Source organism: Anguilla rostrata, chromosome 12, assembly GCF_018555375.3.
Source record: "Anguilla rostrata isolate EN2019 chromosome 12, ASM1855537v3, whole genome shotgun sequence".
Lineage (NCBI taxonomy): Eukaryota > Metazoa > Chordata > Actinopteri > Anguilliformes > Anguillidae > Anguilla > Anguilla rostrata.
Genome location: NC_057944.1, coordinates 2,265,886 through 2,329,815, shown reverse-complemented (window position 1 = coordinate 2,329,815; position 63,930 = coordinate 2,265,886). Strand labels below are relative to the sequence as shown.

At 43.9% G+C, this 63,930-nt stretch overlaps 2 protein-coding genes across 4 annotated transcripts in view; both read right to left on the bottom strand.

Moving 5' to 3' along the window:
* Positions 1-3,208: 3,208 nt before the first annotated feature.
* Positions 3,209-23,407, bottom strand: pld3 (phospholipase D family member 3). Of its 3 annotated transcripts, none has more exons than XM_064301557.1 (12): positions 23,233-23,407; positions 18,379-18,471; positions 17,616-17,672; positions 16,167-16,282; positions 15,832-16,012; positions 15,611-15,734; positions 12,480-12,607; positions 10,183-10,383; positions 8,369-8,508; positions 6,105-6,270; positions 5,801-5,900; positions 3,209-5,133 (listed from the first exon to the last, which is right to left on the bottom strand). In XM_064301557.1, exons 2-12 carry the CDS (start codon positions 18,415-18,417, stop codon positions 4,946-4,948), a joined length of 1,440 nt encoding a protein of 479 aa, XP_064157627.1. In that variant the 5' UTR covers positions 18,418-18,471; positions 23,233-23,407; the 3' UTR covers positions 3,209-4,945. The 3 variants fall into 3 exon arrangements, with proteins under 3 accessions (XP_064157627.1, XP_064157628.1, XP_064157629.1); XM_064301558.1 differs by lacking the exon at positions 23,233-23,407 and adding an exon at positions 23,047-23,203; XM_064301559.1 differs by lacking the exon at positions 23,233-23,407 and adding an exon at positions 20,421-23,020.
* Positions 23,408-61,989: 38,582 nt separating this feature from the next.
* Positions 61,990-63,930, bottom strand: part of foxa3 (forkhead box A3) — a 5,013-nt gene continuing 3,072 nt past the window's right edge. Inside the window, exon 2 of the mRNA XM_064303508.1 lies at positions 61,990-63,930. This exon is cut by the window's right edge and continues 1,041 nt beyond it. Within this exon, the coding sequence (XP_064159578.1) occupies positions 63,730-63,930 (201 nt within the window). The 3' untranslated portion in view covers positions 61,990-63,729.

Genomic DNA, 63,930 nt, shown 5'->3' with positions numbered 1-63,930 from the left:
GAAAGTATCAAATGCAATCATTTATAGTGCAAATAACCTGTCAGCTGAGTTACTCCTAAAAATTTTTTACATGATACATTATATGCTTGATCATTATGTTTGAGCAATTGTCTGCATACAGTATTTTAGGTGTATGAAAAGCACATCATTCATAAAATGCATCATTGTGATTATGATTATGATTATTAGAAAATTGTGTTCACAAATGAGATTTTTAAAATTATTCTTATATAAGTGGATAAGTATTCTATCTGTTTATCTATCTATGCAGCCTACGTGATCTATTTTACAATTGGTATTTATTTAAAATTGCAAATATACAATAAATTTTTGTAAAATTAACTTGACAACCAAACACAAACATATCCATTCTGGAGCGTTTCATGAGCTATTTAAAACATTCATTAGTTTTAATCTTCTTCCATGAGGAATTTTTTGTTAGGCTATTTGACACTTTGATGTGACAAAGCTTGAATTACCACATTCTCTTTAGATGGTAAGATGAAAAAACACAAGTTACATTAAATAATTTAGGAAATATTGGGTAGCATTGCTTTATAATAATAATTAGTGTGAGATAAGATAGCCAATATTGTTTGTTGTAACTTAGCCTCATTTTGATATCAATACTTTTAATGGTAGCACTGGATTTAGCAAGTTTTAATGAATGACTTACAGACAGTGCTTTGTATGTGTGAGTAACTTGGCATTTTTATACTTTGAACATGTGTTTTTCATGAGATATCATTTCTTTTTGTACTGTGTTTGTTATGAGTAACTGATAATAATAATGCATATAAATGTATGAACCATAAGATAATTAAATATAGAAACATGCATACATAAATGCAAACACACATCATTGTAGCTCAAAGAAAAAAAATGTTGGATAGTGGTTGCACACAATATCAAGTAGACTTGAAAACATGAATCGTTGGATTTACATTTTTTAAAGATTATTGGATTTACTTAAATTATGCACAGTGGTTGCACATAATTAAGTATAGGTTGTGACGTCTTTAACTTAATCAGGTTGTCACATGCACTATCGAACAATTTTTTTTTTTTTTTGAGGGTACATGGCATAGTGAAAAGTTGTATATGTTCAGTTTTCTATTTATAGATGCTAGTTTAGTTAGAAGCTATTGGATTTTTGACTGGACCGCAACAGTGGGGCCAGCCCTACAAACGCGAATGTCTGTGACTGACTGACTGACTGACTGAGTGAGTGATTAAGTTACACCATTGGTCGGCCAAGTTGTGAAGTTACACCATTGGTCGGCCGGATCACGTGTGTTAGGTCCAGCCATATACTAGGTTTTAACCTGGTTTACTTTTAGCTACCATTTAAACTGACTATGACTGGAAGATATCTAAATGAAGAGGAATAAACTAGTTTAAATTGAATCGAGAAACGCATGCAAGAAGCTCAACGTAAGTTGTTTGGTACTACCCCCATAAACAGGTTTTCTTTCCTTTTGTGAGAAATAAACGGCAAGTTGGGAGTAGGAGTTGGGGCTGGGGACGCCATACAATAGTTTTTTGAGCCCTGTAAGCTAGTTTAGCTGGTTGAAGGCTTGCTAACGTTACCGTTACAATTCCCAAATAAAGTTATTTGCATTTTCTCGCTAAAAGACCGGAATCAATCTAATTATACAGACAGTAAACATTGTATATGTTATTAAGAGTGGCCAATTAAATATATTGAGCTTTGAAAGCTAAGCATTTAAGTCTTACCGTTTTCTCTCAGGTACATCCAGCGTTGGCACGTTTCCCACTGTTCCACAGCACCCACTGACGTCTGCCCATAGAATGGCGAAACTGACACAAGGGGGAGTGCTAGCACCGTTCCACAGCAGCCACACTGACAAGGCTACCTATGCGTCTGCAGACATTTTTTGTTTATCGGCCTCGTGAGCGCAGGAATCGACCGATGCCGATTATCTCAAAATGCCAGATATCGGTCCCGATTAATCGGTCGACCGCTACTGTTTATTATATTGAAAAAGTATTTGCAGTAAACTTATTTTTGGCTGGACCGCAACAGCGGGTTGGCCGGCCGAGTTATGAAATTACACCATTGGTCGGCCGGTCCAGCCATATACTCAGTTTTGACCTGGTCTTGTTATGTCTGGTTCGAGTAACTGAGTAATTGCAGAAATATAGCTAGCCTACCGGTAGTTTCTGGGCTACTGAATTTTCGTGTCAATGACTCCCTCCTCGGTTTCAAGGGGTATCGTTAGGTAGGCTAGCTGACAGCTGACAGCAGGTGCCATTAGCAAGCTAACTAACGTTAAACTCAGAATGGAAAAAGTGAAACTGTCTAAAGTGTGACTGGATTTTACCCTCAAGGGTTCAAACAATCGTCATTTGCTACTTATTTTAAAGAAGGTAGCAGGCTAGCCAGATTACCTTCAGGCACTGTACCATTTCAAAAGTTATCGATTGAACAGGGTCATTGCCAAAATCTAAAGGATACCCACCCCTAGTCATGAAACAATATTATGTGGGGTTTGCCTGTAAAATGATAGAGAATGCATTTCATAAATATTAATGAGTTTTCCACAAAGATTATACAGGTGTAAAAGCAATAGTTTAATTTTTTTTTTTTTTTTAAATCATTGGTTAGCAAGCAAGTTAGCATCCATACAAACCAAAGATGGCCACTCTAAAATTTTTTTAAAAAGTGTACACTTCCTTAAGCTATATGTCCATTTTGCGTGTGCAACTGGCTAGTTGCAATATCAGATATTATTACTACCGATGTAGGCCTAGCTAAATGTCCAATGGGCAGAATTATTGATTGTGGAACTGAAACATTTGTGATGTAATCAGCAGGAAAAATAAGATGCAGAAAAATGCTAAATCCCCCAAGTTTGAGGCTTTATTGTGTGGGTGTGTTAAGTTTTTAAAAATGAATTATGTTTACATGGGGTCAGAAGGTAGAGAAGTTGTTCTTAAGGGCTGAGAGTCTGTGGTCACTGTGGCTATTTATAGGGAACCCTGAAAAGGGCCAAACCCTTGGTGCTGTAGCCTACAGGCACGGGGCATGCCGATCCACCATGCCGTAACTTGGTGGGATGGCATACCTACTATCCCAATGTCATGCATTAGCCTAATGTACATACACCAGCGAGTCAGGAACAGTGTTTATGCGTTCATGAAGCGTTTGTGTAATAGTACATCTTAGAAATGAGTAAACACACAATAATATTAAAGTGCTTTTATTTAAACTGCAACAATGTACACTTTCTGGGGGTTGGCCCTCCAGACCGTTGTTCAATTATTTCATATTGCTTTCAGCTCTTTGTACTCAATGCTCCAAAGTTCAGAGGTAGGCCTATATAAATGGTTTTGTTTACAAGTACAGCAAAATTTTACCCATCAAAGGCTACCCAGACCATTTCCTGTATGTATGAAATCATCGTGAGGTTCATTCAAATCAGCTACCATAGAGAGTCATAGTCAGAAAGATAAAGTGAAAACACTAGCAGAATAAAACAAAAATTTAAACCAAATGCTCAATTAAAAGTGAAGGTCCTCCCGACAAGGCAAACACAATCACATTCGTTTCTTAATCGCTACATTTAAAAAGTCCAGCCTTGAAAAGAAAAGTTACATTTCTCCCTGAGATTCATTATTTCCTAGAGCACCACGTCTTAAAAACAGAACTGAAGGAAGTCATCCACTATGGCAATGTTATATACACACACATAGCCTCCATGTGCGAGAGAGGGCTGCATGGGCGTATTTTAGTTCAGAATCAATACTGGGTCACGTCCTGCCTCCCTCTCACTACGGAGCAGTTATCAGCCGCGCTTCACCAAAGTGATTTTTTTAAATGCCAGAGGCCACTCACAAATATTTAAAAAGGCCATCTTCGAGGATTCACTTTGGATGGGAAATAATCCCACTTTAAATCCCATGCTCGTAAAACATTGCAAATACGCTATGTTGTAGGACACTGTGTTTCTTGACACGGACACGGTGCAGGGACTTTGTATTAAAATACTGTAGTGCATTTGCTTTTACCATGGAAATCTTATGTTGTATTATATTGCTGTCTTTGCCAGATCGCGCTCAAAGACAAGTTTCTTTCTCAAGGGACCTCTTGTTTAGATAAAGGTTAATAAAATGTCATCAGTTCATAGATCTGTACAAGACAAACAGCTGCTTAATCCAGTACCACTAGTAAATAATTTCTAAGATCATAACATGACCTAGGACATGTGTGTTTGCAATTTATAAAATATGGAAATAGTGAAAAGACTATTTCCGCACACTCAGCCCAATTATGGCTCAGGTGTTACAAGAATAAAAATCGATTAATAAAAGAAGAACTTGGCACACTGAGTATCCTGCAAATCTAGTTTAATTATCTGAGCTTTCGGTCAAAATGACCTTCTTCAGAGCATTTTTTATTTTATTTATAAAATATTTTTATTAATATGAATATTTTGAATATTTTTACTGGGGACTTTTCTTTGTTGTTGCATTTTCTAGTTGCATTTTCTTTCTAGTTGCATTGACTTGTATGTTTTCAGCTGTTAAAAAAATCCACCAGGCTGCAGTCCAAGTAACTGCAGCCTGGTGGATGAAATCTATAAAACAACTAAGGAAGTAGTTTTGTGTACTCTATCTAAAAAACATTCTATGAAAGCATCCAATCAGGAGTGCCTGGCTACTAAAAAGTACATCTATATTTGAAATCTTGATATGTACAGAGTAAACCATTTAAAATCAGTGTTAGCCTTCTTGATGGCTGTGCTGGCTAAACCTTAGCAGGAATGAAAGCCCGCTTCATGGATTGGCAACACTAGTGTGCTCCGGGTATTTGCTTGAGGCATCAGTCAAGAAGACAGACACTGGAGAGGAAGTCCTTCTGCTTGCCTGCAGAATGTCTCCCCCTGCTGGCAGTGAGGAGGAACGGCAGCGTGGAGCCAGTCTAACACAGGGTGCGGCGGTTGGTGTGCTGGCTGAGGGGGGTGCTGTAGGAGGAGTCCCAGTCCCTCTCGAACACGGCCTGGAGCTGCTCCTGGACGCTGGGCCCCGTGGACTGGGCCGCAGTCTGGTTCACCACCAGCGCAGACCCGGCCGTGTGCAGGAAGTAGTCACCGGACCAGTTTGAGGTACCTGAGGTAGCAGCGTGCGGAGAGGTTAGATAATCAGTGTACCCCAGAACGTCTACTTTATTCACAAAACTCCATTGTGAGGTTTGTATTGTAGTCCTTGACCACCTGCAGTTGTTCTCAATCACAGGCTCTCAGACTCAGGCATATGCTAGACATCTTTCCAGCCACTATTGCAACCCAGCTACCCTCTTAAGATTGCATTATGTCATAAGTAGTTACATCACTAAATGTCCCACAGTTGCATCCAAGCACTTTTAATCCCTCAGGTTCATTAATTAATGGTTCCATTTGAAGGGCTCCTTGGCAAATAACTCCTATTTATTCTTCTTATAAACTAAGAGGTGCAATCAGTGAGGTCCTGATAGCGGAAATAACAACAATAATGAGCTTCGTACAGCACCTTTCTCAAACTCCAGGTTGCTTAAATTAAACCATTTCTGTAACAATTAGAAGCTCAAAGCAAATCCAAAACAAATGACAGTGAGACAAAACTGCAGCGTGGGAAGGGGGTTATGGAACATATATTAATCGTGTATATTCAGGGGACGTTTTAAACAACATTAAGTGTCCAGGAGCCTCCCTGCAGCAAGAACCACAGAGGGGACCGATTCGTAAACCTCCCCTCCGTGAACACACACGCAGGAACGACGGGGGTAACAGACCCGTACCTATGTAAGCCACCTTGTCTGTGACCATGTACTTGTTATGGTTGACCCTGGCGTAGGGGATCTCTTTCTGGTGAGGGCTGGCGGGGACGACGAACAGTTTCTGTGAGGCAGAGGAACAGAGTGAAGAACTGCAGTTACAGCAGAGAGAGAGCTAAAGGGGGAGGGGCTTCAGAACTGACATCACTGTGCTTACCAGTCCATTAAAATCACATTGATATATACAGACAGCACCTTTTATAAATCCCCCCCCCCCCGCTGAGGGCCCCATAACATCAGAGGGCAGAGGGACACGGGGACCACTCACCACCTGGATGTCCAGCCTGCTTTTGGGGTCGTTGACGGATGCCAGGGAGCGCAGGAAGGGGAACATGACGGGCTGGGTGCTGGCCCAGCAGCTGATGAGCAGCCTGACCCGCACACGTCGCTCGTACGCCACGCGCCGCAGCTGCGTGTCGATGTCCGACCAGTACCTGCCGGGAGGGAGCGGGTCGAGTCACTCGGACCACAGGGTCGCTGCTTCTCAGGTTGTCAAGCGTTCCTCGGTGTACCACAGGTTTGCTTCTGCTAGCTTCTCTTAGCGTTCTGTCTCAAAGCGTTTCTCTTAGCATTGTCTCAAAGTGCTTCTCTTAGCTTCTCTTAGCGTTCTGTCTCAAAGCGTTTCTCTGGTAAGTGAGTCTCTGGCTCATATTTTACAGGTGGTACTCTTACAAAATAAGAAACGGTTTATAAAAGACATCTGAGTAAAATGGCTGTTTAAATCACTGTAATTACAGCAGCTCATAGAAACAGAAAAGTCTAAGAACTGTTAGCTTTTAGCATATCTTGAACAAGCATTTACATAAAAAAATGAGCTAATAATCTTCATGGCTTCCTATGGAACCCATGCCAGTGCTGCAGCAGTAGCCCTGCAGGGTGACGCACAACAGTGCCCAGGGAAAGGGGGGGTGTATTGGGGGGTGACATCACGCTGGAGCAGAGCAGACACGGAGCACCGCAGTGTGAGCACGAATGGGATTTCCAAATGGGGAAAACAATCCGAGAGATCTGAATCATTGATATTCTGCATCCAATAGTGGCCAAACCCTAACCCTACACACAAACACATATTACTGTCATACTGATCCATGCCGATGTCTCCCTTTTACAGCACAGCACAAAGGCTACCCCCTTCCAGGATTCCATTCATGTGAGAAGCAGGTGAGCAGGAATGTCAACATATGAAGGAGCAATGCGACAAATTTTATTTGTGTAACCAAATATTTTATCTTGCTTATTAACGGTGAAGCCACACTGTACGCAGCCCTGCCGCGTTCAACTCTGACCCCCTCGCCGCGTCGCGGTAACCAATCTGATTTGATCTAATGATCCGTCAAGTAAATTGTCCCTATTTTTTTCTAATTTAAGTTCCACATTCTATCGTTCCACAATGGAGGACCTAACTCGTAATTGCCGTATCGGGTTTCCCAACTTAATAAAATCTCCTACAGAGACACTGATAAGAGGAACGCAGCATGGAGAATAGTCTCTGAAATTGTCGGTGGCTCTGCTATGTAGCCTAGCTATCGCCGTTACTATTAGTTATCACTGTCCAGTCTGAATAAAAATCATTTTTGCAGTAACCTAGCTCTGAAATGTTAATAAGCTCCCTAGCTAGCATGTTTAATGTCTAGCTAGTGAGTAACAACCAACAACAAAAAAAATCTTCCTAATGTATTAATTGCTAGTTGTTCGTTCCTACCAGCCACCTAGCTAGCTAACCAGATATAACTTTGAAGGCATTAGCTGGCTAATTAGCCAGACAATGTTTTTGTTGTTGGTTGTTACTCACAGCAGCTAGACATTAGACAGCATAGCTAGGCAGCTGACTAACATCTTTCAGATCTAGGTTACTGCAAAAATGATTTTTATTCAGACAGGACAATGAATATGAAACACAACATTAAACCCGGTCAACATTTAACAAACACAACTGTCTGTCAAAAATAGGTGACACCCACAAACAGCCGATTGTGGGGACGCGCACTTATGGTGGAGCCACACTATACGCGGCGACAGGCGGCCGTCCGAATCAATAAGTGATTGATTATTGATTCTCTGTATAGCTATACTTGTTTGGCTGGTAAAATTGATTAAAACATAATAAGAGGATTGGACGATTATGATAAGGCACTTTTTGACATTCTCACTTAATTTACAGCATCAGCGGCACATCAGAAGCATCGCCTGTCCGGTGCATGACTGTTATCATATCAGTTCATTGTATCTGCTGAAATCTGCTCTCATTGGCTAGCACCGATAGACCGGTTTTAATCGATAATTGGCCAATGCTGACACAATGCCAATATCACCATGCATCCCTAGATACAGCATTTAAAAATGTTAGCAATGACAGCAACAATGCTAACTTTACAGGGCCAAGGATCGCACGTACCACCCTGGTCTCATTGGCTGTTTCTGTTCAGAAAGGAGGGCCTTCTACCGGAGCGATTACAGAGCAGTAACACATGTAACAAGAGCGGTCAGGAAAAATCAAACAGCTGAGCGCGCCACACGGGCTGGGCTGGTGACCTTTTGGGGTGCGAGAACTCCATGGTGGGCAGGTAGTTCATGACGGCGATGTACACAAACTGCTGGGCGTCCTCGATCACGCTGAGGATGGCGTCCAGGTCCTCGGTCCTGCCGTCAGCACACAGGCCTGGGGGAGAGCTCTGAGACAGGGCACACACAAACTCACCGTCAGGGCACACGCAAACACACCGTCAGGGCACACGCAAACTCACCGTCAGGGCACACGCAAACTCACAGTCAGGACACACGCAAACTCACAGTCAGGACACACGCAAACTCACAGTCAGGACACACGCAAACTCACCGTCAGGACACACACAAACTCACCTTCAAGGCACATGCAAACTCACCTTCAAGGCACACGCAAACTCACCGTCAGGGCACACACAAACTCACCGTCAGGGCACACGCAAACTCACAGTCAGGGCACACGCAAACTCACCATCAGGGCACACGCAAACTCACAGTCAGGACACACGCAAACTCACAGTCAGGACACACACAAACTCACCGTCAAACCTCACGCAAACTCACCGTCAGGGCACACACAAACTCAGAGTCAGGACACACGCAAACTCACCGTCAAACCTCACGCAAACTCACCGTCAGGGCACACACAAACTCAGAGTCAGGACACACGCAAACTCACCTTCAAGGCACACGCAAACTCACAGTCAGGACACACGCAAACTCACAGTCAGGGCACACGCAAACTCACCATCAGGGCACACGCAAACTCACCGTCAGGACACACGCAAACTCACCCGTCAGGCACACGCAAACTCACGCCAAGACACACCAAACTCACCTTCAGGCACAGCAAACTCACCTCAACCCACAAACTCACGTCAGGACACACGCAAACTCACCTCAGGCACACGCAAACTCACATCAAACCTCATCAAACTCACAGTCAGGACACATGCAAACTCACCTTCAAGGCACACGCAAACTCACCGTTCAGGGCACACGCAAACTCACAGTCAGGACACAGCAAATCACCGTCAGGACACACGCAAACTCACAGTCAGGACACACGCAAACTCACCTTCAAGGCACACGCAAACTCACCTTCAAGGCACACGCAAACTCACCCTCAGGGCACACGCAAACTCACCTTCAGGGCACACGCAAACTCACCATCAAACCTCATACAAACTCACAGTCAGGACACACGCAAACTCACCTTCAAGGCACACGCAAACTCACAGTCAGGGCACGCGCAAACTCACAGTCAGGACACACGCAAACTCACCTTCAAGGCGCACACAAACTCACCGCCAGGGCACACGCAAACTCACCGTCAGGGCACACGCAAACTCACCGTCAAACCTCACGCAAACCCATCGTCAGGGCACGCGCAAACTCACAGTCAGGACACGCAAACTCACAGTCAGGACACACGCAAACTCACCTTCAAGGCGCACACAAACTCACCGGCAAACCTCACGCAAACTCACCGTCAGGGGACACGCAAACTCACAGACAGGGCACACGCAAACTCACCATCAGGGCACACGCAAACTCACCCTCAGGGCACACGCTTTTAAGCTGCATTTATTTGGTGTGTAACTGGTACTTGCCCTGGGGTTCGTTTATAAATATGTGGAGACATAGTTCTCAGAAAAGACACAATTAACTTAAAGCTAAGATTAAACATAAATACTAAGTAACAACTGTGGGCAGATTATAGAGCATCCATAAATGCCCTGTAAATGATCATTATGAGGAGACATATTGACACTTTTTGGATGAGTGGCTCAAAGGGCAGTCCCTCTGCAGAACAGCGACAGTGACGCCTGGGACCTGCTTACTGATAGGTACGTGCTCGATGGGGTTCCATTGAGTGACAGCTCCATGGGTGTGTCCTTATTGTAAGGGGTGGAGTAATTGGACGGCCAATGGGAGGGAATGGTCTTCCCGGCCTCTCCCAGGTACCAGTAGGCTTGGAAGATCTTCCCCAGGTCTTCCGCCAAACAGCTGCAGTTGTACACCACCGCCCCCAGCTCCTTCACCTGAGAATGTAGGCAACACAAGCGGGGTCATCCTCAAACACCTGTGATGGAGCTGGCTTCCACACCACCCGTATAGACACAGAGGAGCTAATCCTGACCCAGCAAGCACATGATTTATCTCCAAGACTCTCACACTGGACTCCTTTTCAGCCAAACACCTGCCCTTAAATAGCCTTAACGCGTTCAGGCGAAACTCACGATGTGATTGGTGATTCACACTTTCACCCACACCGTCATATAGAACGGTCTGCTGTCAGCAGCAGGTTTGTAAATTGGACATGTAACTGGGCACCCGGTCCAGAGCAGCCAGTGGGGGCTGCTGGTGCCCAGTGAGGCGCTGTCACCCTGGGTAACACTAGAGCCAACCGCGTCGCCCTGTGATCCGGGTGACACAATGACATTCTAAAACAGCTGTTATACCCACTGTGACGTATCTAACGTTCCGTTACAGCGTCGGTTGCTATGCGGACACTGCCAGCCTTGATACAGTCTGTTGCATAAACATTCTAAGACAACTCAGCAATTTCACTGATTTAACGGGTTATTTTCCAGCCTGAAATGCGATCGTATTAGTAAATGGCTACACGTCATCTAACTTGCAAGTAGTTGGCTATCTCCCTGGATATGAATTAAATGTTTTTAACGGAAAATAATAATAATAATAATAATAATAATAATAATAATAATAAATGCGATTTTATCCACGGAAATAGTTATACAAAAAGGCAAAATAAATGTTGTGGTCGTGATCGGCATCGCACACAGCACTCATACGGTGGTATGCACTTATAGCTAGCTAGCCACCGCTGCAGCATTTTCAGGAATATGAGCATGCAGCTGAAATCCTCTACGGAAAGCAACCTCACAGCGATCTCATCTACGATCAGTAGGCAGTGCAGCTCGTTTCCAGCCCGAACCACTGCAAAGAGAGCGAACTTTTAAAATTTTGTCAGTGACATTTCCTTCTGACGTCTACGACGGCGATCGCGACCAGGCACTAAATTGTGCCTGTCAATCTTTTTTCTTTTTTTTTTTGCACTCAGACACTAGTGACTCTGTTTATAAACAAACATAATATTATGTTAATCACGTTGCCATATTGCTCAGGCTATTAATACTAATGCAATACAAGTTGGATTTAGCGCCGTCGGCACAGGTTGCTGATGTAGGCTACTTTTTAATTTGCCAGTAGGCTACGTCTCATAATGACAAATGGCAGTTCAGTCGGTTCGCATAATATCAAACCGGTTTAAGCTTGTACACCGAACCGGCAAAACCAGAAACCGACCCAACCCTAGTGCATGGGGCATCTTTCTTTTTATGGTTAACACAGGATACACAACACTAACTCAAACGGAAACTGATGCATCTCAATATACCAGCATTTACCACCAAGGCTTCCTTATGTTCTGGTGACTAAGCCATCTATCCATCATGTTAGCTTACAGTTGATAATTGATAGCATATGTAGGGCAGTGCCAGGGTAAGGATGCGTTACGAAAGTCCCGTCGAATCCGAGACTGCCGTTTACCTGAGCATACTTAACTGCATTGCTTCAGTATATCCACTGTATAAATGGAACTGTAAGTGCTATGTAAATTGTAATCGCTCTGGATAAGAGCGTCTGCTAAATGCCTGTAATGTAATGTAATGTAATAGCAGACAACTCTTGCATTGTTGTGACATTGCTGCTACTCTGCACCAATCATAAACTGAGCTGCTGCTCTGCACCAATCATAAATTGAGCTGCTGCTCTGCACCAATCAGACTGAGCTGCTGTTCTACACCAATCAGACTGAGCTGCTGCTCTGCACCAATCAGAAACTGAGCTGCTGCTCTATACCAATCAGACACGGAGCTGCTACTCTGCACCAATCAGAAACTGAGCTGCTGCTCTATACCAATCAGACACTGCTGCTCTACACCAATTAGAAGATGAGCTGCTGCTCTGCACTAATCAGTACCTGAGCTGCTGCTCTACACTGATCAGAAAATGAGCTCATGTGTTATACCAATCAGACACTGAGTTCCTGCGAGCTAACTTCCTGTAGCTGGCTACTTCCTGTAGCCTGTAGCTGGTTAAAGCTGGCGCTCACCTGGGTCAGGGACCGCCAGTCCATGTTGGCGCTGCCGATGTAGATGTGCTTCCGGTCCACCACCCAGAACTTAGTGTGCAGCACGCCAGTGGTCAGCTCCCGCATGTTCACTTTCCGCACGTCAGCACCTTAAAGAGCAGCCATTAGTCACATGGGTCTGTTACATCAGCACCTTGAAGAGCAGCCCTTACAGTCACATGGGTCTGTGACATCAGCACCTTAAAGAGCAGCCCTTACAGTCACATGGGTCTGTGACATCAGCACCTTAAAGAGCAGCCCTTACAGTCACATGGGTCTGTTACATCAGCACCTTGAAGAGCAGCCCTTACAGTCACATGGGTCTGTGACATCAGCACCTTAAAGAGCAGCCCTTACAGTCACATGGGTCTGTTACATCAGCACCTTAAAGAGCAGCCCGTACAGTCACATGGGTCTGTGACATCAGCACCTTAAAGAGCTGCCCTTACAGTCACATGGGTCTGTGACATCAGCACCTTAAAGAGCAGCCCTTACAGTCACATGGGTCTGTGACATCAGCACCTTAAAGAGCAGCCCTTACAGTCACATGGGTCTGTGACATCAGCACCTTAAGAAGCAGCCCTTAGGCTCAGAGTATACTTGATAAGAAAAAGAGCTCAGCAGAAATGGAACCACAGCTGAACGCGGCACCACATACAAACGTGAGTATACTCATTGCGGCTTCAAGCCAGTGGACAGTGCAGATTCAGATTCTGTGGTTGTCACAACCACAGAAAACATGGAAGTGACAACATCTGCCACACCAAACACAAGACAATAGCTCAGTAACAAACAGAAACGTCCGACTGATCAACATCCGTGATTTCAAAGTTGCTTCAGCTTATTTAGCAAGGTAAAAAAAGAAAAGAATAATGTTGGCTTTTCATGATGTTTGGTTTAATGAGTGACATGCAGTGCGTGAGCCTAAACAGGAGTTATTTCCACACTGTCAATTTCGGTATTTTGTAATTACAATTTAAATAAAGTAAAAGTAAAAAAAAGAAACAAATGTACTTCAGAGCTTCAATATTGATGTTATGAAATTAATTACTTTCACATAATACTCAATACCATCATATATCCAGTTCTCCTCAATCAGGCTACAGGTAATAAAATCATTTTATTAGCTTCATGAAACTGGGCGCATTTTATCAACATTAGCCCATTTCAAATTGTGGATACATGTACTCCGCACTGGCACTTAGGAGATCATTCATGGCAAAGCTGTGCAGATTTCGCAATTTAAACCATGTTGAAGCCACATGTTTTGTTAAAGTTAACCCTTATTGCAGGTTGTGCTTAAAGCTAAAGCAGTAGTTAAGAGAGTGGTGTAGGCTATAGTTTTTTTCCTTAAGCGTAGGCTACTGAGTAATTAAAACAGATTTTTTCTAAATGGAATTTCTAGCCTAGTGTAATCTCCCGAACATGATCTGAAGAAGGAAGCTGTATTTACCTGCCAATGGATTTTTTGGATCGTGAGCACGCTTATTAATAAAGGTAAATGAATGCAGGGTGAGACCAATGATCGTTTTAAAGGGTCGTTTGATACCGTTAAGAAACACTAAACAGTAACACCTTTACAAGCCTAGAAGAAAGAGAAAATGGTATGTATGTCCGCTCAATCAAACGAGGAGATGGGACACAGCCAATGAGATGTTTTGGACTAGTTGCAGGCAATCTTTGCACTGATGTCGGTTTACGAACATCTTGACTAGTTCTGCCTGGAGGGATGTGCACCATTCTGGGGCCAAAGCCAACTTGGAGTTTCATTTTCTCCACAAACTCGTCATTTTAAGTAATTTAGTTCCTACGAACTGGCAGAAGTTTGTTTCAGTAGAAAGCACAATCCCAGCTATACTGTTCCTTTAACTTCTGTGGAAAGGAGATTAGCATAAGATGAACAGAACAAAGTCTGAAATAAAGGACAGAAATGTGCTTGTGTGAGGTCTAGTACTCTACGGTTCATACAGTTAAGAAAGGGACTGTACAATACTAGTGCCTCTTTACCTCAATTTGTCTCTTGAGATTTGCATACATGCAAATCTCAAGGCTATTAAAATTCCGAAGACCACAAACCCCTGAAAGCCAGATACTAGCAATGGTAAAACCAGCTGTTCATCAGAAATACCCCTTTAACAACAACAGGAAAAATGTAGTCCAATTTTCCAACCTACTGAATTTCACAGTTTGTCCTTTAAGTAAAATCCACACAGTATCTAGAGTGGCTTTGATAAGACAGAAGGGTTTTCAATCAAATGGCTTCCAAGCCAGTGAAAGACAAGTAATACTGCGGCAGGCGTATACCCATCTCATGACTGACTACAGACCTCACATCCTACTCAAAGGCAGGGTTCAACTATAGCACTTACCTGGGTAAGGTAAATCCCAGTGAACAAAAAGTGTGGGATAAGTGAAATTGCTCAGCTACCAGCCCATTTCAGGGCTAATTCTGCTTAGTTTGTTGAATTCTAAGCTAGCGCAGAAGCAGAGTTGTGTGTGAGAATATAAGAAGTTTGGCGGATCACCTAGGTTACGGAGACCACAGATTAATCACATAACTGGAATGTTAGTGCTGCAGACTCCAGCCGGCCATCGGTCATACTCATTTACATAAACTGTCTGAGGAGGAGGGGCATGGTTAGTCGCTACAGGCCGAGGGCCAGAGGGAGGGGCAGGGTTAATGGACCAGCAGTCACAGGTGCAGGCCACTAGGTAATCACAGCCAGCCTTTATCTGCTCTGCCTGCAGTGAGACCGGGCGGCCACAGAGGCACGCACGCACGCGGTTGGGTGGAAGACTGTCTGTCTGTTTTGCTACTTTCACTGTTGGCCTGGATTTCATGTTTAACGCCAATAATAAATACTACAGTGCCTGAAGAAAACCCCCGTTTGTCAGTCTGTCCATACATTCCTACAAAAACCCATGTTACAAACTCTTTTATTGCTTGCAGTTGATTCAGTTCAAAAACTGAATTCATAATCCAAGATGGATCTGCATCTAATGCCAATACAAATACTTTTTAACATTTTGTTCAATGTCTGATGATAGCTGCTAAATAAGTTACATTTTACTGCAGATTCTTTGGGGCTTCCACATTGTGAAAATGCGGTTACCTGCGTTCTGTAAAACGACGAGGTCTTCCTGGGGCTGTGACTCCTGTGGCATGCTGACGGCGACGCGCACGGACACGCCGCTCTCCTGGGACAAACGGGCGAGCTCCGCCAGGACGTGCTCACCCTGAAAGGCGAGAAAGCGAAACCCGCTAAAGCGCGACTACACATTTCACAATACAAGTCCTGGGCGTTGACCACAACAGGAAGCACTGATCACGCACCTGATTGGCTGTTTGCTCTTGGGTCCCTGTGTCTTTGTTGGTGAGCGTCCAATAGAAAGAGGCAATGTCGAGGCTGCTCCGGGCCTCGCCAATCAGGTCGAGCCACGTCTGGTAGATGGATGGGTTGGTTGTGCTGGAGTTGAAACTGAGCCCTTCCGGAATGCTCTCCACCAAGACGAGTCTATAATGATACATATATATGATATACAAACACAACCGGCTGCCATTTCTCCATTTCAGTCCTTAAAACCACCGCCACATTTGCAGTAAGACCTTCCAGCAGGAAACGTCATCATTGATGGACTTTGTGCGGATGGGGCACTCTGCTAACACACCTGCAGGGGTCAGAGCAGCTCTGGCCATGAATGTGTACAGGGAGGGGCACCAGCAGGGCCTGGAGGACCAGCACAGCCAGTAGCAGGGCAGACACCAGCAAGACAAACCAGTAGAGCTGCAAAGAGAGAGACCAGCGCTGTAACACTGCAGAGAGAACAGCGCTGTAACACTAGAGAGAGACCAGCGCTGTAACACTGCAGCAAGAACAGAGCTGTAACATTACAGGGAGAACAGCACTGTAACACTACAGAGAGACCAGCGCTGTAACACTACAGAGAGAACAGCACTGTAACACTGCAGAGAGACCAGTGCTGTAACACTGCAGAGACCAGCGCTGTAACACTACAGAGAGACCAGCGCTGTAACACTACAGAGAGAACAGCACTGTAACACTACAGAGAGACCAGCGCTGTAACACTGCAGAGACCAGCGCTGTAACACTACAGAGAGACCAGCGCTGTAACACTGCAGAGAGACCAGTGCTATAACACTACAGCGAGACCAGCTCTGTAACACAACAGCGAGACCAGCGCTGTAACACTACAGAGAGACCAGCGCTGTAACACTACAGAGAGACCAGCGCTTTAACAATGCAGAGAGAACAGCACTGTAACAATGCAGAGAGACCAGCGCTGTAACACTGCAGCGAGAACAGCGCTGTAACATTACAGGGAGACCAGCGCTGTAACACTACAGAGAGACCAGCACTGTAACACTACAGAGAGACCAGCGCTGTAACACTACAGGGAGAACAGCACTGTAACACTACAGAGAGAACAGCACTGTAACACTGCAGCGAGAACAGCGCTGTAACACTACAGAGAGATCAGCGCTGTAACAATGCAGAGAGAACAGCGCTGTAACACTACAGAGAGATCAGCGCTGTAACACTACAGAGAGACTAGTGCTGTAACACTGCAGCGAGAACAGCACTGTAACACTACAGAGAGATCAGCGCTGTAACAATGCAGAGAGATCAGCGCTGTAACACTACAGAGAGACTAGCGCTGTAACACTACAGAGAGACCAGCTCTGTAACACTACAGAGAGACCAGCGCTGTAACAATGCAGAGAGAACAGCGCTGTAACATTACAGGGAGACCAGCACTGTAACACTACAGAGAGACCAGCACTGTGACACTACAGAGAGAACAGAGCTGTAACACTACAGAGAGACCAGCACTGTGACACAACAGAGAGACCAGCACTGTGACACTACAGAGAGAACAGTGCTGTAACACTACAGAGAGACCAGCACTGTGACACTACAGAGAGAACAGCGCTGTAACACAACAGAGAGACCAGCACTGTAGCACAACAGAGAGACCAGCACTGTGACACTACAGAGAGACCAGCACTGTGACACTGCAGAGAGACCAGCACTGTAACATTAAAGAGAGACCAGCACTGTAACACTGCGTGAGATGGTCCATTGGTGTTTCCCATACCTTCTGTGTTTTGTAGTGATGCTGCGTCTCCTCCTCCAGCATCTTCATGGAAGCCAGCTGAAAGGGTGAAAATCTGACATGAGAAATCAAATCAATCACTAAATTAGCCTCCTAGCACCCGAATGAGCCAAACATTGGCTTTCAGGAGCAGACAAGGGAGCAAATGAAAGAACTGACAGACCAATGGCTTGTTTCTGAGAGGCTATAACTGTAGAGAAATATGAGCCAAAATCTTGAACTCCAAAACATTTTCCATTTATGTATGTGTAAATACATTTGCTTTTGTGAGTGGAGTGAGAAAAAATTGGCACAAGGTCCTGCTAGACAGTTTAGTTTTCAAATTAGATTGACATATTGTCAGTCATGAAATAATGCAATAAAAAACTTTATTTTTCTCCTTTTCTGATTGGTTTGGCTAGATGGAGGCTAGGGTAGGCAACGCCCAACCCTGCACCCCTCGGACTCTGCCCCTGTTTAGTAGGGTGTGCGAAAAACAAACCACAAACCATCAAAAGTACCCTGTGAACCTGGTGAACTGTGCCACACGGTCACCCAGATGAGCGCCCCAAACAGGACAACAGCCATAACCTACAGATCCACAGGCTCAGGTCTCCTCACGACACACACGTGCACACAGACTGCGAATGCTGCCGAACATTTCCCGTGTGAAAGAGGACCGCGTGCGCCTGGTTTACAATGCAGACATTTCAATGCCAGTCTGTGCTATTCCCGAAGAAGTGAAGAACAGAGGAGAACCAGTTACCTTCTCATAAGGAACATCCGCGTTCATTCCCATCGGCATCCCGAACACCAAACAAGACCCCAGCAGTCAAAATGGCCGATGGGTCACGAGGCACTGCGTAGTAAACAGGGGGGAAATCAATTCAAAGGTTTTTTTTGAAAAATCACCATTATACACGACCAATTTAACAGAAAACAGCATTTATACATAGTCTACAATGCACACTACAGAGGTTTTCAGAAACCAAGTCACTTTCATCCAAAGCAAGATCAGGGAGAGCCAAAGCAACCACACCATCTGAAGACCAATATATCAAGCTAACAAGCTTCTGGGACAAAACAGCATCATCATCCACTATTCAAAGCCAGTTGATCAAAGAACACCTTACCCCAGTTAGTAAAATTACAGTCAAAAAGATGATTACCAAAATACAGCCTTAATGGAAGAGTAGCACTTTACAAACCACTTTTGGTGGTGGCAGCAGATTTGGAGCCGTTTCGCCTATTCCAGAGTCTGTGACTTGCACAGGCTCAACTACACACTGACAAAAGAGAAGTACCGCTCTATTTTAAAGGAGCATGGCATCCTTCCTGGCTTACAGTGTAAGCATAAGATGCGTCAGAGGGGAATGGGTTTAGACTGTGTGTGTGGCCATCTGAAAACTGACCATGGTACCAGTTCACACAGCAATTCCAGGGAACTGCTAAGCATTGTGTTCTTCAGTATGTGTTTGCAGCTTTGCCTCCCAGATTAGTCAAGTATCACTGAATTAAATGAGGCCCTTGCAATTTACAAACTTTTGCACTGGTTTGACAAACTTACGCACTTCCTGTAAGTTGGTTTAATAAAAAGTGTCGGCTAAATGGCTAAAATGTAAATGAACAACAGGATGGAGGTAGGGGTGGGCGGCTGGGGGGGCTGTCGGTTTCTGGTCATCCCACACGCCATTGTCCGTCCTTACTGAGCCATGCCTTTCTATAGCTCGTGTCTGCATGCGCTCACAATGAGGAAAGCGCTGGGCGTCGGCACAGCACCAGCGGGGAAGAGGCACGTGAGCAGGGCCGTGCTTCTGGTGTCCATGACGATGCATCTTTGCTGAAAACTCTTAGAGGCTAAACGCCGCGACGCTGTCGACGCCGCTGAGGGCGAGGCCTGCTAGCACAGTGCAGCCTGCAAGCGCTTCTTTCCCAACCAATGCCTACCCAATCACAGGCTCTGCAGACCTTACAAGCTTAAACAACGTAAACTGGCAAGTGTAAACAATGGTGCATGAAATACAAAACAAATAATTGACAACACAAATACATGCACGCCTACACGTACACAGAAGTCAGCTGACTACACCCATGTTCCATACCTTCCATGATGTTTAATAATGGCAACAAGCCCACATTCTAGACAAATATCCGTTTACATATGCACACATATGACAAATTAGCAACAAATCACAAATAATTATTCCCAGGCTGCTGGATTATATTTTTGGTAGACTCAATTAAAATTATGCTAACATTTCTTGATCTTTTAAACAACCTAACTTTATTCCTCATTCCTGCACTTTACGCGCCACATGACTATCGGGAACCTGATAACTCGTGATACTGTGGGTACACACCCACTAAAAAGTTGTGGTTGCGGTACAATCCTGCAGCACAAACAAGAAAGGGTGTCTGCTGCTCTCATTGCAGGAAGCTACCCTCGTTCTTAACGGGGGAAAAAATCTAATAAAACCCAGCCACTTTCAGTAAAATACTTTGCTTAAGTGGTAGGCTTTCATAAGACGATTTCCATATTAAGTGTACAGAGAGAGAATGCAGTTCTCCTTCTCTGAATTACACTTTGTAACACTTCTGCTTCTCATGACTTAAAATGAAGGGCGACACATTTATTAGAAGGACAATATCAGTCATGAGATGCAGAAGTGTTATAAAGTGTAATTCCCCTTCAAGCACTTTGTGCTGACTCAGTCAGAAAAAGTGCTATATAAATCTGAATGACCTGACTTGACTTAACGGAGCAGCCTAAACCACGCTGAGATCAGGCCAGGAGCACTTGGGAATTACCTCCATGACCATCCTGAGCATGTCCAAGGTACACAGGCCTGCCTCAGTTCCTGCCTCTTCCTCATCTTCGCCTTTGAAGCAGTAATGACGAAAACAGACCAGGAAAGCAAGCCACCCCAAAGGCCACTGTTCACATACAGCTGAGGCCATGGTCAGTAAAGAGATGCATAACAGGAGCATTGTAGCTAACAAAGGGCCTACAGTGATCCTCAAATTCGATTTGGGGGAGTGCACCGTCCGCTAACACAAAACATAAGCCCTTATTTACTACTGACCTACATGTTACCACAGAACTCTAATCACATTCCCATGAAAAGGGAAAAAGCGAAATCTGCTAGTGGAGTGAGTCTGCCTGGTATTTAGATGGTTTCTCTAACTCCAAAATGGACAAGTGCTTCTCATTGAATGAGTAGCATAAAGCTGTGTGAGTATTCAGTTTAATCCCTAAAATTAGTCGATGCTAGGCGCACATACTGTCGGCTAAACTGCGTGAAATATACAGCACAACATTGACATTCATGTCACAGCCACTGCCTGTGATGCAGAACACAAGAACAAACACTAATTCTGCAGTCCACACAAAATCATTGAACAAGTTCTGTTAATCAGTGATATACTGTTTTTCTGCTCTGGCAAGGAAATTCCAATATTCTTTGAAGTAATTGGTTGGTGTTCATCTCTAAATAAATCTGTGGAGTGTCAGGAAAATACTGGCAAAATTAAGCAGAGGGAAAAATTACCAGTAAAAAAAACAATGTTCTTAACTACACAGAAAATATATATTGCTCTTGTCACTCTCTAGGATAATGAACATGTATATTTTGAGGTCTACATATTTTGACAAAAGGAAATAATTTGTGGTGTGATAAATGCTGGGGTAGAATGAACTGCTGTGGACCACAATACAGTCCAAATTTACATTAGCCTACATTAAGCACCCACAGAAGAGGAAGCAAAGATATGATGAACCTAAAAAAAATGCTAATGTGACTCACAACTTCTTAACTTTTGCTTAATGGCACCATGTGACAACTTGGGTTTCTTCAGTTGCCTTCACAACTTTGTTTTTGGCCATACGTTCATTTACAAAAGCGATAAAGCCGTTACACAGCCTCAATAGTGGACCAGTGGCCAAAACGCATAGCAGGCTACCATCCTATATCTGCATCATCAGCAAATCTGAAAGAGCCATGTTGGAAAAGAGAAAGCTATTCAAAAAACAGGTTGAGAATTTGAGAATATATCTGGAAAATCTGGCCTTGATTATTTCAAAGCAGTGAAGCAAAACTAGGAAAAAGTGAAGACATAATAAAAACTACTATAAGACAGATATTCGTATGAACGACCAAAAGAGTCCGACAGTTAAAGTTGAGGCAACATATCGTGAAAAGCTTTGTAAGAGATACGATGCAGGGTTGTTTTCTAAGCCTAGTTCGTTAGGTTAGCTAGCTCACTAATAAATAAGACTGTCCTACTCCTACAGACTTCTCTAATGGTAGCACCTAAGCTCACGCCTGGTTGATATCTTCACTGCTCAGTGCTTACGGTAATCCTTCAAATGAGCGTTAGCCAGGCGTCACCAATCCATCACTTAATTTAAATAATAAATCATTAGAAAGAGCAACTTAATCGTGAGACAGATAGTAGTAGCAAATTTTAAAAGTAAATGGGATATGCCAATCATTTAGCTAGTTAATTTAGCTACCTTGCAAGTGAAAATAAGTTATTCATATGAACGTTTCAACTCGAAAACAGTAACCGGACTAATGCTAATGTACGCCTACTTGAAAACGAGCGAATTTCTAACCGGCTTACTGCATTAAAAACGTCAGGTAACGTTAGCAACTAGACTAACACGTTTGCCTATACTAGCTATATTATATTTGACTCATTTATCAACGTACCTAGCTACCTGCGAGGCGCGCTAGATAACTTTCCATTTGAAAAAAACATCAAGCAACGAACTAGCAAGCCATCAACTGGACTTGGTACAAGTTAACGTTATATGGTTAATGTGTTATTTTAGCTGACAAGTTAGCTGACCAATCGACAAGGGATCAATTACAGTCACGGCAGCTAGCCAACAGCCAACAATGTACTAACAAACTGTAACTTTAAACTAATTAACTAGTCTACCGTTGTCGTCCCACTTCCTCACACCGTGAAGTTACTGAATTGTTGACGTTTTTGTTTACATTATGGACAGATGCGACTGCAAGCGAATCAAACTGCGTATACCCTTGCAATACTTTCTACGTGTTCCTACCCCCAATCCACAGTATTTTGGTCTTAATAACTGGATAAATTAAACAAAAAAGCAGAGAGTTAGCGAATAGCTTTACGCGTGCATTCAAGTGAAGCGAAGTCGAAAGCCGGCACAAAACACCAGCATAGTCTGTGTCGAAAGAGTTGAAAGGGAAACAGTTTGATTCGCTTGCAACCACAGAAATTTAAGTAAACAAAAACGCAGGTCGGGGATTCTTTGGGGTAAGAAGAAATTTTACGACAACGTTATGAAAACGTAGGTGACCTCGGTGTAGTTAGTAAACCTTACATGAACTGGGTGCAGTTTGGCGTTTCTAAAACTTACCTTAACTCAGTGTTGCTCAACGTTTCTAAGACTTACCTGAACTCAAGTGTCACTGACTTAGCCGGCGTTACTTAACCAACTGCATTCAGACGGGTCTGCTGACTCTGCTCTGTTGGTTGATACTAGCCCAGCTAGCTAGGTATGCTAGCAAACTAAAATGAACTGCCTCAGAAAATCTATTCTTCGGATGAAGTGGAAACTAATCGGTAATATGCAACCTACCTGTACAACGTTATAGCTATGGTTCCCCAGTCTTTTGAAGTATTTGTTAGTTAGACAGCAGGCTCTGAATGACACACTTTCAGTCAGCTATCAGCTCCTCCAGAAAAATATTAACAATGTTATTTTCGCTGATTCTGTATTCCATGGTTCGGTCATGTGACTCGTTCCCAAAAGCTCAGCCTATAGGCATCTCAGACGCTCATCATGACGTAAAGGCACAACTAACAAAACTGCCAAAGGTATCAGCATCTCGTCTTGATAATAATAGACCAGCAGAGGTCGCTGTAGACTAACATAGCCAATTTGTAATGCCATCTAATATTTTCATTACGGCTAGAGATAATTTAGGACAATGTCTTCTCTTACTAACATCGTATTGACAGAAGGCTACAGGATTTAATTCATATTTTGAATCTTGGTCTGAGTTTCGCACAGTAGACCTAATATCAAAATATACAATGTCACTTTAAAAATTGAATTGAATGAAGAGACACGTTTAGTTTAGTGAACCCTCTGTTGTTTTCTAAAATGATATTATTTAACCGAATATGTTGCCTAAAGAGTTAGGCTATCTGTGGTTGAGCCCCCTGCTCTTAACAATAACTGCGATTCTTTGGCCGTTTTTGGGGTATCTTACAAATAATAGTTCACTTAATGATGTATAGTCATTATTCTAAATGTATTACATGCAACAAATCAGCATATGGGCTATGAAACAATCTGTCAAATCGTTCTTTGTTTAAATTATACGAGAGGAAAAGACGTTCTCAGAAAGAAGCCGTGTCAGTTGCTTCATTCTTAACACCAGGATACTGGCCAGGTGCTATGTAACCAAGTACAGAGTACAACTATAGGCCTATAAAAGGGGCTGGCTCTTCATGAGCGTCTGTTTCTTAACAATGCCTTTGAAGTGTAACAGCACTAACCGTTATAACCGTATTGTTTAAATAGAATATGGAGTCAGTAGGTTCCCTGAAGTCAATAACTAAAATTAACGGAATATATTACCCTACCTTATATTTCCGTATATCTATGCTGCATTAGGCCATAACTAGGGGCATAGACTCAGCCTGGCATTGAGAGAAAAACTCTTAAAATGCATATGCAGATGAATTTGCCAAATACAAATTTATTTTCCAACTCAAATAAGACAAACAAGAGATCACATAATGTAAATCGTAAAACCCCAAATCAGACTTAACTGTAAGAAACACTACGCAAAATGCCCAGCTAACGTCGAACGTTTACAGGGGGAACTTGGGGGAGGTTATGAGAAAACGTTACAAAAGCACATTCCATGTAGGTTAGGCTCTGTCGCTTAATACTGACAACATCCCATTGTGTCTCATTTAGTAATGAGAAAGATGCAGACCGTGTAGTGCAGGAATTCCGATGAAAGTAGTATCAAAATTGCGTATCTGCAATCTGTTTCTAGTATTCTCGAACAACTTAGCAGGAATGCCCATGTATAGGTCGTATTATGTTTTTCAACTTGAATAACAAAACATGAATAACATTTGAAGGGCATTCCTGTAAGGTCCCTTTCGACCTAAAGATAACGCTGGGCAAAACCACCTGACTATTAACTTCAGCTACAGTGCCCTCCAAAAATGTGGTATCCGTAGAGTGAAATTTGTCTTAATTAAATTTTTCTTAATGAAATATACTTTTGGATTTTTAAAAATACTTTCGGATGCTTAAGGAATTTGAATTTAAGATCAAAGGATTATTATGAGACAAAAGTACAGACAATCTGTTTTTATTGTATAACATTTACATGGGAAAAAATTGCCCTCTTCCTGACATATGATTAATGCGGTTTCAGATCTTTAGACAAAATGTAGCTAATATTAGACAAACGGAAACCAATTAAATACAAAACACTTTAAAAAAATTATTTCATTTATTTAATAAAAACTTTACATCCACATGTCTGTTATCAATTACCCATATCACCCATGTGAAAAATGAATTGCCCTCTTAGATACTCAATAAACCAATTAACCAAATTTAACTGATAATTAGATTCAGCTGATTTAAAACAGCTAGGCTTGGTTGCAGCCAGCCTTGTTTAATCTAAACCTCACTCATATTGACACATACCATTGGAGTTAAGTAGTCTACAAGCACACTATGCCACGAGAAATGGAAATTCCAGAAGAGATGAGAAAAAATTTGTTAAAATATATCAATTTTGAAAGGGTTACAAAAGCATTTCTAAGGCTCTGGGACTCCAACGAAACAACACTGAGAACCATCATCTCCAAATGGTTGAACACTTGGAACAGGGGAATCTTCCCTGGAGTGGCCGGCCTGCCAAAATTTCTCCAAGGGTGCAGCGACAACTCATCAAGGAAGTCACAAAAGGTCCCAGAAGAACATCCACAGAACTGCAGGCCTCAGTGTTCATGACTCCACAATAAGAAAGAGGCTGCGCAGAAATGTGATTCATGGGAGAGCAGCGAGACCGAAACCACTGCTATCCAAGAGAAACATCAATGCAGAAAAGCACCCGGATGATGGACGACACGGGTCCCATTCTGTCAGGTGTACAGCAAATACAGCATTTCATAATACCAACAGTCAAATATGGTGGTGGTAGTGTGGGGATGGATGCTTTGCTTCCTTGGGACCAGTTTGTCTGAATTAAAGCAGCTCTGCAAAGAAGAGTGGGCTAAAATTCCTCCACAGCGATGTGAAAGACTGATATCAAATTACAGGATGTGTTTGGTTGTACTTATTGCTGCTAAAGGTGGTGCAACAAGTTATTAAGTGTATGGGGGCAATCACTTTTACATATAGGTGATATAGGTGTTTGATAACTTTTTTTTATTAAAAAAAATGAAATAATTTTAAAAATGTGTTTTCTGTTTTCTCAGGTTCCCTTTGTCGAATAGTTCATTTTGTCTAAAGATCTGAAACCATTCAGCATGACAAATATTCAATAATAGAGAAAATGTACAGTATGTTTCACCATTTTACAGAAACAGCTGTTTTTGTGTTTAGTCCTCCCATTTTCAGCTGTGCAAAATTAAGAATGACTGACAGTTGATGACCGTTGCTCAGGTGTTTCCTTCAGCATGGATTGTTCACACATAAAAGAGCAGTGAGTGTCTAGGCTTGATTTTAGCCTTTGTTTTCATCTGTGCAGAGTGCATTTGGAGTCTGACGCATACACCATCGTAAAGTTCAGAGGACTATAAATAACTAATTTGTGAGCTGAGAGAACAGAAGAATGAATTAAGAAGGATAGCACCGAAACTGGGTATATCAAGTACAGAAGTTTGGAAAGACTTGTAAAAGAAAGAAACCACTGATGGACTCAGAAATTAACAGAGCTTGGTCAAGGAAGAGAACTGTAGTCGATGAGAGACAAATCTTAGGCGCTATGAAGAAAAACCCTCAAACAACAGTCTAAAGAGCAGAATTGTAGGGGCTACACTGCAAAATGAAAACCTTACATCAGCAGTAAAAATCGAAAGCCAAATTAGAATTTGCCAAAAAAATAATAATAATAAAATACAGACGAGCCAGAAGAGTTCTGGAACAAAGTTGATGGACAGATGAGACCAAAGCAAACCTTTACCAAAGTGATCGAAAACCAAAAATGTGGAGGAAAGAAGCCTATTCAAAGCATTCTACCACCTCATCTGTCAGATGTGGAGAACATAGTGTTATGGCTTGGGCATGTATGGTTGCTTCTGGAACAGGCTCACTCGTCTTTATTGATGATGTAATAGAGGGTGGCAGTTGTAGGATGAATTCTGAAGTGTATGGTTAGATTTTGTCAGGTTGTGTACAGAGAAATTTCTCCAACCTCATCGGCTGGCACTTCACCCTGCAGCAAGACAATGACCCCAAACATTCCCTAAGTGACAAAAGCGTTAATCAATGTGGAAAAGTGGAAAGCTTTGGACTGACCAAACCAATCGCCTGATTTAAATCCAACTGACGTGCATTTCACTTGCTGAAGAGAAGACTGAAGACAGAAACTGCCCAAAACAAAGATCAACTAAAAGCAGCTGTTTACTAAAGTTAATGTTTGTGTCAATGGATCTTAGACCTGATGCAGTTATTGCACTTTAGGACTACACAAACAAATATTAGACTTTGTTGCTTTCATTTACTTTTTAATCCGTTAACTTAATTTTGCACAGCTCAAAATGGGGGACTCAACACAAAAACAACAGCGTCTGTAAAATGGTAAAGCATTTGCACATTTAAACAGTATGAAATATAAAATGATTGCTGTACGTTTATCTCACTTTTATTCATCTTTTAAACTCAAATTCAAATGCTTTATGCATATTGCAAAAATACTAATTTTACTCTGCCGTTGCCATACTTTTGGAGGGTACTGCATTCAGAAAACCAACGAATAGGTTTCCAGTTAGACCCCGGTTTCCTTGGTTTGAATTTGTGGAATCCTGTTTAAAACTAATTCTCGAATCTTCTATGCTACCATCTGATTTCCTTAAGTAAAGATTGCGGTTTAGAGTCGCATTCTGTGCGCGCCCGGGAAAACTGGCCGAGAGGATATTTTAGGCGCTAACGGCTTCGACTTAGCGGCAGTTCTATCCGGGAAAATGGGACACGCCCGCGTGGAAAGGATACAAAGCGTCTCTTAATTAATCATATCCTTGTTGCTTCGGTATCCAGGACCTGAAGACACAGTTAAAACCAGACAAAGCTGGCAACGGCCCACGTGATTTCCACCTGTCTGTTTACAGCCTCTTGAAAGCCGTGCCAGGTGAATATATGCGCTCTGTCGGCTTACTATTATTGTTATGACTGAAAAAGCCGTATAATAAAAAAGCCAAAGTCAACATAAACCAAGCAATAGAAGGATAAACGGCATGCTATCGAAATTATTACAGTCAGCCTCTGGCTTTTCTAATAAATAATATTTTTCTTCTTATATCACTGCATAAGACAAATGGAAAGCTTAGCCTACTTCTATGCATAACATTAAAAATGACAAAACACACTCGAAAGAAGCAGTCATTGCTTAAAAAAGAATTTAACTGAAGTTGGGGAGTTGGAGTGTTTCTCTTCATCTATTGAAAAGTAACAATCACAAAAAGAAAGAAATCAGCAAAACGCGAGAAATTAAATTGCGAGAAATTAAATAACCTACAGCGATGACTGCATCTGAACGCTACAAGAGCTGATTTTATTCAAATATCCTTTATTGAACTATAGAACTCATATTTAATGTTCAACAGACTAGCTAGAAGGCAATCAGAGAACTTGGTTTGACAGTGTTTGCGCTTAACAAATTGCATCTAATTATTATATTGACAACATATATGCTGCATGTCCTTCCCCCCACCTACCAACTACTCTTTCTTGCCGGACCCAGTATCGCCACATGATGGCAGTATGTGGAGATCCAGCGTCCGAATCCGGCGGGGATAAGGGTTCCTTAGGTGGCCTGTTATCGGAACACACGAAGCTGAAATAACGTAGGCTGCCTTGGGAAAGCCACAGCGTTCGATCTTCAACGATCAATTTAAAACTCTCTTATTTCACTTTAATAGTCATGACATAATACCTACTTCTTGAAACCTACATTTTACGCCCAAACTGGATATGACAGGGAGCGTATATTATGATGTTTGGTGAATTTTTTAAATTTGTTTCTTTGCTAAACGTGATTTTATTGTAACCGGACACAATACCGGTTTACAGTGTGCGTGGGTTGCGTCTGTCGTTTTGTTTTGTAGTAGGCTATTTGTTCAATTGATAGACAAGCATTTTTTTTTTACTCTCCGAACATCAATAGATGCAGTTGTTGTACCATAGCTTATGAATCACAGTGTGCATCAAGTGCATAATTGTGAAATTATTCAGAATATTGTCTGCACGTGACTTCATTTTATAACCATAACAAAAATGTTAATGGACTTACTATTTAACGCTAGTGAGGAGTAATAAAAAACAGGACACCACTGGAAAGCCCAGAGACAGTCACGCTAATCTGTAGAAAATTGGAAGGCCTAATCCAGGTATCAGGGGTGTGTGTTGGGTGGAGGTCTGGTCAGGTGGGTAGTCCAGGGATTCAGACCCCAGTAAATACCATGCATTGCTTCTAAATGAATGATTCAGGCCCAATACGTCCCTAAAGTTGAGTTTTTTCCTTCCCTGTTTTAAACCTTGCCCTGGTATTGGTTTCTGCTGTGACACAAGTGTTCGTTTCTCAACCTGTTCGGCTAACACTCAGGCTCTCTCTTGAACCATGCCATGACCCCGCCCTTGCTCTCTGGCAATTTCCTGTCAGTTAAACAGGCATGTGCATTATTAAAAAATGTTCTTCAAATAAGGCAAATAGCCCACGCTTTGGAAAGCCGCTTCAAAGAAACCTCGGGACAGCCAAAGAAAAAGGTGTCAAATGTTTACCCTTTGAAGCAGCTTCGGTGATAAATGGAGGCTGTTTAACAGAGGCTGGCTGTGAGCTCTCCAAACGCACAATACGAGCCGCAGAACAGTGCCACCAGCGGAGCCCCCGGACATGAAAAGCACATTGAGTACATTCTGATATAAATGTTGACAGAGTGTGATTGAAACCTGCTCAAGGGAAGCTGAGATGTTATTGATGTTCCTCTCAGCTATGGAAAAACCCCCATCCTCTGTTCAGTTTGAGGAAAACCGTGCATTTCCTTTTCTTTCCCATAACTACTGATAGGGAGGGAGGGCACACACCCAAAGTGGAGCAAGGTGCTGACCGATGTAGAGCAATCATAAAAAGAGAAAGATAGTCTGTTATTCTCTCAATAAATTTATCACAAAAGCCAGGATACATGCTGTCTTCTTCAGGATGTATGCTAACCACACCTTACACCCTGAAGAAGACAGTGTGTGTGTTGAAAGAAACATTGTTTTTTGTAATTGTTTACTTGGGAGCATTATAGGGTGTCTGACTATATTTCTTTTCTTATACTTTTCCATAACTACAAAACAAAGACAGACGAGTGTCTTTCAAATGCAAAACTGGCGACTGTTGGAGATCCGGTTTGGAAGCACGCCCATATTTAGACTCCCGGACCTATCCTAAGACCTTTCCTTCACCTGGAGATCGTAAAGTCAGGGGGCGAGTGATAAACTGGCTTGGAAGACAGGTGTGCGGCATGAGCCCAGTTCCAAGAACACAACCCGACGGCAACAGTAACAGCGCCCCGGCGCTCCGAGGAGAGCGTGCGGAAGACGCGGCGAGGCGCTGGCGGGGACTTTTATGACAGCGAGCCCGGCCCCGCGCGCGGTCATTAAAGGTGACGCATCAGCGCCCTGTCCTGCCTGCCTTCTCTCCCCCCCCCCCCCTCCAGGTGACGCATCTCCCCCCAGCGCCTGTCCTGCCTGCCTTCTCTCCCCCTCCAACCCCCCCGCCCTCCCCTGTTGTGACGTCTCTCCTTTTACAGTTACCCGCCCTGTTATCTCCTCGCCGTGATAAAGCTGTAGTTTATCAACACTCTGGCCGCGTATTTCTGATTGGCCTTCTGTGCGCCAAAGAGTTTAAAAACCCCGCGGATCTCTGAATCTGAAACTGACTTTCATCAGGCAAGCGAGCTTTCTGTTTTCATGGTCGTCACTTTGGTGGACGCTGAGCCAGTTTTTACATTTGTGTCCCCGGCTTTCAGGTTCTTCTTGCATGAATAGGACAAAAAATGAGAAAAAAGCACCCTTGTGGAAAGATGTAAAGATGCAGATTTACTGGGTGGTTATTAAGGGCATTTTCCTGTATTTCATACAGAAGTGTGTTACACGCAGATAATGGCAGGGCAGGCTCGAGCCCTCTGTGCAATAACTCAACCTGTTTCTGAGCCTCGGAGGCTGGGAGCCGCAGGTCTGCAGACAGGATGTAGTACCGTCACACAACTGACACGGGGAAGAACTGAACCCATAATCCTTTGCTGCAAGGCGTGCATGCAGCAACGGAAAGTTTGTTGGGACATTTCTCTGTGGAGGGTGTTACACAAGCCACCAGGATGTTCCCAGCAGTTGGGGGTGTGATTGGGGAAGGAAAGCATGTGGCTCTGCAGGTAATCCCGGAGACTGAGAGCTATTGTGAACTGGTGATGGGGCGGAGTAGGAACTTACACCATTAATCCAGGCCTGGGAGTGTGCAGCTGCCCCTCCTATTTATCCAACGTCGCTGAGCACACAGCTGACCCCCCCCCACCCAACTTCATCTCCATGGTTATCAAGCAGCGCAACAATGGCGCTGAGAGGTGGGAACACTGGCCAGAACCTGGGATGTCCACCTGTCCAGACTCTCTGTTACATCCAAAAATTTCCCTCTGCTGTACACACACTCAAATTCATGTCAGGGCAAATGTTTACCAAGTGAGACCAGAGCACCCCGCCCCCCTGATTCCCCGCCCCCCCCCCCCCGCCCCCTCGCCCTGGCAAGATCACATTGCACAGACAGGGAAGATCAATCAAATGCAGCAACAAGGATTTAATGTCAGTGGAGAGGCAGCGCTTCAGAACTGGCCTACCAGCCCTGCCGGGAGTGGGTTAACAGTTGTGTTTTTGTAAGAGGTTTGGACCAGGTAACCCTGGATGGAGTGGGGGTATGGGGGCGGAGGGGGGGAGGTTTGGGGGAACATGGAACAGTGTGTTCATCTGAGTGAAGTCTGGCAGATAAAGTTCTGGAAATGAAAGCTGGGTCAGTGGTGGGCTGTTAGAGAGTGGGGGGGGGGGGGGTTTGACTGGGAACAGGAGGGGATGATTCCAGGTAATTCATTGCCCAATCCGGTCGAACGAGGAGTCCGCACAGGAAGGGCAGGGAGGTTCGAGCCCCTACAGTCCAGATTCCACTGAGATTAGCTGCGGCACGCAAACAGGTCCAGTGGCCACACACACAAAAAAAGCTTTTGGTCACAACCTCTGGCAAAGTAAGGACAGCATTTATTTGTCTTATTAACAATGGAATGTCTACACTTAACTTCAGCATTAATCAAAAGATGTCAAAAGTATAAAAAAAAACAAAAAAAAAACTTTAAAGTCATCACTGAAGCTGAAAACTTAACCACAGTGTATTTTGATTGAACTTACCGCTTGTTGAAGATGGCAAATGTGTGACTGGCATCTCTAGGTCCCTTCAATTCACCCAGGCTTCTGACTGCCCTCAGCTCTGTTGACAAAGCCCTGGCATTGCCAAACCGGTCCCAACAATAACATAAACAGCCACTTCGCATTGCCTCATTGTCCACATTTGGTCACTATCGATCCACAAGTGTGTCCTTTAGAGAGAAGGGGGCCTCATTCTCAGCTTCAGATGGTTTGAAATGAAACTGAAATGTTACACTACCCTGCACGACATTTAAAGACTTCACAGGACATGTTCATGAATATGTGGTGATATCACCACCTCTACTCTAGAAGCCATAACCGACCATTCATTAAGGTTGTCTCCTCTGAGCACTGTACATGTCTCATACTTGTAGAATGTATTTTACTGGTTGCTTACGGGTGAAGTAAATCCCCTGGAACATAACTGTTCACAGTGACCGGCTGCAAAAGAACTTTGGGAGCTCTCGGCTGAGGTCAGAGGTCAGAGGTCGGAGATAACAGGACACAGTGGTAGCGGCTACTTCTCAGAGTCAGCCTTTAGACCTTTATCATCATCTGCACTGTTCACCTCTGTGGTTTGGGTTAGGCACGGGGTGCTGTGACCCCTGGCTGCACCCCTCTCCACGGAGCAATATGTGGTGTCTAGCGACAAAAACTGCCCCCCTCCCCCCCCCCAGGCCTTCTTTTGCATTCTGTTTCCTCCCCCCACCCTCGTCTGCTGCCTTATCTGTTCCTGTCCTTGGCCAGCACACCTGTTACAGAAGGCTACAGCACACTGAGAGCTACTCATTAACCACAACTTCCTTTAATCCATCAGGGCTGCTCCGTCAGTGCAGGCACTGGCGCCAGGGCCGGGGCAAACCCGCAGGCGAGCCGGACTGGACCCAGGGCTAGGGCAAACCCGCAGGCCAGGCGGACTGGACCGGGCTGGCAACCGGGCCACAGACTGACCCTGGCTGTGCCTGGCCAAACCGGCCAGTGCGGCTAGTTACCCAGTATGCAAACCCGCAGGCGAGCTGGACTGGACCCAGGGCTAGGGCAAACCCGCAGGCGAGCCGTCTGGACCCTGGGCTGGCCCGGGCCTACATGTGCCATCCTGCTAGTTTACCCAGTAATCCCAGACCTCAGTAATCCCAAATTAAGCAAAACATACAGTAAAAGCACAATTGAGGCAAGTTTAGAAGGCTTATACACATTGTGCATTTTATTTATAACTGTTGAAGGGCGGTTTCCAGTATTCAAATAAATAGTCAACATAAGTGACAGTATATTTCCTGTCTGCTCTACATAATCAGTTCAAGGTCTTGTGCGTAGATTCTTAATGATGGTTTTCCAAGTCATTTCAACGTACAGCTTGTATTAAAAAACAGTGACGGAGCAGTGAGGACAGTGCTGTGCTTGGGCGAGTGCAGTCCTCTGAGGGCGCTGCGGTGGAGGAGCTAGCTGCAGCACAGAGGCATTGTCTGCGGCAGCTATTCTGCATGGCAGCGCTGACGCTCTTGCAGAAGTGAGGTTCCACATGATTTCGCTGTGTTGTGCGGTCATCACCCACATGGGGGGAGGAGTTGACCAATCATTAATAAATGTGGTATGTTGCCCCTTTATCAGTTGGAACGAAGCCAGGCCAGTGTGGAGACTGGGAGATTTTTTTTTTCTTTCAAAAAAGCTCTTATCAGTTCACATTGGACCAAGGCAGTGTATATCTGATAGCTTTCAGCCCTTCAGTGTTCTGACTAGGCCCCGCAGTCCCTTACCTTGAAATGCCCATCAACACGCGCACGTCGCTGCACAGAGGTTGCAAAATAAAGGTTGAAACCATGCTAGCTGCATGTTTTTTGGAATGCTTCGATGTGGCAAGACAGGGGACTGCTTAATGATGCAACTGTCACTGAGTAGAAGATGAAGAGGAAGGATTTCAGAGATGATCTTTGAGGAGCGTTTCAGCCACAGCTGATGACACCTTCTAGAGGTTTACCTGATGGATCTGAGTTGACAAGTCATGGGGGAAGACCAGTTATGAGAGAGGGAGACAGAGAACAGACAGAGAATGTGGGAGGGAGGGATAGAGAGTGTGTGAGTGAGAGAGATAGAGAGAGAAGAGAACAAGGGGAACTCGCTTTTCAACCTCAGGCAGGGCAGAGGTGCTTAGCGCTCGTTCCCCTGGTCAATGGTTTGACGGATGATGAGATGATGAGATGTTCCCTGTTGTTTGGGAGGTTTTCTGTGGACGATCCCCATTCTTCACCTGGCCAAGTGTCAGTGCAGAGTCACAGTTGATCCTCACTAAACTCTCACTGTTGGTTCTCAGGATAAGCCCTTCTTAGCTGAGCAAACCAATCAACAGAGGGGGAACGCATCTATCTTGAGGTGACCCCCCATCCAACTCTGCCGGCAAACATTCCACCTCGTCAGCGTCTCTGCTCGGGCGTGGTGACAGCAGAAGGGCCCTCAGCGGGACGCAAGGGCCAGGCAGCCAGACCCCCCAAAGAGCTGCACGTCAGGGGGGTCCAAACACGCCGAGGGATGCTGGGGCCAGGAGCAGGGACCAGGAGCAGGGTCCAGGAGCTGGGACCAGGAGCAGGGACCAGGAGCAGGGACCAGGAGCAGGGACCAGGAGCTGGGACCAGGAGCTGGGACCAGGAGCAGGGACCAGGAGCTGGGACCAGGAGCTGGGACCAGGAGCTGGGACCAGGAGCAGGGACCAGGAGCAGGGACCAGGAGCAGGGACCAGGAGCTGGGTCCAGGAGCAGAGACCAGGAGCAAACAGGAACAGTTCATCTTGAAGGTGATGGTGATGTCTTTAAGGCAGCATCAAAACCACTGCGATTCCACTGAATCTCTGTTCCATGTTAGACAGGTTCATCAGGCAAACTGACCATTACCACACATTTGAACAGCAGCTTAAGCTATATAGGTTAGAGGGTTAATATGTGTATACAGTGGTATGCAAAAGCTTGGGCATCACTGGTCAATTTGCTTTGGGTTTCTAAGTGAAAAGAAGCGCAACCTCTGCAGGCCACACAACATATTTCTGTAAATTTTAATGCACGGTTACCATTTGCTGGATTCAACAGAATGAAAAAATGAAGCATAAAATGTGGCTTGTGCTAAAATTTAGGCACCCTTCCAGTTGATCCATTAACATTGCAAAGGACCACTGCATGTAGCTGTGCCTTATCCTACCGGGACAAAACACAGAGCAACAGCCTCAAAGTTCAAAAAAGGTCACCTGAAATTTGAGGCACATGACATCTGAAGAAATAGTAGAAAAAATCTGGCCATCCCAGGCAAGCACTGTGAGGCTATGGTATGTGTGTATTACCCACAGGTTAGGAGACTGTAATGCGCTGCGTTTGGGTCTGCTATTGGACAGCTAGTACAGTGTGCTGTACATCTGCTGACTCGGGTTTACATGGCCTAACACATGTCAGTACATGCCTGTTACGCTGTTGTGGTACGTTCCCAGCAGACCCCTCAGATGCTCTGGTGTGGTTAGCTAGCGACAGTGAAACAGTAAGGAGTGAAACCCTACAGAGAGACAGTATGGAGTGAAACCCTACAGAGAGGCAGTATGGAGTGAAACCCTACAGAGAGACAGTATGGAGTGAAACCCTACAGAGAGACAGTATGGAGTGAAACCCTACAAGAGGGCTAGAGTGAACCTACAGAGGGCAGGGTGAACTACAGTAGCGTATGGGTGAAACCCTACAGAGAGGCAGTATGGAGTGAAACCCTACAGAGAGGCAGTATGGAGTGAAACCCTACAGAGAGACAGTATGGAGTGAAACCCTACAGAGAGGCAGTATGGAGTGAAACCCTACAGAGAGACAGTATGGAGTGAAACCCTACAGAGAGGCAGCGTAGAGTGAAACCCTACAGAGAGACAGTATGGAGTGAAACCCTACAGAGAGGCAGTATGGAGTGAAACCCTACAGAGAGGCAGTATGGAGTGAAACCCTACAGAGAGGCAGTATGGAGTGAAACCCTACAGAGAGACAGTATGGAGTGAAACCCTACAGAGAGGCAGTATGGAGTGAAACCCTACAGAGAGGCAGTATGGAGTGAAACCCTACAGAGCAGTGTGAAACCTACAGAGAGCAGTATGGAGTGAAACCCTACAGAGAGGCAGTATGGAGTGAAACCCTACAGAGAGGCAGAATAGAGTGAAACCCTACAGAGAGACAGTATGGAGTGAAACCCTACAGAGAGGCAGTATGGAGTGAAACCCTACAGAGAGGCAGTATGGAGTGAAACCCTACAGAGAGACAGTATGGAGTGAAACCCTACAGAGAGGCAGTATGGAGTGAAACCCTACAGAGGCAGTATGGGTGAAACCTACAGAGAGACAGTATGGAGTGAAACCCTACAGAGAGACAGTATGGAGTGAAACCCTACAGAGAGGCAGCGTAGAGTGAAACCCTACAGAGAGGCAGCGTAGAGTGAAACCCTACAGAGAGGCAGCGTAGATTCACTACAGCTGTGGACAGCTACCAGAGGATCTGAAAGTTTTGCTTTAAAATATAAACTCATGTCTTTTTTAATTTTATTTTTTATTACATTTCAAATAAACAGACCCTAGTAAAAAATGTACTATGTAAATTATGATAGACAGATAGATATGTTTACCAAAGGAACTTTTATTCATAACTTTGATATACTGTCTATGTGTGTGCTCTGTGTGTGTGTGCGTGTGCTCTGTGTGTGTGTGTGTGTGTCTGTGTGTCTGTGTGTGTACATGCACGCGTGCGCTTCAATGGAAAGCATCCAACTCTAATGATTTGTCATGAACTTGTATACTCTGATAGAGGGATTATTAGGATAACAGTAATCATTATTACTTTATTGTCATGGCTGTTATTTGCTTGGCAAACACCTTCATTCACTGTCACTTACACCTTCCTGTTGCTTCAATCAATAGAATGTTGAATTAGTTTCAGTGCAATCCTCTGGAGGACTACGGTACACCCACAGGGATATCAGAGTAGTGGGTGGTTGAATGGGCAGCTATGATGCAACTAAACCTGCATTCCGTCAGGTCAGTACACACAGCATCCCTGCCACTGTTAACGGCAGTCAGTGACAGAAAGCACACTTCCACATCACGGTGTGCAGTGAACGTTTCAGAAATTAACCCGAAAAGCTCAAAGCCGGGGTCAATGCAGGGAGAATGACGTTGTAGGGCTGTTAGATAAGATGCAGTGAAGCAATTCCATCAATTAGGTTCAGCCTTTGAAATGGCAGTGGCAGCACTGTAACACACTGTGCTAACACAATGCCATGCTAACAAAACATTCTGCTAACACAATGCTCTACTAACACAATGCTCTGCTAACACAATGCTCTGCCAATACAGTGCTCTGCTAACACAATGCTCTGAAAATGCTCCTGCTTTCCTATTTGCAGTTGGCAAAGTTCTGCAGAAGCAGGAATCTTTCTCAGATAAGCCTAATTGTAATTGCTCCAGGGTCCTAATATTAAAACAGGGTTAATAATGAAAAGACACTAGGTCCCTGGAAGGGACGGTGTGCTGCCCTGAAGAACCCTATAAGTGTTGGGGTTGGATGCGTGTGGCTCTGTCATCATTCCTTCCAGCAGCACACAGGTGGGCCAGGAAGGCTAAAGAGCTTAAGATGTGGCCTAATCCGTTGTCTGACCGGCTGAACAATGCTACACCTCACATTGTGTGCAGCGGTGCTTCCCCCCCCCCCCCCCCCCCCCGATGGTGGCAGGAGGGGGCGGGGCTCATTGTGTGGGCCCTCTGATAGCAGCTGTGGACCCACCTGTGTGTGGACACAGAGTTCGCACCCAGGCCCCCGCAAACACAGGGCACAATCAGCCAGTCCCCTCACAGTCACACACAGGCCCAGAGCTCTTGGGCTCAGGGAGCCTCCCTGTGATCCCATTAAAGCGATCAGGGCTTTGTTTGCCAGGGCCGTAAAGCAGAAACGTCCCTCCCGCCTCCTCCCCCCCCCTTCCCCCAGGTCTGGGACTTAAAGGCCCACACACTGACAGCTCTGCGTGCCACTTTGGGCGTCAGCAGCAGGAGATCGTCACCTATCTGGCAGACAAAGGAACCTTTCCTACACATGGAGAATGCACACACCAATGTTGCTTCCAGGTTCTGGTAACTCTCTGGTACTTCTGTTAACTTTCTGGTAACTCTGGAAACTCTCTGGTACTTCTGTTAACTTTCTGGTAACTCTGGTGCTTCTGGTAACTTTCTAGTAACTGTAGTAACATTTAACTCTTTGGTAACTCTGGTACCTCTGGTAACTCTATGGTAAGCCTGGTAACTGTGGTAACTGTGCTAACTCGACTTACTGTGGTAAGCCTGGTAGCTCTCTGGTAACTGGTAATGTTTTGTTCTTTGCGTCTTCCCAATCCAGAAACCCTGACTGAGAACAGGTGATCATATAACATTTATTATTAGACTTGATATATTCTGGATAGATGACATGTCAAAAATGTATGAATGAAGTCAATGTTGCACAAAAACATAAACATATACACCATGATGGCAGAAAAATGCCAATGAAAATAAAACTTAAAATAAAACTTTATAAAACTTGTAGAAAGGTAGAGCACAGCATTGTTCTGGCACTGTGTGATCTATCTTTGCTTTTCTCTTAACCCCCCCCCCAACCAATGTGGCACCACAACTAATCTTCAGACAATCTCAAATATATTATAGTAATTATCAACGCCGGTGAGCACCACCCCACATGGCAGTGATAAGTCACTGATTAGCTAAGCTCTCTTCTGATTGGTGCAGAAATTATCTGAGCTCTATTGTTGTTCATCTGCCCTGTACTTTTAAAGCCTGTTTTACTTCTAGTCATGGAAACCTTATCTGCACTCTGAAATAAATGCTTTTAAATATTTCTGTTTTACTCAGCTCCTTTTGGGGGGAGAGACTTCTTCCGTCTCATTAATCAGCTACCAATCTTTGGTTTTAACTATCCAGACCACAAAAAAGTGCCCCTTTAAAGAAACAGGAAACAGGCATTTCATCAGATTTGATCCTCAACTGTGCTTGCAAATGCTTCCACAAACTTTTTGGCATTCATCATTTTTTCTTATCTGAGATCAAAATTTACGCGTGCGTGGAAATATGTAAAAAAAAAAAGGCACACACATAAGCTGTTTCTTTATAGAATGCTTAATTATAACAAAAAATGTTTTCAAAGTACAAAAATGGAAAGTTAATCATGCATACAAAGCACTGTCTATAAGTCATTCATTAAAACTTTCTAAATCAATGGCCTACCATTAAAAGTATTGATATCAAATGAGGCCAAGTTACAACAAACAAAATTGGCTTAGCTCTCACAAATTAAACAAGCTGTATTCAAAAGCAGTGCTACCCAATGTTTCCTAAATTATTTTATGTAACTTGGCCATGTTTTTTTTTCATCATACATTCTGAAGAGAATGTGGTCATTCAAACTTTATGTGTCACAATCATTTACAGTGGAAATAATCTGCTATTCAGCTGTGTTACCCTTAAGAGGGTAAAAATGACTACACTATTTGTTCAAACAATTTTCTGCATCCAGTGCTTTGGGTGTATGAAGAGCACATCATGAAGAAAATACATTATTATTATTATTGTTATTATTATTATTATCATCATCATCATCAGTTGTAGTAGTCGTAGTAGTAGTAGTCAAAGTAGTATTATGTTTAGAAAATTGTGTTTTACAATACTTATTTGGCTAAACTTTATCTGACCCACAAACATACTGTACACTAATGGGGCAAACATGTGTCTGGACTGGTTTGTAAGATTCAATATTTATTTAATAGGCCTAAATATTTGACATTTTTATCTGTATTTATTTATTCATTCCCTCCTCCTTTTCTCTAGTGTAAATGATTGCATGTTTATTGGTATAAATGTCTGTTTGTACATGTGAATCCTATATTCAGGCAGAATCCCCATGGGCATAATTAAGTATTCAATCTGTCTATTTATCTATCTATCAACAGTATCTATTTTGTAATCAATTTATTTTAAGTCACAAAATATACAACATTTTGTCAAGTTAAATTGACAGGTAAGTATAAACATGTCCTTTCTTGAGAGTAATTATATTTATTTATTTATTTTAATATTTTATTTTTATTTATATTTGGATTGTAATTTGTTATATTTGAAATGGATTATGGTAAGTGTTTTATATGGGTTATTGTATACACAATATAGACCTTCTAATTGTATGTCGGTAGATATTCTATAAGCCTAGCTAACATGAATTGAAAAATAAAATGGATGGTCTGTTTTATGAATCAAATGTTGATTTTCCATAGGAAATATTATTATTATTAAAAGTAAGAAGAATTTAAACGAATTTTTGAGAATGAGGTCTAATATCTCTATCGGATTGGATAAGTTTGTATAAAACATAAAGAAAGAGAAACATCAAGATGTTGGTAATCTGTATTTGCTGTTAGGTTTTATTGATCATTGCTGAATAACAATGATATAGAGACTCTTACATTACATTACTTTAATTTCGCATACGTGCATAAACTAGATTTTTACGGGCAATAGTGCCAATCCTGGGCACAATCATTCGTAAAGCAGCAAGAGCACATGCAAGAGCAATGCATGAGGGCGGTGACTGTTCTCAAGTAAGGAGGTGATTTGACAGTGGTGACTGGTCTCAGGTAAAGAGATGATATGAGGTAGGTGACTGGTCTCAGGTAAGGGGGTGATTTGAGGGAGGTGACTGGTTTCAGGTAAGGAGGTGATTTGAGGGAGGTGACAGTCAGGGATAATGACACAGAACCCCAGCAGTATACCTGATTCATCTCAAGAACAAACCCAGCGAGCCACAGGTGCACCAGGGACAGGCAGTCAGGTTCGGGAGGGACTGCCTTAATCCAATAAGAATTCAACTGCATGCGATTATTCATTAAACTTCATATAGACAGTGTATTTTTTGCAGAGTGAAAATGTTTCTCATTCATATGAATAGCAGTATGCTGAGACAGGTGCTTTGGACTGTACTGAAGACATAAAGTTCTTTGTCTTTCTACCAGTTTTTCCCACAAGCTATTTTCCCCCAGATTGTGTGCATTAATATTTTCTGTCCAATGAAAGAGGGAAGTCAGGTGACGCAGTGAAAGCAGTGACGCGCTGCGTCTCGCTGGCCTACCTTTACCACACATCCCTTCCTGCAGGACACTGGCAGCTGTGTGTGGCTCCTGTGTGGGGATTTCACCGTCTGAAATTTCCAGCCGAACGAGTTGCAGTGAAGCACACACAGACGACTGCCGGAGGTCTGAGAGTGCACAAGTCACAGCACCGCTGGCACGGAGAAGCCACTACGTCTTCACGGCCATGTTTACACTGCTAGTCTCGCGGTAAGGGAAGCCCCTGCTGTGAGCAGAAATGGTTGCAAAAAAAAAAAAAAAAAGTGGTAGCACAGTCACTATTTGAAAGTGAGACGAACACACAGGCGCTCAGTGAGCCAAACCCTCTTTAGTGAAGAACAACAGCCTTGTGTGCACTGGCCTGGAGAGCATGTACACGTGTGGAATGGTTGATCTCACGAGTGACCGGGAACTGACAGGGAAGCCCAGTTGTGACAGGAGGGCAGGCATTTCCGGAACACGTCACCATGGTAACAGGTGATGTCCTCCTCAGCGGCTGCGCAGCGCTGCACTGATGGGCTCCGGGCCTTGCTGCAGGCTTACAGTGGCGTGGTAATGTCCTCATGCAAGGTACACACCCCAGACACTGCAAACAGAGATGTTCTCAGCGCTAGATCAACTCTAAAAAAGATCATAGGCGTCCAATATGGATGAACTGCACTGTACTTCAGTGAAAGGTACTCTCCCAGTGCTGGTCTTGCACAGAATATTTAACTCTGCACTTGAATAGCTACAGATAGGATGGTGCCTGGCCTCTCGGATACTTAGATCAGTAAACAGACACATGCTTGCTCAGACAATAATGCAGGAAAGGCACAGAATGCTACCAAGCATCTGCAGCCTGGAGCAACACAGACACACAGACACACACACACACACACACACTGTAGCCTGAAGCAACACAGACACACACAGCTACACACAGACACACACACACACACACACACACACACTGTAGCCCGGAGCAACACAGACACACACAGCTACACACAGACATACATGCACACACACACACACACACACACAGACACACACACTGCAGCCTGGAGCAACACAGACACACACACACAAAGACACACACACACACACACACACACTGCAGCCTGGAGCAACACAGACACACACACACACACACACTGCAGCCTGGTGGAACACAGACACACACACACACACTGTAGCCTGGAGCAACACAGACACACACAGGTACACACAGACACACAGACATACACGCACACACACACACACAGAGACACACACACTGCAGCCTGGAGCAACACAGACACACACAACTACACACAGACACACACGCACACACTGCAGCCTGGAGCAACACAGACACACACACACACATACACACACACTGCAGCCTGGAGCAACACAGACACACACACACAGAGACACACACACTGCAGCCTGGAGCAACACAGACACACACACACACACACACACACACACTGCAGCCTGGAGGAACACAGACACACACACACACACACAGACATATACACACACATACACACACACACACACACACACACACACTGCAGCCTGGAGCAACACGGACACACACACACACACACACACACACTGCAGCCTGGTGGAACACAGACACACACAGACACACAGACACACACACACACTCTGTAGCCTGGAGCAACACACACACACACACAGCTACACACAGACGCACAGACACACACAGCTACACACAGACACACACGCACACAGACACACACACTGCAGCCTGGAGCAACACAGACATACACGCACACACACAGACACACACACTGCAGCCTGGAGCAACACACACACACACACACACTGCAGCCTGGAGTAGCACAGACACACACAGACACATACAGCCACACACACACACACATACACACACAGACACACACACTCCAGCCTGGACCAGCAAAAGGTCCCCACCTTGCGTAATTTTCCTCATTTTTCTCTCCTTGTTGGGACATTTGGTTCTCACTAAGATAGTAATACATGCCCACACACACACACACACAGTCACATACTGCTATCCTTATGAGGACTTCCCATTGACTACATTCATTCCGTAACCTCTAGCCCTAACCCTAACCCTAACCCCAACCACTACATGCCTAACCCTAACCCTAACCTTAACCTAATTGTAACCCTAACCCTAAGTCCTAACCCTAAAACAGCCTCTTGACCTTGTGGGGACCAGCAAAAGGTCCCCACAAAGACCATTTTTCCTCATCTTTCTATCCTTGTGTGGACATTTGGTTCCTTCAAAGATAGTATTACAAGTTCACACAGACACGCACACACACACCAACACACAGAACACGCACACCAGTTTAGTAATTCACAGTGATTCGACACTTGCTCCAGGTTGGTTGTCTAAGACGGAGGTCAGAGTGCTTAACTAAATCGCCGTCTCTATCGCTTAACTTTTACATATTATTATTTTGTGTTACAATAAAAACAATGATATTGATTACATTTGGGTTTTTGATTTGTGACATTATGCTGGTGCTGGTCTGTGCGGTTATTTTCATCTCGAAATAGTTCGTGTTTTTTTGACAGGTCATATAGCTCATTCAGCCTCAATGACAAATTGACTGACAATGACAAAGGATGTCTTTGAGCACTCGTTTATGAAAATGACGTTATTACAATTAAGCCTACTTTTACCAGCGTATTGTCCTTAACTAAATTAATGCGACACTATCTCAATCTTAAATAATTTGGCCCACTCACAAATTATTGTGGCCCACCCACGATTTGAATAATGCCGCCGCTACTGGTTGTGGGTGTTGTAGGTGTAGGGTTGTGGGTGTAGGGTTGTAGTTGTAGGGCTGTAGGTGTTGTAGGGTTGTAGGTGTAGGGTTGTGGGTGAAGGGTTGTAGGTGTAGGTGTTGTGGGTGTTGTAGGTGTATGTGTTGTAGGGTTGTATGTGTAGGGTTGTGGGTGTTGTAGGTGTATGTGTTGTAGGGTTGTATGTGTAGGTTGTGGGTGTTGTAGGTGTATGTGTTGTAGGGTTGTATGTGTAGGGTTGTGGGTGTTGTAGGTGTATGTGTTGTAGGGTTGTATGTGTAGGGTTGTGGGTGTTGTAGGTGTATGTGTTGTAGGGTTGTATGTGTAGAGTTGTGGGTGTTGTAGGTGTATGTGTTGTAGGGTTGTATGTGTAGGGTTGTGGGTGTTGTAGGTGTATGTGTTGTAGGGTTGTATGTGTAGGGTTGTGGGTGTTGTAGGTGTATGTGCTGTCGGGTTGTATGTGTAGGGTTGTGGGTGTTGTATGTGTATGTGCTGTCAGGTTGTATGTGTAGGGTTGTGGGTGTTGTAGGTGTTTGTGTGTGGGTTGTATGTGTAGGTTGTGTTGTGGTGTATGTGTAGGTGTATGTGGTTGTGGGTTGTATGTGTGCGGGTTTGTGTGTGGTTGTGGTGTATTGTTGCTGTCGGTTGTATGTGTAGGGTTGTGGGTGTTGTAGGTGTTTCTGTGGCGTGGGCCTCTGGCTCTTCGGGGTTAAGGACAGAAGCCCCTCAGTCAGCTCCCTCCCCACTGCCACAGTTTGGCCCGTCCCCTTGGACTCCGCGTCCACTCGCCCACCCACCCGCCATATTGAGCAAACAGGGTGAGCAAACAGCAGGGGAGTGCTTCAGATATGTCCCGGCTCCGCCTCCCCCCCCCGCCCCCGCCCTCCCCCCCGCCCCCCACACACACACCCTATGCCCAGGCTGTGAGCAAACACCACAGACCGCTGAACAAAGGAGATGAATAATCAGAGGGAAATGTCAACGTTTCATCATGGCAGTCCAGGCCTAGAGTTATCCATTAACCACAAGCTGTGCTCAATCACCTGCCACATGAATGAAGCCCTGACAATGGCACTAGGAAGAGAAGATATATTTATATATATATATATATATCTCAAAGAGACTTTCTGAAATTCATTTTACTACCACTTGTGCCGTGTGCTATGCGTGTTAGTCACCTGCTTGTTGCGGGATTGGCAATCCTTACCTAGCAACCTGCCGGCCCCCCCCCCCCCCCTCCCCGCCCCCTTGGCTATCCCCGCCCTGTGGCCTTAAAAACCCCAACATCACAACACAAAACGGGGGGGGGGGGGTAGGGGGGGTCTGGGACCTGTTTCTGTTGAGGGCCCTTCACGATCCTGCTTGAGGATAAAAGCAACAGTGACTCATTTTTATTACTTAAAGTGAAATAAAAATGAGTCACTACGGGCAAAACGGCAAATCTGTTGGGCATGGCTCCACAAAGTTTGGGACAAAGCCATATTTTTTTTCTTGATCTGACTCTTAACTCAATTTTTGTATTTACAATCAAACCCTTTGAATATGGTGAAGTGCACCTTCTTTTATACATTTTGGTTTCACCATGTAGAAATTACAGCACTTTTTATACACAGACACCCCATTTCAGGGCACCATGATGTGGGACTGATGGCTTCACAGGTGTTTCTGATTGGTCGGGTGTGTTCAGTTGCTTTCTTAGTGCAGGTATAAGAAAGCATCCAGTATCTGGTCTTCATTCGAGGCTTTAGATTGCCTTTGAAGTCCGTTATTCATGTCTGGCAACATGTGGACTAGAATTTACCAATGAAAGTCAAGGAAGCCATTATGAGGCTGGGAAATAATAATAATAATAATAATAATAATAATAATAATAATAATAAAAAACAGTCAAAGACATACGTTAAACCTTAGGCTTACCAAAATCAACCGTTTGGAACATCAGAAAGAGAACACCGGTGATCAGTGATCACAAAGGGCCAGGTATGCCAAGGAAGACAGTTGATGACTGAAAGATTTTCACAATAATAATAAAAAACAACCAAACACCTGTCTGACAGATCAAAAACAGGAGGCAGGAGGCAGATGTGGATGTGTCAGTGACTACTGTCCACACAAGACTTCATAAACAGAACTACAGACGCTACGCTGCAAGTTGCAAACCACTAGTTTGTCGCAAAACAGGATGACCAAGTTACAGTTTGCTAAGTACCTAAAAGAGCCTGCAGAGTTCTGGAAAAAGGTCTTGTGGACAGATTAAACTATGGTTCACTTGTATCAGAGTGATGGCGAAAAGAAACTGCCCCCCCCCCCATCAGTGACAGATGCTGGTGGGGGGTGCTACGGTTTGGGCATGTATGGCTGCCACAGTTACTGGCTCACTTGTCTTTATTGATGATGTAACTGTTGATAGTGGCAGCAGAGTTAATTCTGAAGAGTACAGAAGAATCTTCTCTGCTGAAGTTCGACCAAATGCCTCAAAACTCATTGGACAGTGCTTCATCCTACAGAAAGACAACGATCCCAAACTGCTAAAGCAACAAAGGAGTTTTTCAAAGCCAAAAAACATGAAATATTTGATTGGCAAAGTCATTGAACTGATCTGAATCCAATTGCACATGTGTTTCATATGCAGAAAAGAAAACTTGAGGTAACTAGCCCCCAAATCAAGCAGGAGCTGAAGATGGCTGCAATAACATCCTGGCAGAGCATCACCTGAGAAGATACTCAGCACCTGGTGATGACTATGGGTCAGAGACTTCAGGCAGTCATTCCAGGCAGATATGCGACAAAGTACTGAACACAACGTCTTTAAATTACATAATATCATGGTGCCCTAAAATGGGGGGTTATGTATAAAATGTGCAGTAATATCTACATCGTAAAACCAAAGTGTATAAAAATGTGCAGAATGTGCACTTTAACCACATAAATTGTTTGATTGCAATATTAAAACTGTGTAGTGAAGAAAAAGAAATACATCTTTGTCCCAAACATTATGGAGCTCACTACACATACACACACTCACACACATATATATATATATATACAAACAAAGGGCACAGTGTTTGCTATCTTCAGTTTTTAGGGGAATTAGGGGAAACACACCAGGTTATTTATTTATACCAGAGCAAGAGCTGGGTGGAGATAGGTGCGGTGTGGGGCACAGGGTGGGGGGGGTTTAGCTGGTGGGGTGTGGGGCACAGGGTGGGGGGGTTTAGCTGGTGGGGTGTGGGGCACAGGGTGGGGGGAGTTTAGCTGGTGGGGTGCGGGGCACAGGGTGGGGGAGTTTAGCTGGTGGGGTGTGGGGCACAGGGTGGGGGGGTTTAGCTGGTGGGGTGTGGGGCACAGGGTGGGGGAGTTTAGCTGGTGGGGTGTGGGGCACAGGGTGGGGGGAGTTTAGCTGGTGGGGTGTGGGGCACAGGGTGGGGGGAGTTTAGCTGGTGGGTGTGGGGCACAGGGTGGGGGGAGTTTAGCTGGTGGGGTGTGGGGCACAGGGTGGGGGGAGTTTAGCTGGTGGGGTGTGGGGCACAGGGTGGGGGGAGTTTAGCTGGTGGGGTGTGGAGCACAGGGTGGGGGGAGTTTAGCTGGTGGGGTGTGGGGCACAGGGTGGGGGGAGTTTAGCTGGGGTAAATAAGCAGCCCCGTTCAGGTGGCGGATGTTTTGGAGGAAACTGTAGGGATGTCGCTGCTCTCCCTGCACTTTGCGGGGTTGTAAGCCCCTGCCCCTTTAACGTTGTAGTCGTGAGGCATGCCTTTTCCAAATGGCCTTGAGTCTCACCAAAAAGTAAAAAGTGAAACGCCTGCGGGTGCTTCCCAGGGACCTTTCAGGACCAGGACATCCACTACTATACAGCGCCTGCCAAAAGTATGGGAATGATACAGTGAAATTTGTAATTTTAGCAATATATGCATTTGGATTTGAGATCACATGAGGAACATGAGACAAAACTACACATTTTTATCTTATGGTAATTATATGTTTTATCCTACAGAAACAGCTGTAATACGATTTCAGTGTATTTTGCTGCGATGTCACTGGCAGGGTCCGGGGTGTGGAATCTGACACTGGTGTACAGCAGGGCACATAAAGGCACACATCGGGCGCAGGGAAGTCCGCGCACTCCAGCGACTGGCGCAAGTTCAACCAGGAATTCATAATTCATAATGGTTTATTCCTCTATTTGTGTCCAAATGGGAGGGGCACACTCCTGGGCAGGCCTTAAAAGAAAAAAAGTGAAATGAATCGGTGTGTTGGCCCTTACAGTGTGAGGCATAATCAAGCCGCTGTCTCGTCCGGACATCAAAAACATCCCAAAATTAAAGGGGAACAGATTGGACCTGCCTTCTCGCCGCACTGTGAGGGCTTCCCATTCACCCCATGCCCCCCATGATCCCTGTGCCCCCCGTGCCCCCCACACACCCCAAGCCCCCCGTGACTCCTACGCCCCCCACAGCCCGCATGGCCCCCGTGCCCCCCCACGCCGGCCAGCCGCCTCCTCGGTCCGAGCGGTCTCAGGTCTGTGCCGGCTCGCGACGTTTCACCTGAAATGCAACGGCTCAGAACAACATCAGCCTCTCCTCTCCTCTGCACACACTGCCAGCGTTCTTCCAGCTGCCAGGGCCCTCTTCCTACAGCTGCCAGGGCCCCTTCCTTCAACTGCCAGGGCCCTCTTCTTCCAGCTGCCAGGGCCCTCTTCCTCCAGCTGCCAGGGCCCCATTCCTCCAGCTGCCAGGGCCCTTTTCCTCCAGCTGCCAGGGGCCTCTTCCTCCAACTGCCAGGGCCCCTTCCTCCAGCTGCCAGGGCCCCTTCCTCCAGCTGCCAGAGCCCTCTTCCTCCAGCTGCCAGGCCCCTTCCTCCAGCTGCCAGGGCCCTCTTCCTCCAGCTGCCAGGGCCTCATTCCTCCAGCTGCCAGGGGCCTTTCCTCCAACTGCCAGGGCCCCTTCCTCCAGCTGCCAGGGCCCTCTTCCTCCAACTGCCAGGGCCCTTTCCTTCAACTGCCAGGGCCCTCAGCCCAAACAGCCTGTGCACATCACTCTGCATCAAATTCATTCAGCAGCTGCTCTTCTTCGCATCCACCTCAGTTATGGGAGCAACATTCCCAGATTCCCAGACCAGCAAGCATATGTGCAGCACCATTAATGCAAATTCACTTATTCCAGCTCAGGATCCTGTGCACATAAGCATATACCACTCCAAACTGGCTCATACCATTGTTTCTGCAGTGAAGCTGTATTTGCATTGACCTGCATGTGCTCCGGTGTTCAGCTGGTTTTAGACATGAATGTGACTGTGAAGCCCCGCAGTGCTGCCGCTGCTTTCTGCACACTGGGTGCAGCTGTGGAAAACCACACCCCTCCCGCACATCAGAGACCTGTGAAAGAGATCAGTACTCCAGCCTTCAATCACACTTAGCCGATTACAGCCTCAGAGAAAACAGTGCACTGCAGGTCCAAAAAAAGAGGGGGAGGGGGGCCAGGAAGGGGCCTTATTTGGCAACCTGTCACCAAAGGCTTCATTCTTCATTCTTAAGGCATGGACAGGGAGCATGGACAGAAAGTGACCAGATAAATACACAAAACATTGTGTCAAAGTGGCAGACCCCATCTTAGTTCCCTGGTGGCTCACATACTGATCTCTCTACAGTCAGACACATTTACAGAAAATCTCTGAGACATTTTCAAAGAATTTTGACATTAAAATAAGTCATGTGACCTTGCATATGTCCCTGCTCTGCCTGATGCCCCACAAGTATACCCCAACTGTTTGCCTGAGATTATCAGAACCACATGTAACCGCAAACTCATTCAAGTCAAAATCTTAACCAGCAGAGACTGCCAGAAACACCAACCCTGAGAAAAACCATTACAAAATTATATGTGGACCGAACAATTGTCCCACACTCAAATCTAAGGCCTCGTCTTTATTGAGAAACCCTGTGTGCAGATATAGGTCCACAGTTTGGACCTATATCTGTCTTTGCCTTTTAGTTTGAATGTTTTAAATGTGATTCATAATGTAACTGGATTTGTACTGGGATTTGGGAGGGTGCATGTGGGGTCGATGATTTTCATCTACGCACCATTTTAAGAGCTGCAATTGTAGATCAACCAAGTTCTATCTAAAACGCATCTGATACATGTCCACGCGCCGAAATGGATTTACAGCACACTCACAGTGAATAGGTGAATAATCAGTCAGCGCTAATTAATGACTCACGGTTTCACCGGTTTGATGACGACATGATCAAATGTAACAGGAAGAGGTGCACCCGCTCGTAAGTTTGAACCGTAACAATTTATTATTGCTCCGTGTTCATATGCCTGTTTAGAAGTTAGGAGTAATTCCCAGTGAGACAGGCTTCAGCTGCTTCCCCTGCATTACAACTGAATTTGTTGCTTTAGAATACAGCCCGCGGGAGAGGGGAGAACATAAGAAGAGGCGTGCCGCTTTTCTGCGGGGATAAGTGACGGTGTCATGAATAAGCACACATTGTTAGCACCGTGAAAATCCTCGCAAGGTCCTGGAAAAAAAATCTTACGTGACACCAGGATGCAAGACAGCCCGCGAAAACAAACCTCATTCCCACTGGCTTCTCCGACAGAGCAGTCTTTTTGCTCTGGAAAAGAGCTTCTGTTTATCCTTGCACTTCTGATACGCAGCTACGGTGCTGTTTTGCGCATTTAGCTTCTTTCCGTCCTTCCTTAGCGTCTGCGGAAGACCACTCAGAATATCCACCGCTGAGATGACGCTACACAAGGAGCTGGGTCACTCACAGAAACTGTCAAACGCAACTAAACTGATTTGTAAATTTAGTGGCTTCTTTATTTCTCATGGTTTAAAATAAATAAGTACAAAATTTTCCACACTGAATACTGCAGTTGTACACTATGTAAACAAGAAATAACATAAACAAAATAAAACATTTTAACACAAAAATTTTTATTTTATTTTTGGCGCTATATTCGGTTGAGATTTCCAGTAAAAATACAGATCAGTAGCTACTTCACGGATTCTGTACAGAAGGCCTAGTTTTACTGCACAAAACTTTTCAAAAATTATATTTATATTTTCTTTATTTCAGGATCAGTGTTTGTGAAATAGTTCTTCAACACTCACCTCAAAATTCATTTGGAAAAAGTATTCGCTTCACTTACGGGAACTAATCAAAGAGGCGCTATGGACCCCATTTTTTCAAGATGTTTTGAAAACTTTTCTAAATTCGCTTTCACAAAGCGGGCCATTTTAAAGGTTTGATTTTACTCCATGACAACCCAAGCACCTAAGAACTGGTCAGCAGTGAAAAGAAGGAGTTCTAAATTTAACCTGTAAAAAGGTAGCTTTGTGAATGAAGGGGTAGTGGGTCTGAATGCAAGACGTACAGAAATTCTCCCTGCGGCCTGAATGCTAGGAAGGAGCCAGGGGCCGAATTTTTGCTGGTATGAAAGGATTGATTGTCCAAGGTCCTGCTCAGCTAGGAAAGTTAACCCAGTGGTGGTTTCACCCTCTGAGCCAGGAACACGCAGAGAGAGAGAGAGAGAGAGAGAGGGAGGGAGGGAGAGAGAGAACCTCAGCTTGTTATGTCAGACACCTTTCAAAAAAGATTCATCCTAAATCATCAACCATTTACAAACACCTACTGTAAAACATGGACATCTAGAATGGAGCTTACTGTGTTCATACAAGTAACAATTCTCAAAACCTTTATTTAGCTTTCTAAGGCACAGAAAGAGAGTGAGAAAGAGAGCCAGAAAGAAGGAAAGAGAGGGAGGGAAGAGAGAAGATATTTTAGGCATTCCTCTTCATTGAAAAGAAGGCTCCATTGAGCTTGCACTTAAAGACACACAGAATGGCTGCCATGTTCACTGTTGCTAAATGCTCGCCAAAGGTAAATAATAACACCTAAAAAGAGGAAACGGATGGATTGGTGCGGCTGTCCAACCGCAGGGGTTCAAGGGAGCCAGGCGCCTAGCTGCCTAAGGACAGAGCGACACCACAGAGCTCTTTCTTGCTGAGGATCCAGGGCCTAAGATGCCAGTCCTCTTCAAAGAAAGATTTTTATTGGTGCTTACAGGGGTTGTGTTCCTGAGCCTTCTCAGAAGGCTCTCAAAAACCCAACCACCAAACAAATGTACCCCATCAGACACTGGCCCAAATCTGTCCAAACGCCACCAATGGTGCCGAGCTCACAACGTGAGCTCTGAGAGGATTTTATTTTCGGTCCAAAACCGCGGTTCTGCCTTCTCCCCCTGGGTCGCCGGAGGTCTTGGCCCATCCGTCCCTCTCATGGGGGAGACGCGGCCAACCACGGCGCTATTATTGAGCGCCATTTTGTTTTCCTTAAGGTCTGTTTGTGAGGACACCGCTGGCCTGAGGAGCCCGAAACACTGCACTCATTCATTCACACGCGACCTCTCCACACCCCCCTAAGCACCCCCCAGCCCCAGCAGCACGAAAACAGCGGGCAGAAAGCGTGCGGGACGGGGGGCCACGTGGAGGCGGTCGAGGCGCAGGGTGCCCGGCTGGTCGGGCCCGAGGTTCTGCGGGCGACCCGGCTCCTGAGTCAGACTGCTCCAGTTCCCGTGAGCACAGAGGGTCCATTTAGCCCTTTTAGGAATGAAATCCCCTCACTCCTCAGACACAGCACAAACAACCTGGTAAATTCAGAAAAACGCACTCGGTTTTCCAAGGGATCTTCTAAAAATGGCCCGGCCCTGAGTCTTCCCAGGGGCGCTTCATATAGAGAGTACTGCTCCAGGCGTACAAGGAGGGAAACCAGCAGAAACTTTACAGTGAAAACGTAACATGAACACGCGCATCAACTATTAGCATCTGACACAAACTACACTGGTGTGTGTGCAGGAAGAGTGAATTCCTGATTTCACATTACTGCAATTACTTTAGCCTGCAAATATAATTAATGATACGGCCAAATCATTTCAGTAGAAACAGCAAACAACCTGTGCCTCTCAGCATCCTGGTTCTATGAGTAGGTCTTTCAATAGAGCCTGATATATTCATTCTTCACACAACACAGCTGAAGTGGTTCACAGTATGGCCAAAGCAAACAGTGGTGAATCTGAACAAATACAAAATTTTAAATGACAGTTGATCTTACTGTAATGCAGGTGTGTGTGTGTGTGTGTGTGTGTGGGGACAAGAGACAGAGACAGAGATAGACTTCTATTCCCAAACAAATGAGAGAAAACTGCAAATCCTGCTAGGAAAAGGACCAACAGCTCCAATAGTAGCAAATTTCAATTTTGCTTGACATACTCTGAGAGACACAAGCAAACCACCCAAAATACATCATTTTATCTATTAATTATTAATGTATTATTAATTTATTAACATTTTCATTTTTCTGCCTTATTATTATTATTATTATTATTATTATTATTATTATTTAGTGGATGTTGTCATTGTTACCACAGTTAGACATAACAATTATTCTGTTTAATTTCCGTATCATAATTTATTTCTGTATATCTGAATGTACGCATTGGCAATATTTACAAGTGTATTTCTTGCCAATGAAGCATTTTGAATTTGAATTTGAATTTGAGAGAGAGAGACAGAGAAAAAAAGAGAGAGACAGAGAGAGAAAGACCACCTCATGCACACATTTACACACAGCATACATGCGTACAAGCAGACATATTCATTCATGCACACAACACACAGAGTCAGACAGACACACACACATACCTAACATCACTTACTGATATTTTTGTATATATATATATATATATATATATATATATATATATATATATTTTTTTTTTTTTTATATATCTAACAAATTCAGTCTAGGATTCATTGTATATAGTTGTATGTTGTAACCACTGCTTTGGCAACACAAGTGCCTATATTTGTCATGCCAATAAAGCACTTTAAAATTAAAAATTGAATTGAGAGAGAGAGAGAGAGAAACTGACATTTTAGAATGTTTTGGAGTAAGTTTCTGAAGATAGGAAGCAGAAAGATTCAAGTTTTAGATGAGCAATGACACAGTACTGTGGTCAGAAAAAGAGAAATAAATTCATTCTGGAGTGAGGGAGAGAAACAGAGGAAGTGGTAATCATAAACCATGTCAGCTTTCTGAATGAGAGAAAGATAATTCCTCTTAACTGCATACATATTAAAAAATTATTCTTTTATATGACATAAAATAATAAATTAGATGAAATTATAAATAACATCAATTCCCTATCAAAGAACATAAACCTAGCAATTCTATTTGGTGAAGGACCAACTGCCCCAACAGCAGCACAATATACCTCATTCTCACACAACCCCAGGGGCACACCAAGACTGCACACAGAAACACTATTCACCTAGGAGCTGATTTACTGCCATTGTTACTGGTGTGCATGTAAATTCATTTTCACATCATTTCTATTTTAATACTTCACTTATTTACAGTTTTAATTTTTTCCATTTTGTGGTTATTCATCTTATAATTCATCTGTACTAATATTCACTAATACTAATTTATTTCTGTAGGCCATGGCACTATTTAAATATGCATTTCCTGCCTAAAAGCAACTTGAATTTGAAAGAGAGAGACAGAGACTGAAAGAGAGAAAAAGAGAGATAGAGAGATAGAGGGACAGCGAACAAGACAGAGACTGAGAGATAGAGCAGATGAAAGAGAAAGAAAAAGAGGCAGTGAGACTTTATTTACATTAGTTATTTACTTTATTTACTAGGGCATGGGGGAAAAAGCCAACTATTTACAAATTCAAATTCAAATGCTTTATTGGTGTGACATACTTAAAAATACATATTGCCAAAGCGTAGTGATAACAGAAATCAAGCACAGAAAGAATTCTTTTTTTTAAACAAGCAGCAACAACAATAAATAACGGTATAAATGGCAGTAACATAACATTCATTAACTATTAAATCAACTACTAAATACTATTACTTTCCTATACTATTACTATATTAGACTATGCTCTATTTATTTTTAAAAATTTAGTTCTCAATAAAATTATTATTATTTGTTTACCCACTGGTTGTGACAGGCAAAAACATACTTAGCTGCGAGTGAGGCTGCCGGTCCTTCTCCTAATAGGACTCGCAGCTTTTGTTCATTTGTGAGGGAGGGAAATTTGTTTTGGAATTTTGACATCTTATTAAAATGTGTTTTTCTCATCAGTGAATATTTTTCACAATACAGCAGGAACTGCATCTCTGTCTCTACCTCTCCTGTCTTGCAGTGAACATACATACGTTCTTCTTTGGGTAGCCATGTTTTTTTGTGCTTTCCTTTTTCATTTGCTAAGGTATGGTCACTGAGTCTGTACTTGGTCAGGATTTGTCTCTGCTTTGTGTCTCTGACAGGGAAGAGATACTCTGCCAAATTGTATTCTCAATTTAGGGCCAAATAGCAATTACATATACAGTTAACCAAGCAGCCAAATACAATAACAAAGCAAAGAGACGGAGAGAGAAAGATAGCTGCAAAACATGATCACAAGATGTCACCTCATGCAACAAACTGACTCCCCATTAACCAGTAATTTACCTCTTTTTACTTTAATAGTCTCTGCTGTATTATTAAAATACTGTTACTTTATTTATAATTTGGTTAATAATATTATTCAGTGTTAAGATTGCATGTTAATGCACCTGTTTTTCGGAAATATAAGACTTCTCTTGTCATGCCAATAGAGGCATTTGAATTTGAACTTGACAGAGATGGAGGGAGAGAGATCACGACTGGGGGAGAGAAGAAGAGAGGTAGAGAAAGATCGAGAGAGAGAGACAGACTAAGAGAGGGTGAAAGATCGAGAAAGAGTGAGAGGAAGATCGAGAGAGAACGAAAGAGAGAGAGAGAGACAGAGACTGAGAGAGAGAGCGAGACAGAGACTGTGAGAGAGACAGCGAGAGAGAGGGAGAGAGAGAGAGAGAGAGAGAGAGGGAGAGAGAGAGAGAGAGAGAGAGAGACAGAGAGAGAGAGAGAGGGGGAGAGAGAGAGAGAGAGAGAGAGAGAGAGGAGAGAGAGAGAGAGAGAGGGAGAGAGAGAGCTGTTTGATTTGCCTGTCTGAATGATTGGATTGTTGCCGGGTCCTGCTCTCTGGGTCCTGCTCTCCCTCCTTTTTGCCGCCAGGGTGTTGTTTTTAGCCGCTCGCGCCCGTAACCCGAGGCGACGGAGGCGCGCTGGTAATCAGCCCCAGCTGGGCTCCTGGTGCCCCAGCTGCTAATTGGTGCTAACGAGGGGGACCTGTGATTGCCACGGCATGAAAACAAACCCCAGTAACAGCCCAGTGACGGGGGCGGTAGGGCCTGTCCCACCACACTGCGACTTCTGTGGTGGGGGGCAGGACAAGGCCACTCGTGGTACCAGCTAAAAAAGCCTGCCGCCCCCTCCCCAACCCCCCAAACCCCCCAACCCACCCACCCCTGGATTACAGCTGCTATGCTGATAGCCTCTCTCCAGAAGTCTGTCAGTGGGTCAGGTCTCATATCTCAGCAGAGTGAGAGGCAAGTTCATCTGACTGCGCCGGTGTTATGACATCACACGTTTACGACGTGTTATGACATCACACGTTTATGGCGAGGGTAGCCTGGTGCCGTTTCCTTAAGGCCACTAAAACCCAGCCCTTAAGATTTCCTGTAGACATGGGAGTGGCACAAGTCCGAAGGTTGTCCGGAAATCACATCTCAGCTCCTAAGAAATTAGTCTGAAATTAGTCATTTCTCAAATATTTAGATGATAAATGAAGTTTCTGAGCCAAGCAGAAGATACAGACACTGTCCAGGAGAAAAATTGTCACATAAACAAAATGTTCAAAGAGCAGACATCTGCAAAGATTGCTCAGTACAGAATCTATGGAGGAATCGACTCAATTCAGCCCTGATGGAGCTGAACAGACAAGATAAACAAATCGTTAAACAGAAGCAAACCCTGATCCATCCCAGTCCTGATGGAACTCCATTTCCACATTTTGTCACCACCACATGCCCTCTCCACCAGGGCATGCAGCTCCTGGGCTCGGTGCAGGAGTCTGTGGAGCACTCATCCAACTGGTTTCCCAGATCTGCCTACCACCCCTCACACTGCACAGGAATCCGCACACCAGCTCCAACCAGAAAAGGCATTCTGTACTTCATTCATGGGGTTGCTGACAAGGATTTCTCTACTTGTAAAATCTTCTGTTTATAAGAATTAAATTGCAATGGACAGATGATCAATTGGTGTTTGGAGATAAAGAGAAAAGAAGTAAGATGCTTTGTCATAAAGGGGACAGGCAGTAGTTTAATCTGCTGCTGTTCACACTTTCCTGAGGACCAGATTCTTTTTAAAGTGTACATACAAACCTTTCACTGAGCCTCCTCAGAAGATGTACTCAACAATAAAGCGAGTGCCGTCTATGTGGTATCTATGGTTATAATGCTGTCACTCATGATGGGCGTGCAGTGGCAGTGGCTTAATTTGTGAAACTGTTTTCGACACAATTTTAAAAAATTCATCTGAATAATACTTTTTCTTCTCAATGATCAAAGGGCCAAGAAGTACATGTGGGACACTTTGGTCCCTACACCACCAATTGAACAGAGTAACACAACATTCTGTGACCCAATACTGAGTGGGGCCTCCAAGTTAAGTGTTGGGTACAGATATGTATCCTGCACCTCACAAAATTCTGATTCTGACAGACATAAGAGGACCTAGCGCAGCGGGGCCTGGTCCTTTAGCACTTAGCCCTGGGGTAGCACAGGATACGTGCGCCAAAGCCAGGAAGGAGGCTCTCTGAGGATTCCAGAAACATATGGGGTCCATGTGGACAGGGAAAGAGCGTCGGCTTGGGCTAGACCTAAAGACAACACGGCCCGGTCTGACAGCCACTGTCTTCTGTCTCGTGAATCAACACCCGACCAATGAGAATGCACCTGGTCACGCGCAGGCCCGTCGCGTTTGCCCCTGCCTTTATTTGGCTTTGCAGCGGGTTTTAGCCAAGGAAGAAAGACGCGTTCCCCTCTCAAAACAAACATCTCTCACAACGTTTATTTTCATACTTTGCTTAGAAGTACCCAGAGACATCAAAAAATGTAATCCTGACCATGAAAACTGCAATTGCTCCTTCTAGAACCACTTTTTACTAATTTGACTACCTCTACTGTCTATGCTATTATTAGTAGCCTCATTGGCAACTATTACTAATGATACTACTCTTAGCTGCATGGGTTATATCTTCTGCTACTATAGAAACAGCCCAGTTCTACTAGCAGTGTTACAGCTACCATGAGGACATGTTACCATGATGAAGAATGTCTCTGTATTGTCGATGGTAGACTACTTGTTGGCCTGCTGTGGACTTTCTGACCGAAGCCCACGCGAGGAAACTACGCCAGGTCTGCACCTCGGTGTCTGTTGACATAGCGATCAAGCCCAGATTGACCCAACGCCTTTTCACCGGGAAATGCAATCTGCTCAGTTCCATTCCGTATTTCTATTCAGCTCGGTTTTTATCAGAAGCCACTTAACAACACCCACAACCCAAAGAGCAAAGTCCAGAATATTATCTCGCCGCCAGTCTCGTGTATGTTGGCTGACTTGCACACTGCGCAACACTTTATTGGAAGCATGTTTGCGTGGGCGTTAAACAAAATCGAGAAATCAAGCAAATGCTGCATTAAAAAAAAAAAACTTATTTGGGTTCCACACATTAATTTGTATGTCAGGTGACTATCACCAATTTAAAACAAAAAAGTAAGTTATCCATCGATACGAAACATTACATAAAAGCAGAATGTATTTATTGTATCTCATAGCTGATAACATTCACGTCTTCCCTGCTTCCTGCTTGATGAGGAGCACCTGGCAAAAAGCCATCGTTAAGCTGCAGTATTAACAACGGTCGAGCCACCTACATGACTGGACAATATATTTAATTAAGACCCATAAACAAAGATAATTCTTCCTTTTAATTTTCAACCTATTTAGCCCTATCTGTCTTCCCTGGTGTCATTCGTCTGACTTACATATAATTCAGGTGGCATTTAAACCGCAAACAAATAAAATAAAGTCAATAGCCTCGAGCTTGGACTAAGCCGTTCCGTGATCACCTGTATCATTTTTCTTTCTGTTTCAAAACACTAGGGAATGTAAACACACTGTATCCATTTATGCGATGTACAGGATACAGGACAGCATACAGGATGCGGACACGGACATTTAAATATTAGCCTGTATCGCCCGCCCCTTCCCTCCCATAATTTAAGTCACATGAAATTTGCCAGTTATCTGGTGATTGACACCATTGGCCAATGGTAATATCCTTCTTTGTTATTAGCCTGCAGAAAATTGCGCTCAGAGTAACAGGCCTCAGCAAAAAAAAAAATCGATATTGCTGAGTTCATTCGTCAATAAATAACAAATGTTTTCGAAAAGGAGATTACATAAAGCGGCCTTCTTAAGCAAATACAAATGGCGTTTTCGTTCGTTCATTTTAATTTTAAGCTGTTCAAATGTCGTCGAAAAACGTACGGTTTATATGTAGAATGCCCGATATCACACAAATGGCTATTCTGGTAATTTATCAGACCATTTTGGAATAGTCTATTGTTTATAATTTGTCACTTTTTAATACTTTAGAAATATCATGAGATGTTGCCGATTGAAAGCTCATTTAGCCTACCGTAACACTACAGCCGATGGACACAAGATAGACAAGTTTACGCCCGTAGTTTATTGGAAATAAATCTTTGCTATCAGTTTTACAGCGTCGCGGTTCTACCCGTTTCCCCTACGAATAGACGGGCGGGTAAATCGGCTGGCAGCAGGAAGTCAATGTTACGGTAGTAATTTTACTGTCTTCCCTATTCTGTGGGATTTGGGGCTGCATAAACTGTCATGTAGGCTACACCAATAAAAACATTCAGGTTGCTTGTATCACTTCAACACACGTTCGACATAGGGGCTGAAACAAGAACATTTATTAGTCTCTCTCTCTCTCTCTCTCTCTCTCTCTCTCTCTCGCTCTCTCTCTCTCTCTCTCTCTCTCTCGTGGAATATATATTTTCAAGTTACATTTTTCCTCGTATTGATTCTTCAGTAATAGGCTTCTCCAAGGCAAAACGCTTACTTCGGGGTGGTTCTCAGGAGCACCTTTAGCTCTCTGCTGAACCGAATAAATATCCATGGCCAGTTCAGTTAAATATCCATACATCCAACTGCAATCACAATAACCACGTGGTTTCTACTGTTTGTTAATTATGAGAAGGTAGGGAACCTGTCCCTGTTCCACTTTTGTCATTGTGTAGCTTTGGAAACCGTATCAGTGGCACTTGCCTATCTTATCGCTAACTCCCCGCGCATTGTGCGCGAGTCACTGGGAGTTATCTGGGTTCTAGTTCTCAGGTCATAGTCTGCATTTTCTCTGCTCCATACGCTCCTTGCCTAAGCTGTAATGTACAGGCGGACTGAAAAAGTTTCCTACATTGTGACGTGACATGATATAATAGTTCTACACCCCCGTGTGATACTGTGGGAAATGGGATGGGCAGAGACTGCTATGGACCTCTTAATGCTTTTTACACCTGCTTCTGATCAAGCGAAGCACTGGACAAACACAATCAAATCAAATCAAATCCAATCAAATTTTTATCTCATTTTTGCGTGATTATATGTAAGAAAAACTGAAATGGTTTAAGGCCAGAAGAAATGTCTTAGTATGGACCAATGACACTTTTGGTGTAATGGTTAACTAAGTGGATTCTATAAGCTATATATATATATATATATATACTTGATATGTACTTGTATATATATAGCACAGTTTTATTGTGCTGTAATTATTGTTTCCCATTTCCAATTCGCTGTACTTTTATGCTGCATTGCTGAAGGTTTGTTATGCTTAGAAGGGGACACACTAACATGAAATTCCAATAATATCTTGTCATTAATCTATAAAATCACATTTTCCAGAGTAAAAAACAAAAAGTCTTAACAGCATGTCTTATTAATGTGGCAAAAATAATTGATCAATAACTACATTCATATTCTTTTTCAGTTTAAGTTTTACAATATGTATTTTTAATGAAACTACAATCCTGTTGGGGGTCCTAGTAATGGACAGCCTTATATATGACGTGGCCCATTAGGACACCCCCTTCTCTATTTCAGGCGGTGTCAGTGGTGCACAGAATGCCCTATTATTTGTGCTATACAAAACCATTTTAGGTCTTATTTTAGCTCATCTCGAAAGGAATCCGAGGAAAAACCAAAGGTATGCTAGAAGTGTTTTAAGCCACAATAATTACCATTATTCTAATGCTGCAGAGAAGGTCACATTCGATCTGGGTCCTTTTTGGATTTTTATTTTTTCTTAATAAAAAAAAAATTATTTTTTCATTAATTTATAAAAATTTGCACGTAGAGCTTTCCCCTTTCCCCGCTCCTTTGTGCTGTCAGTTATTCTGACGGGTTCACTGGCTGTCCTGACGCCGCGTCATCAGACGAGGTTTATTATGGGGTCTGAGGGCTGGCGAAAGCCGGAGGAATGTTTAGTCTGTGCAGCGGTGAAGTCGCACGTGAGAGTTACTGGCAGAGGAGCCATTTTGACAACCATCTGGGAGCCTCCAGCGGATCCGTGCATGAGCACGGCCATGCCCGAATGTCAGGAGGCTTTCTGAGCAGGTTCATAACTACAGAGCTCTTTGCAGTTGGTAAATATCTTTTTTTGTTGTTGACAATGGTAGTTTCTTGAAAAAACAGACTTGACAGCATTTTCCCAATAGTTTTGTTTTTTTTAATAAGAAAAAAACATAAAAGTAGAACATCAACCACAATATCCAAACAGTAAAACAACCAAGAAATGTAGATATATTAACACACCTTTCTTCCATGTTTGAAAAGCAAAACACTTTAAATAAACATTATTTTGCCCCTGAAACTAAAATACAACATTGAGTGACCTGAAACTGTAGTCCTTGTTATTTTCTCCTGAAACCTTGCCTTTTTGTCAATTCAACTGAGTCCCATATCCTTAAAGACCAGCCAATTTTTTTGTTTGATAAAAAAAGAAAAAGAACTACGTATCACTTCTAAATCTCCATGGAGATCAAGTGAATTACGGTTTTAGCTAAGACTTGAAATAAGGTAGTTGGAAGGTATTGTTGTAAAGCAATGTGTCGTGACCAGTCCTGTGCAAATTGGTTGGAACACTAGTGCAAAGTAAATGGTTCCCACTGAGCTTTTTCATTCTGCCTCTGTCTTTGTAACTGTATAACTGACACTCTTCAAATCAAATGAAGATGATTAAAATTCCCACTTAGTTATTTAAAAAACCTGAGTAACATGTCTCTGGCCCTTAATAGTTAAATTGTCTTCAGAAAGATAGCTTTACCACAGTTTTTAAAAAATCATGTATTTAAAAAAAAAAAAACAAAAAAAAAAAAAACATTTGACCAATCTCTGTTCGCTCTTTCACATCCATATGCAGTTTCTCCAAACAGGTCCATATCTCAGATTCACCTTCCCACATGTCCTTTTCTTTGTGCTTTCTATATCATAACATCTTTCAACCAGAAATACATTCACTGCTCAAAATGGAAGCAAGGAGAAGCATAAATCCTTAAAACTTTTCTTGCAGTGTTCTGACACTGCCCACACGGCCTGTTACACACATACAGTCACACACATATACATACACACACATTTATGAATGCATCTTGAAAACACAGCACTTTTTTGAAAATGGAATGTACCACCATGATGTAACACAATCACAAACTCCCTGTAATGCAGTAACTACTGCTCAAAACAGTAACCCGAACCACTTCAGTTTTACACAATCTCAGATTATTATTTTTTTTATTCCTTTTCACATTTTTAAAAACTCTACAACACAGCACTGTACAAGATATATTAATTTCTTCCCTTTATAAATAAATGAAGCTCCTTACTGAGAATATTTACAGTTTTGTACAAGCCTGAGAAGATCCCTCTACAAGGCTAAATGCTCAATGCTAAATCAACTCTCACAGAGTCAGGTAAGGATAATATGCACTCTATCGTGTTTGATTCCACTCTGACAGAGAGCTGATTCACTGCTGAACATTCAGCCGCACGTTCCCTCCCCCGTCCTTCCTGTTGAGTAAACCAGCTCCCAGCTTACGGTCCAGTAACAACTACACGCAACACAGACAGTGTACAAGGACGAGCCCTCCATGTTTGGATTTTGTCCAGCTTCTTCCATGATGAGGGGTCTTGGGGACACCTCGGGATTCATTTTGCACCTCTCAGTTTTAATATGGGGTGTAATGGTCTGCAGGCCCCCACCCCTCGCAAAATATACAAATGCAATGTTTCCAGGGGGGGGATTTGGGTTGGTACTCTTCCCTTTCTGTTTACCAGTAGTCTCAGTTGAGGGAATAGACACTATATTTCCATTGCACTCTTTGGATTCTTTTGCTGATTAGGGCCCTGACAGCACCAATGGACTCTGGGGTCAGAGGTCAGTGAGGTTACGAGGCATTCAGAACTGACCTGCTGTAGAGGGTTTGGTAGTAGGCCCCCGAGTCCAGGGAGGACGGCCCGGGGCTGTCGTAGATCTGCTTGGCGGCCACCGGTGAGCCGGTGGCATAGCCGTTGTAGGCCATCACCTGGTCCTGGTAGGACTTGAGGTCCATCTTCTGCTCATTGGACATCAGATTGGTGATGGAGAA

Coding starts and splice junctions, on each gene's coding strand:
- pld3 (XM_064301557.1), bottom strand. CDS start 18,417: ATGCCGATGGGAATGAACGCGGATGTTCCTTATGAGAAG. Junction 10,384..12,479: donor ACTGGCGGTCCCTGACCCAG/GTGAGCGCCAGC, acceptor CTACATTCTCAG/GTGAAGGAGCTGGGGGCGGT. Junction 5,134..5,800: donor AGACAAGGTGGCTTACATAG/GTACGGGTCTGT, acceptor CTGCTACCTCAG/GTACCTCAAACTGGTCCGGT.